Source organism: Enhydra lutris, unplaced genomic scaffold (genome assembly GCF_002288905.1).
Source record: "Enhydra lutris kenyoni isolate GAN:26980312 unplaced genomic scaffold, ASM228890v2 scaffoldscaffold7, whole genome shotgun sequence".
Classification (NCBI taxonomy): Eukaryota; Metazoa; Chordata; class Mammalia; order Carnivora; family Mustelidae; genus Enhydra; species Enhydra lutris.
In genome coordinates this window covers 31,908,783-31,980,871 of record NW_019154091.1, presented here as the reverse complement: position 1 = coordinate 31,980,871, position 72,089 = coordinate 31,908,783, and the positions used below count along the sequence as shown (strand labels likewise).

Sequence of the window (72,089 nt, the reverse complement as noted above, 5' to 3'; positions counted from 1 at the left end):
GCTGGTGCTTATCTGGGAATCGCATTTAGGGAGTGAGATTATTCATGAAGAACATTTAACACAATGCTTACAGCTGCCATTCACAACTTGATAAATCTTTCAAATGGAAATAATAATAATTCTTACTCCACATGGTTATTGTGGTACAAAATGAATTAATATATGTAAAACACTAAGAATAGAAGAGGGGCATCATAAGCGTTTAAGGAGTATAAATGCTTAAGACAACAAAACCTCTTCCTACTGCTAGGACTATCATCCAATCCAGCTTGGGGGAAGAAAAAAGTTAATCAGGAATCAAAGACTAAATTAGTTTATTTATTTTTAAAGGTTTTATTTATTTATTTAAGAGAGAGAAAGAACAAGAAAGCGCATGAATGGGGTGGGGGTTGCAGGAAGTGGGAGAGAGAGAATTCCAAGCAGACTCTATCTACACTGAGTGCACAGCCTGATGTGGGACTTGATCTCACGACCCTGAGATCATGATTGGAGCCAAAATCAAGAGTTGGCTGCTTAACCGACTGAGCTACCCAGGTGCCTCATGGAGTTAAAGATTTAATTTAACCCATAGTTTGAACCATGTGAATTGTTAATAGTTGATGACTGGGGACCTGCACACACAGCAATTTCTTAGGGTTCAACCTAATCATTTAATTAAAGTCTTTTTTGATTTAAACCTTGCTGACTCAGAGAAGCAAGTGGCACTTTCCCCACTGCAACCCAATCTCCCATGTGATGTTATGGATTGCACTTTTAAGGACAAGTTCCTTAGACAGGGTGTTTCCTTCCAGGTCACCACTTTGGCATTTATGTAGCTGCCACTGGATGAAGAGCCTCGGGCTTTGCGGGACAACAAGCTGGACTTTCCTCACGTGGCTAAAGTATAACTATCTTAAACACCTAGTATAATTCTTTTTATCCAGCTTTGGTTAATTAGTGAAAACAAAGTAGTAGCAATGTAGAGTAAGATATTAAGATATTTGTTTTAAATAAAAACAAATACATGGGTCCACTGTAACCCCTTTCTTAGACTAAAGGGGCTGAACTGTTCTCTTTGCCTGTTTAGAATAAACCTTTTTTTCTTCTCTAAGGAAAATCTTTTCATTTTTGACTGATATTTCAGAAGTCAAAAAGGTTTTGTGTAGCTTCTCATGATTTTAAATTTTTTAAATTTCTTTATTTGAGAGGGAGAGAGAGAACAAGAGAACAAGCATGAGCAGGGAGAGGGAGAAGCAGGCTCTCCGCTGAGCAGGGAGCCTGATGTGGGGCTCGATCCCAGGAGCCTAGGATCATGACCTGAACCAAAAGCAGATGCTTAACTGACTGAGCCACCCAGATGCTCCAACTTCTTCTGATCTTAAATTCAGAATCTCCTGCAGTTCATTTGACTACCAAATTGTCACTGATCTGTCACTGAGAGAAGGCTGTGGGTGCTCCTTGTCCTTGCTCGATGGTAGTGGACAGGATTATACCTGGTTTGGGAGTTAGAAGATCTGTATTTAGATTTCAACTCATTTTAGCCTCAGTTGTCATGCCAGCAGAAGGGAGACAATGCTATAAAATGGTTTAGAAACATGAATTAAATAATGAAGCCAAAGGACAAGTCACATAAAATGCATCAATCACTGTCATTTGCCTTCTAACAATAGCTAGAGCTTACGGAGCATTGGCTGTGTGTAGGTATTGAGGTAAGAATCCTGAATGGACCCACTCGTTTCATCCATGGAGGAACCAAACACAGGCTTAGAGAAATTCAGTAACTTGTCTAAGAGACATCAGCATGTCAAAGCTAAATCTGAACCCAGAAATTCTAACTATACAGTGTATATGCTTAACCACTGTACCACTCAGAGATTTTTTTTTTCCAAAATATATCATAAGTTGGTTAATACCATTTTGCTTTTACTATCAAATATTTACAACTTTCAGGGGCTCCTGGGTGGCTCAGTCAGCTAAGCGTTTAACTTCAGCTCAGGATGAAGCTTCACATCGAGCTCCCTGCTCAGTGGAAGTCTGCTTTTCCCTCTCCCTCTGCCCCACTCATGCTCTCTCACTCTCTTACTCACTCTCTCTCTCTCAAATAAATAAATAAATCTTAAAAAAAAAAATGTTTACAACTTTTACAATGAAAAACTTTGGAGAAGTGGTTCTCAGCTAGTGCATGCAGGCATATCCCAGGTGGTATTACAACTTTCTTAAGAGTTCAAGAGGTGAGAATACAGTTCAGGCTCCAAAATCAGGTGTGCAAAAAATAGTTGCCTTTACTTTCCTCTATAATGAGACTTAACTTTCTTCAAGTCCTATTCAGGTGTCCAGATAATTGCAGTCAAGAATCCCTCTTGCTTCTCCATTATATCTTGAATATTTCCATATTCTTGCTCACCAATGGGGGCAGAAAGGAAAGTAGTCCTCCACTGTTACCTGTCTACCTCTTATATCCTGAGATAGACATCTTCCTGCCTGATTGTTGATCATCACACCCACAGATAGGGCCCCATTTCAGTGACTTCTGAGCCCCTCTCAAAAGTATAGGACAGGGGCGCCTGGGTGGCTTAGTTGGTTAAGTGTCTAAATCCTGATTTCAGCTCGGGTTATGATCTCAGGTTGTGAGATCAAGCCCCGTGTTGAGTTCCATGCTGAGCGTGGAACCTGCTAAGATTCTCTATCTTGGGAAATGTGGGTAGCTCAGGTGGTTGAGTGTCTGATTTTGACTCAGGTCATGATTTCAGGGTCCTGGGATCATGCCCCACGTGAGGCTCCCGCTCAGCAGGGAGTCTGGTTCTCCCTCTCCCTCTGAGCCTCCCCTTGCTCAGGCTCTCTCCCTCTCTCTCTCTCTCTCTCTCTCTCTCTCATTCTCTCTATCTTGTGAAAAAAATAAAATCTTTTTAAAAAGATTTTTAAAATCTTTAAAAATTTAAAGATTTAAAAATCTCCCCCTGCCCTTCCCCCTGCTCCCAAATGCGCTCACTCTTGCTCTCTCACTCTCTCTCTCTAAAACAAAACAAAACAAAAAAACTAAAGTCAGGACAAAGTTGAGTGCTCTTCCGTGCCCATCTTTGGTCATGGAAAATTGTGGGATACTGTCTTACAACCTTTCTGCTAAGATAAGTCACAGACAACACAGCAAAAGTCATTTGTACCTTTTGCCAGATATAGGTGAGATGTGTGATGGATTTCCAAAGGTTCGCCACTTTATCCAGGGAGTGAGGCAGAGGTCACCTTTATCCTCAATATTTCCCAAACCAGTGATGTGCTGGTAAATGTCTACCACCCGTTCTTCAAGGGGAAAAGTCTTGATTTGTCTCAGTTGCCGAGATCTGCGGTGTAACGATTCTCACCATGGCCAGTTCAAGCTCCCAGTGTGAGAACCCTGGAGGTAGAATTGGGCAGAGACGCCAGGACTGGCTCCCACAAGCAGGTGCAGTGGCTTCAGCACACATCGCCTCACCTGAACGGAAATGCCTGCTATCCTCACTCATTCAATCAGCTCAGGGCTCCGTCCAGGACCTCTCCTCAACAGTCCACCAACATCTGTTTGTCTCCTTCCCATTTCCAGCCCTAGTCTGGCCACTCTGGGTCTCCTGGAGGCTGGAAGCACTGGCTTTGCCTGACTACAAAGTCATCCAATGTTTAACCTTTGAAAACGAAACCCTAAAACTTGACTTTTATTTCACTGTTCAGTGCCAACCTTTTACAGGTAATAACAACTTGCGTTCTTAGTGCCGAACTGGGAGAGAATAACAGTTGAGCAGAAAAAGACAGATTGGGGAATGGGGGGTAAGAACAATCTCTGTTTACTGTGTAGAAATAATAGCTTACTCCATTATAAAGAATTCACTCCCCCTCACCTCCCAAACCCCTACCGGCTCTGCCGGGCCAAGGATTATTCTTCAGTCATGAAGACGTGCCATGGGTTTCAGTGGTTGCCCAGGATACAAACTCGGGTGCGCAAGAAACACAACCTCATTTATTTTCCTCTATAAAGAAAATGAACATTTTTAGGATGCCAATCTTGCCAATTTATTAACACTTAAAGTACATGGCCTCTGTAACCCCACAATTTCATATTTTTGATATGTCTATTATAGGCTGAATTGTGTCTGCCTCTCTCCCCCAATTTCATATGTTAAAGTTTTTACCTCTCAGGACCTCAGAACATGGCTATTTTTGGAGATAGGGTCTTTAAAGAGGTAAGTAAGGTAGGATGAAATCATCTGGGTGGGCCCTAACTCGGTAGGGTTGGAGATCAGGACACAGGGGGAAGATCACGCATGTGAAGACTCAGGAAGAAAGTCCCTACAAGCCAAGGAGAGAGGCCTCAGAAGAAATCAGCGATGCCAATACCTTCATCTCAGACTTCCAGCCTCCAGGTGTGTGAGGAAATCAGTTCTGTTCTTGAAGCCACCGGGTCTGTGGTGCCATTTTACTGAGGCCCCAGCCAACTAATACGATTACCTAGAAAACAACTTGCACATTTTTACAAGACCAGTATTCGTGGAGCAGCGCTTGGACATTGAGTACTTGACTGCAGGGAATCAGAGATGACGGAGGACAAGGGAGCACAGTCCTGCAGCGGGCACTGAGTGAGCGCCCCCCCCACCCCACCCAGCCCCAACCTCCAGGGCCCCTCTTGCTGATTTCCAGTGGAAGCACCTGTTCTCCTTGGCCTGAGGGCTTTACTGTTGCTTCCATGACCTGCCTGGTGTCAATGCCACTGACGTTCCTCACTGCCCTCTGCATCTCAGCACCCTTCCCACGGGGACTGAAGGGAGTTCCTGCCATCCTCCGTGCTGAGCTACAAGCTCACAGAGTTCCCCCAGCTGTGCTAAGCTCCAGGTACTCAGCGTGGAAGATGGTGTATAATACAGCCCCTTTACTGGATGTGCCTCTGTGTTTAATCTCCAGGGTAGGGGCATTGTTGTGGTTACAGTTTTCGATATGAAAAACATCCTCTCTTTTTTCTCACTTCTAAGTCCCATTCAGGTGGGTGGTAAAATGCCGTCAGGAGAGAGCAGGCGCGAGGTCCAGACAAAAAGTCGCCTGTGCAGGGTTGCACACCTGTCAGGGTTTGCCCGCCTAGCTGCCCCAACTTCTGTCTCACGAGCTAACTACAATTTCTTCAGCTACTAAGTTAAAATTATATTTATCCTTCCCAGTGTCTCTCATCTCCTTTAAAATAGAGCAATTTTAGGCAATAAGATAGAAAATGACTATCACAGTTACAATTCTTGAACTCTTAACTAGGTGCCTGCATTAAGTTGCTCCCATGCATGAAATTATTTAATTTCCACAAGAACCATTAGAGACCACATATTTTTATCCCTATTATTATTATTACCCCTGTTTATGATCCGTATTTAGCATACTATCAACTAGAACTCAGAGAAATTAGGTAACTGACCCAGTATCACACAACTAGCAAGAGGTAGAACCAAGATTCAAGCATCTTTTGTCAGAGCCAAGAGTGAAAGCTCTGTTTAAAATGAACACTGGGGGGACGCCTGGGTGGCTCAGTTGGTTAAGCAGCTGCCTTCGGCTCAGGTCATGATCCCAGCGTCCTGGGATTGAGTCCCACATCGGGCTCCTTGCTTGGCGGGGAGCCTGCTTCTGCCTCTGCCTGCCATTCTGTCTGCCTGTGCTCGCTCTCTCTCCCTCTCTCTCTGACAAATAAAATGAACACTGGGGGCGCCTGGGTGGCTCAGTGGGTTAAAGCCTCTTCCTTTGGCTCGGGTCATGATCTCAGGGTCCTGGAATCAAGCCCCACGTCAGGCTCTCTGCTCAGCAGGGAGCCTGCTTCCCTCTCTCTCTGCCTGCTTCTCTGCCTACTTATGATCTGTCTGTCAAATAAATAAATAAAATCTTAAAAAAAAATGAACACTGATAGGTGTTTCTTTTTTTTAGCTTCTTTGTTGTCTTTTTTTAAAAGATTTTATTTATTATTTGAGAGAGAGAGAGAGAAGTCAAGAGTAGGGGGAGAGGGAGAAGCAGGCTCTCCACTGAGCAGGGGATCATGGCATCATGAGCTGAGGCAAAGGTGGACCCTTAACAGACTGAGCCACACAGGGGCCCCCAGTTTCTTTGTTGTCTTAAGATTGTTAAAGAAAATCGATCACAGGAACACTTGTGGAGATTGATTCATTCCTCCAGAGAAAAATATGTTAACATACATTAACACATTGGACCAAATTTGTATCATTGCCATGTCTGGATAGGAGATGTCTTGCAGAGGGCGAGGAAAAGGTGCATTCTCTAGAAGCAATGCCTTGGACCATGGAAAATCAGAAGGCAAAGACAGGTCAAATGTTCTTTAAAGCAGATTGGGGAAAGCCATACAGGATTTGTTATATTTTTATTTTACTCTGTGTGAACAAAAAAGAAAGGCAGGAAATGACATGTAACAGTGTGTTGCTGTTATTAACACACATGCAAACATACTCTTGCACACACAAACCACACATACCATATCTGACTGTAACTTAGATGGATATTTTTGCTATTAGCAACTAGGAAAGAGAGTTTAACAAAGGGAATCTGTCACAGGAAAAACGAAGTCTTGCTGGCTGGCTATGCTGCCCTTATGAGAGAAGAAAGTGTCCATAAATTTGAAAATTTGAAAATCCATATAACATGAGTTATATGGAATTATTCCTTATATGGAATTAACAAAAACCAAATAGCCAAATGTCTAATAGATGATTTTGTAAAGTGCAGTTCTAATGTGTTTAAATGGGTTATTACCTAAAGAGACACTGAGATTAAGGTGTGTGATATGTGTAATTTTTGCATGCATTTGAATGAATGAATGAATGAGTGAATATATTCATTGAATTTGTAAACTAGGGAGGGTTGATATTTTTCTAGAATCTTCTCCAATCAAAAGTATTCAGCTTCTACATTTTATTTTTATTATATTATTATTTAAGTAGTGAATAAAGAACTACACATGTTGAATATTAGTCTCTAGTACTCTGTGTTTTTATATTTCTTCAAATTATAAAAACAAATCTGAATGAAATGTCTTTTCTTGGTCCCCACATTTTGATTCTGAATGATGAAAGAAAGTGACAACTTCTTAGATCATTGATCCACGATATTTTTAAAGTCTTAGCAGCAGAGGGGGAGACAAACCATGAGAGACTGTGGACTCTGAGAAACAAACTAAGGGTTTTGCGTGGGGTCTGGGGGTGAGCATAGTGGTGGGTATTATGGAGGGCACATATTGCATGGAGCAGTGGGTGTGGTGCATAAACAATGAACTTTGGAACTTTGAAAAAAAATAAAATAAAATTCAAAAATAAAATAAAATAACCAGAATCATACACTAAAGAGAATCACACATAAATATTAGTGAATGGATGTGTGTGTAAGCATGCATTTTAAGTTCAAATAAAATGTTTAAAGTAAAAAAAATAAAAAATAAAGTCTTAGCAGCTATATTTCATGTAGTAATTAATTTAAATGATCAGGCTAGGGTGCTGGTAGTACCAGGTTATGCTAATTTGCAAGGCATTTTGGGTTTCTTTTTTTAAATTTTTTATTTAAATTTAATTAGCCGTGATATAGTATGTCGTTAGTCTTTGATATAATGTTCAATGATGTGGGAGGCCACGGTAAGGCTTGAGACAAGAACCAAACCAGGCCCTGACTTGTGCCTCCTTTAAACGGTGAATAGCCAAACAAAAGGGTTAGGTCAATAAAGTCGAGTAGCACTGAGAAAGGGTCTGTGCTATGTGTTGTGCGCTCGCCTACGTGACTTCCCACACATTTGCTAGTCAGATAGAGACGATTTGGTCGGGGTCAGAAATTCTTGGCTGGTCCTTGCTGTCCTTGCACAGGCTATAGACTACATCACTGTAAGACTGTGCTGTGCTTACATAAACTATGTCTTGAGTGGCCTTGAAGTCAGTACATCTGGCACTAGAGGGTCTGCTACTGATGCTTGGGAAATAGATAATGGGAAAGCTTGAAGGGTTTTCTGTGCATGTTGCAAACTCTTTAGTAATCAGCTAAAAATAGATACTTTCTTATGATTGTTTCTGTTAGCTATATAATGCCTAGCTGCCTTGAATAAAATTGGCACTATTGGACATCCTCCTTGGTGCTCCTCCTGCCCCCATCTCTTTGTCTCTTAATTTCTTTTCAGCATCCTCTTACCCTCTCGACCCTGGTCGATTTGTCGCGCCGGCCGCGACACAATGATTCATTAGTTGACTATAACACTCAGTGTTCATCACATGTGTCCTCTTTAATTCCTGTCACCCAGTTACCCCATCCCCCCACCCACCCCCCTTTCCTCCACCCTCCGTTTGTTTCCCTGAGTCAAGAGTCATGATCACATGGTTTGTCTCCCTCTCTGATTTCTTCCCATTCCATTTTCTCTCCCTTCCACTCTTGTCCTCTGCACTATTCCTTATGTTCCACATATGAGTGAAACCATATGATAATTGTTTCTCTTATTGACTTATTTCACTTAGCATAATCCCCTCCATTGCCATCCAAGTCGATGTAACTGGTAAATAGTCATCCTTTCTGACGGCTGAGGAATATTCCATTATATTTATGAACCACATCTTCTTTATCTGGTTTCATCTTCACAAAATTACAAGTCATGCCTAATAATGTTAATGGTTCTTTACGGAACAAAAGAGTGTTGTCATACAAACCTACTTTCAATTTTCTTTGATTTGTCCAGAACCTTAACTATTTTGACCTAATTTTTTAACAGAAACATCAAATGCTAAGGTACTCATTGTGGGCAAAGTCTTCCTGAGTGACATGTCCAAACTGACTGTAATTGAATTTGTAAGTGTAAAACTTCTACATATTCCCAGAATGTGTGCCATTTAGGTTAATTTATATTTTCTTCTTGAAATACAAAACTTTGAGTTTTATATCATCAATCTCTAAAATAAAAAATAACTTGTAGCAAACATAGGAAATATTTGGTATTGTTGGGTATATTCATTTAGAGAGCAACCTCACCTATCTTTCCTCTCATCAGTAAGTATGGTGGGTCCTTTACCTCCACATTGCCTGACTTGTTCCTGATAACATCTCCAATTCATGGTTACATCAATACAGTTTGCCTCTCTCAGGTAATTGATTCCACCTTCTAGAGTTGCTGAGTCACAAGACTGTAGTCAGTCTTTTTTGCTTTACCACATAACGGAAACAGACAAATCATTTCACCACCCCTGCCCCATACTGCCTCCGTGTGAGCTCAATGTAGGTCATCACAGATAAGGCTTTGATGCCAGATACCACAATTTTTTTTTTTTAAATTATTTATTCATTTGACAGAGAGAGAGAGAGAGAACGAGCACAAGCAGGGGGAGCAGTAGAGGGAGAGGGAGAAGCAGGCTCCTCGCAGAGCAGGGAGCCAATGCCAGGCTTTGGGATCATGACCTGAAGGACCCTGGGATCATGACCTGAGCAGAAAGCAAACACTTACCCATCTGAGCTACCCAAATGACCCAAGGTCATTTGCCACAATTTTAAGATACACTGCCTCCCGCTTTCTAGATTTAAACTTAGCCTCTCTAAAACATGATCTCCACACACCCCCCCATTATTTTAATGAAAATTTGCCTTTAACACAATAGAACATTTTGAGCAACTGAATAGGGTATATAAAACACCTTTAGAGACCTTAAGCCATGGAATCTTAAATCTTGCAGATGAGGAACACAGAGTCAAAGAAGTTTAACCAGCTTGCTCAAGGTAGAGTTGAAATTTGACCATAGGTTACTATAGCCCCAAAGCCAGTAGCTCCTCAACTACCTGAATATCAGAATCATTTGGAAGATTATACACACAGACACCCGGGCCCCATTTCTGGGCAGTACCATGGTTGGATCATGGAGAGTCTCCCTCTGCAATCTATTATCTGCTATTTGTAGCTTATTTTTATTCTTAAGGTGAACTTCAGCCAAGAAAGGAAACTAAACCAATGTATTTTTTTTTTATTCAACTATAATCACATACAGTGTCATATTAGTTTCAGGTATACAATATTCAGAATTTTAATTCAGAATTTTAATTCTGTACATTTCTCAGTGCTCATCCTGATAAGTGTGCTCTTAATTCCCCTTTATCTCTTCCACCTTTCACCAGATCTGCCTCCCCTGCCCCCCGACCCCCACCACCTCCCCTCAGGCACCACCCGTTTGTTCTCTGTATTTAAGAGTCTGGGTTTTTTGTTGTTGTTTTTTTCCCTGTTTGTTCATTTGTTTCTTGAATTCCACATATGAGTGAAATCATGTGCTATTTGTCTTTGTAAACTAGGGAAGATGCAAATAGTTTAGAGCAGCTTCTCTTGGGCTGCCTCTTCTCCTTTCTGAAGTGGACTGTTTTCTACCACAAATGATATAAAAAGAAAATCAGAGACTGGTATAGTGGTCACATTGCTGGGCTTGAATCTGCCTCTGGTGGGTAAGTGGGGAGGAAGCCGATTTCTATGGTATAAATCCTCCCACCATGGCCAATTTCAAACGACTGAGGGTTTAACAACCAAAGGCAAGTTCTCTTTTTTCACTCAACTTCCAAGGACACACTGGGTCTGGAGCAAAATGAAGCCATGGATGGGGCTAGTGGATGGCTCATTTCAGGGAAGAGAAGTAAAGACGGTCTTGGGGATGACTACTGTCCCTTTCACTTGCCATATAGCAGTAGTGCTATGGGAGAGCTGCCCTCTGCTTGAGGGAGGCTGCTGCCCTCTGGGAGGTGGGAGGGGGGAATGAAATATGAAGTAGTGTTATAGGAAGCTTGCCTCTCAACCTGAGAGGAAGAAAAGTGGCTGATCTTTCTATACCTCTACTCACCTCTGGAGAAAGATCCAAAAGGTCAAATCAGAGTGCAAGTTCAACATTAGCAAGATACTCCCAGCCTGCTTTTAACCCACGAGTAACAGGGGCAGGCTGGCGGAACACAACCCTAACTAGTCCGATGACAGACACTGTTCCTTTGCCTGGAATAGCCTTTGCACAGCTGACTCATCTTGGGAAAATGAGTGATGATGGCAGTTTGACAAAAACTGGGCCCTGAGCACGCTAACATGACTAATATCACCTCACCTAAAAGTACCAAAAACATATTCCAAAACCAAATGTAAATGATTCTAGGATCAGTTTCCATTTTAGATTATTTGTTCCTTCGGCAAAATTCCAGATGTCAGGATAACTATTTTTTGGGTGTCAACAACTACAACAAAGGTAAATAATCCATCCTATTTTTAAGTCCGTGAGATGTAAACAAATATTTGTATGTCATTATTTATAACCTCATAATATAAGATCTTTAACAAACTTACTGTGAATCAATGATTTGCAAAAGCACTTTTGACCAAATTAAGCACTTCCAAATAGACTTTTCATTTGTTTGGTTTTTTTTTTTAAAGATTTTATTTATTTATTTGACAGACAGAGATCTACAAGTAGGCAGAGAGGCAGGGAGAGAGAGAGAGGAGGAAGCAGGCTCCCCGCTAAGCAGAGAGCCCGACGCGGGGCTCGATCCCAGGACCCTGGGATCATGACCCAAGCCGAAGGCAGAGGCTTTAACCCACTGAGCCACCCAGGCGCCCCCTTTTCATTTGTTTTCTAACCAACAGGCATGAATATTTTGTATATTTTATCATCAGTACCTTCTGTGCCTTCTTGTAAACATCACATGTAATATTTATGAAATTCATTTTTTCAGGAAATTAGATTTATGATTTGCAAGATGAAATAAAGAGTAAGATAACATGTCCTATGAATAAAGAATAGTCAAAAAGTATGAGTTAAATTTTTGAAAATAAGTCTGCCTTGGAAATGCTGTATTTTTTCTATATTCATACAAAATTATTGTGGATTCAAGTTTTGTTGCATCTGGACAGCTGCACAAGAAGCAGAACATTTAGTTAACCTGTTAGGAGTAAAATGTTTCTAAAAGATAATTATTTATTACATGTAGTAACTTGAAGCTAATAACTTGAAACACTTCAAAAAACAAAATTGAAATACTTGATCAATTTTTATTTCAAAATGTCTACAAAGTTTTAACTCTCCATTATACAAATAATTTTTCAAAATTGAGACATTATTCAAATGTAAGCCAAAGTCCTTATACAAATAGAATACACAGAAAGATCAAAAATATACATATTCTCTCAGTAAATTTTGTTACATAAATAAGAAAAATATATACAGCTCGTATTTTCAATTTAAAGAACAATTGTCTTAACACTGCAACCACATATAGAAGGTATTAAAATTAAAAGAAATACTACAGTAAAAGATACAGGAACAACAAATTCATCATATGACATCTACAAATCATAAAGATATACATAACCAATCTTCAAGGAATACATACTTCACACTTGAATCTTAATTTTTATTTCACTTTGTTCATTTTTTAGAATATTCTGTAGATAGGTAAAATTCACAGTTCTACCAGCTATCTTTGATACAAAACTTATAGCACGTGAAGAAATCTACGTCTTTGTACTTTGGGATAGGTGTCAAAAGAATTAAGTTGAATTTGTATGAACCTGTGTTAAAATTTTCCAAGTAAACTGAATTGGTTATTGAAAAGTCAACCAATTCTTTTTAAGTAGGAAATGGGAAAAAGCCAAACACTTGAAAAGTCTCAACATAGTAAAGCAATAAAAAAAAGATTATGCCAATGGTTTCCTAGATTGTTAAGCAACTGAGCTAGATACACATTTAATTATGTTTTGCCCCAGAAATTCTCCTTCCTTTTCTGAGCCCGTGCCAGAGTCTGAAAAGCCCGGAGACTAGAAGCCGCAGACCGAGCAGAGATCTCAGATAATCTGTCCTCATCTGCAATGAAAAAAGTATAATCATTGTAGAAAATACCTCTAATAAATATATTTTATAACAGTAACAGAAAATTAAAGGCACCAAACTCTATAATGTCAATATTGAATCTGTCAGAAAAAATTATTAAAATATAAGATATTAACATTTTCAGGATAGTTCACTGTAAAATCCCAAGTTTACCATATTTAGAAATCAAATATTTTAATGTTAAATGAGCATTCTGTTTCCTGCCTGAAATCCCACAACGTCGTTACCTGAAACACATGGCCTGTGATTTCAGTATTACTTGGAAACAATTCATCATCATACTGTCTTGTCCTACTTTAAAAAGCACAGATGTTCTAAGCAAAAAGCTTTTATAAGCATTTTAAAAGTAAAATGCTATACCTTAACATAGTGCTAACATCACATTTCTAAAATAATTTCACTTAATGTAAAAATAATGTTTGACTTTAACATGCTATCCTTCATCATTACAGAAATTCCTCATTCTCAGTAAGCAAATCTGTTATAAGGTTATTTGTAAACACTGTTCTTCCATTAAGAAGAAAACACAGCTGGATTCAAAGTATCCAGGTGTTTGCATTTCAAAACCCAATAACTTGATTTCTAGTTCACTGAATTCTGAAAAAAGTCCCAAATTTATGAGGACAGAAAATCTTCAATGTATATGAACTTATAATACATAAAGTATTAATTCAAATTTACTTTCACATTTATAAATTTATAAACTCAGTAATTTCATATATTTTAGAATGAATTAAAATAGTAATTCTGATTGTTCACACCAGGAATTCAAAATTCTTCCTGCCACTATTAGAAGCAAACGAATTTGTCAGAGTGACTGCTACACAAGAAAAAAGTCCGTTTTCCCTAATCATATTTTTTTGAGAAATGAAAATTGACAATATATGAACATTTGAAAAAAATAGCAGTTTTGCTAGACCAAATTCCTGAACCCCCAGCTAGCCAGGATGGAAACGGAAAGAGTATTAACCTCACGTGTGATGCTAGGCATAATCTCTCTTATCTGTTTGTCCTAAAAAAAATTCTTCAAGTTGATTTTAGGTCCCAGTTTACTCATTTGTAAATGGGGATAATTTAACCCCCATCACAGGGTTTCACAGGTCTAATAAAATAATATCTGTAGAAGTGCTTTGTAAACTATAAAGTACTAATCCAATGTTGAGATCATAATACTGTTATAAAATACCATATAATAAAACCTCATTCTTTGATCATATGTTATTTCACTACTGAAATACCTTCATCATTAAAGACTTCATGCTGAGGCAACTGGAAATTGTTCATCTTTGCTTTTCCCACTTGAAAAAAAAAGGGCAAAAAAATTAGCCTTCAAAGCCACCTAACAGTATAGTATATTTACAGGAAAACCTTAGCGAAAGTAAACTATCAAAAATTTTATTAATCTTATATTTTTAATAGAAATTATTATTAACAGCCACTCACTAATTTACAACGTGCTTAACAAATATGTAAATAAACAAGAGAAAATTTCTAGAATTCTTTACAGTGACAATATTGATCTATTCTGTGTTTTTTTTTAAGATTTTATTTATTTATTTGTCAGAGACAGAGCACAAGCCAGGGTGGTGTGGGGACAGGCAGAGGGAGAAGCAGGCTCCCTGCTGAGGAAGGAGCCTAATGTGGGACTCAATCCCAGGACCCTGGGATCACGACCTGAGCCGAAGGCAGCCACTCAACCGACTGAGCCACTGAGGTGTCCCTATTCTAATTTTAAAGAAATGCAGTAGGCTTCTATTTTTAGATTTATTTACTTATTGGGGGTGGAGAGGAAGAGGGAGAGAGAGTCTTCAGCAGACTCCGTGCTTTGGACAGAGCCTGATGTGGGACTCAGTCCCATGACCCTGAGATCACAACCTGAGCTGAGGGCAAGAGTGGAATGTTTAACTGACTATGTCACCCAGGGGCCTCAAGAAATGCTGTAGGCTTCTGTTTAAAGATGGTAGATGGACTACACACATTTATAAGAATGACATAAACCCATAGGACAGAGAAAATGAAAGACAATGAAACAGTAACAAAATTTTGGAAAATGGAAAGCAAAGAGAAAAACTCAGAGTGTGTTATCGTCATACCTAAGCTGAATCCTAAGCCAGTAGAGGAAGGAAACGAAGAGGCAACCAATTTGTTCTCCGCTCCTGGCTCAGGCGTATGAGTACTAAGTACCCTTGAAAGTTGGAGTGAAGGTAAGACTGAACCAGGAAACTGTCTTATAGAACAGTCTGCCAAAGCCTTCTTTAAATTTGCACAGTTGGCTAACTGTTCTTCCTCCCAAAAGAGGAATGGAGGTTTCCTCTCCAAAGCTTTATCAGAATGACTCTGACTGAAGAACACAGGTTCAACTAAGGGCAAAGGTACCATATTCAAAACAGGGGAATTCTATATATCATTTATCTCTTCAAAGAGATAAAATAAGACATCCATAAAATAAGAACAAGATGCTATATAAAGGGAGTATACAGGGCTGAAAAAATTCTTAGAAATTAAAAATACTGAAAAATCTTTAAAACTCAGAAGAAGGGGTAGAAAACAAAAATGAGTAACCCTTTCAAATTAAAATAAAAAGACAGAGATGGAAAATAGGAAAGGTAAGGTAAGAAAATAAGATCATGTCCAACATCGGAATAACAAGGAGTACCAGAAGAGGAGGAAACAAACAATGGAGGGGAAGGAATTACTGACTAAATAATTTGAGAAAGTGAGGAACCAAGTTCCCCAGCTGAAAAAGTCCACTGAGTACTAGCAAAAGAGAGACCTGCAGTAAAAGCTCAGAGGACTGAGTGTGAAGAGAAGGTCCCCAAAGATGCCAGGGGAAAAGAAGCCACACACAATGATCAAAAATGAGAACACAAGACTTCACAACAGTAAAAGTGGAAGCTAGAAAAGAGCAGAACAATGCCTAATAAAACCAAACGAAAATAACTTACAACCTTGAATTCCCCATCTAGGCAGTGGTTAGCAGTATCTGAAGACATTTTTAGATGTCACACCTGAGAAGGGCGCTGCTGGCATCTAGTGGGTTGCCTATATGTGTATAGAAAACACTTGAAAGAAGCCTCACACTTGAGGCCCCCTGGGGGGGCTCAGTCCGTGCAGTGTCTGCCTTTGGCTCAGGTCATGATCCTAGGGCCCTGGAATCAAGTCCCACATCTGGCTCCTTGCTCAGCAGGAGGCGTGCTTCTTCCTCTATCTCTGCCCCTCCCCTGCTCATTCTCTCTCTCAAATGAATAAATAGAACTGAAAAGAAAGAAATGAAAAGAAAAAAAAAGAGAAGAGAAAAGAAAAGCTCACCCTCACACAAAAGTGAACTGGGGTTACAGCCCAGCTGATTGTTTCAGAGAAGAGACTTTTCCCATTTAAAGAAATCTGTTACATTAACTAAAATACTAGGTAACATAATTGATTAACACATAGTATTTACTTAAGCCTTTGTACCCATCAGTGTAACTTTCATTTAAAAAGACAAAAAGTTAAAACCAAAGTAATTACCATTATGCTGAAATTCTGGATCTCTCAAAGAGCCCTGAATTCGACGAGAGGGATGCCAGTAGGATGGAGCACAGGGTGGAGAAGGAGACTGCCCAGGTGTGTTTGTTGGATATTCTGGAATTTTTGAAACTGGAAGAGTTACCTCAGCAAATCTGGGGATATTGGTTTCAGAATCTTCCCTCAAAGGCAGGGGATCCACTGTTTTTATACCAGCAGCTGGAGAAGTCAGGAGGGACATGGCATGACTTTCTTTCTAAGTGACCAAAAAAATAAGATACATATATGTCTGTATATATATAAAAAAATCAAACCTTTCAACACACAAAAAATAAAACAATAAAATCAATAGGAGAAATTACAGGAAAATCTATGTAACCTCAGTGTGGGGAGGATATCATAAGCCTAACAAACAATATTGGTAAACACACTTAGCTATATAAAAATATATAAACATTCAAAAAATTTTAAATCACAAATTTGAAGAAAATATATAACTTATATATTGACAATGAATTATCACTGCCACATAAATATTTCTTTTAAAGTAGTGAAGGATAAACTAATTAAAAATGGAAAAATATATATATAAGCAAAATTTATATAGACATAAATTACAAATAGGAGAAATATCCTACCTCACTAGTAATCAAATAATTTCAAAATAAAAGGATCAAGTTACTAACTTTTCATTTACCAAATTTAAAGGTTAAAAATTTTTTTAAAAGCCACACTATAATGCTCAGTGCTGACAAGGATATGGAAAAATTGGCACTCTCCTAGAGTGTCATTGGGAGCACAATCTTTCCGGGAGCTGGTGAAACACCGAAAGCTTTAAAACTTTGTCTTCTTTTATCAACCAATAACACTCGGGGAGTATTTACACAAAAATAGATAATATGAACAAAAAGGAAGCTAAAGGACAATTTCATTACAGCATTTGTTCAAAACAAAAAAATTAAAATATTAAGAAATAACAATAGGCATCTAGTTTTAAAAAACTGCTTTCAATAATAAACAGCCGGTATAACTATAGGTTGCATATCATGTTGCCTTTAAAACTTAATTGTAAGTGACATTTAAAGATATGTAAATATGTTCACAATTCATTGCCAAGTAAGTAAAAATAGATTATGAAACCTTATCTAAAGCACAATAGACAAATACACTATATACCTGAAGAATTCAAACATTCAATAGTGGCCGGCCCTGAACAGTAGGGAGGACAGCATTTACTTTGTTTAGTTGGTCAGTATTTTCTATTTTCCACAATGATAATGTATCACTATCCTCAAAGTCCTTGTATAATTTTACTTATTAGAATTCAAACCAGTGAAATTAAACATAGTTCCAAACTTTCCTAATCATTCCTCGTAAATGTGGCTTTTACTCTGTGACTTAGGGTTTATCAACACAATATTCAAAGCACTGCTTTCTGACCTTAGGTATCATTTTCTGCAATTAGAGAATGTACTGCTTTTAAAGTGGAGAAGGCCTGGGGTCTTATCCAACAAACATTTCTTTTTAAATCAAGATGTAAAATAAACCACAAATCTTCCTCTTGCTTCCCTTTTTATAATTATAGGTATCACTTGGGAAAACTATTATTTTTTCTTTTTCTACATATATACACAGAATTTAAGATCTGTCTTATTGGTTTCACTATTGCTAAAAAGGCCTGAATGAAATCTCTAGAGTATTTGTAACCTATGGGGTTCCCAAGTTTAATGTCATGGCTTTGGTGATCTGTTTTTGAGCCTAAAGCCTTCTCATTGGCCTCACCATTCTACCCCGTACCCCCCCATACAGCCCATTTTCCACTAAAGAGCCCACATGATTTTATCACGTAAATCAGATCACGTTTGCTGTCTAGCTTTCAACCCTCTCGGGGCTTCCCAGAAGCCTCAGAGTTACATTCCCCCCTCCCTTACCCAACCTCCCTTCCAAAGCTCATTTCCTACCCTTCTCCTCACCCCAGTCACATTGGTCTTCTCACTCTTTAAAACTCTCACTGCTGCACACTTGTACTTACTGCTCTTTCAAACTGGAAAAAGTCTCCGCTAATCTCTGCCTGGACCCATCCCTCATTGAGTCAGGTCTTAGCTAAAATATCACCTCCTCAGAGGTGCCTGTCCTGATGGCCCAGTGTAAAGCAACCTCACCCACACCTTGGAGGTCCTTTGTGATTTTATTTGTGCTGAACTTTTCTTTTTAAAAAATTACCTATTTCTCAAAATGAAAAGGTAAGCTCCATGAGGACTGGGATTTTGTCTTGATTACCAATGAATCCCCAGGTCCTAGAACGGTGCCTGACACACAGCAAGAGCACATTACATAGTGAATTGGGTGAATGAAAGTGAAATTCCTGATGTCCCCCTCCAAAGGTGATTTCTTTCCAGAGCTCTCTTACTCGGTATATGGCATCCCCCATCAATCCTGTTAGGCAAGGCAGAAACGTAGAAGTCATTCATAGTCTCTTACCCCTCTCCATGATGCAACCCAGCACTGAGCTTTCATGTTCCCCTTACACAATTCTTCAGTTTCATCCACTTCTGTGACGTCCACTCTCCTTAGTCCAAGCTATCACCATGTCTACTTTGACTACCCCAATGACCTTCTAAGGGTAACCACGGTTTACTCTTGCCTTCATGGCAACCAGAAAGGTCTTTAAAATATTTCAATGTTTCCCATTGCTCTCAAGATAATGATAAAAATTTTCCATATTGCTATCTTTTCCACACTCGACCTACTCCCTGCCACACACTATACTTGCCTTTATTTCTTAGAATCCTATGGGGGCCCCTGAGTGGTACAGTTTTTTAAGTATCTGACTCTTGGTTTTAGGTCAGGTCCTGATCTCAGGGTCACGAGATCAAGCCTCAAATCAGGCTCCATTGCTCAGTGTGGAGTCTGCTTAAGATTCTCTCTCCCTCTCCTCTGCCCTTCCCCATGAACTTGCATACTCTCTGTCTCTGAAATAAATTAATTTTAAAAAAAGAACCCTACGTTCTTTCTCACCACAGGATACTGACACACGCTATGCTTCTCCTCTCCACCCTTTTTACCTCATCAACTCTGCCTCGTCCTCAGTATCTCAACCCAATTAGAACTTCTTCTAAGAAGCATCCTTGACTTCCAAGAAGCTTCCAGACTTCTAGGACTAGGTCAATTTCTTTCAGAATAGCAGTATACACTGCTCTGAGACTCTTGTTCGTTTTAACTTTGCTTTTTTTGAGGGGGGTATGATTCTTTAATTACTGTGTATCTCTCTCACCAGACTGTAGGTTCCATAAGATCATGAACCAGGTCTATTTTCGTTCACTATCCTTACTGTACGTGGGTAAACAGATAAGGAACATCTGCTGAAAGACTGAAGTGAGCCAACACACACTTAAGGTTTTTAGTATCATCTATAAAATGTGAAAATGGTCCTTGACACACCAATACCATGAGAATTCTACTCTAAATTTTATGAGACAGTCTTGTTTAGGAGTTAAAAATGTGGACTCTGAGAACACACTGCCTGGGACCAAATTCTGCTCCATGATTTGGCAGCTATGTTACCTCGGTTTTAACATCTAAATGAGAATAACAAGACCAGCCTCCTGGAGCCACTGTGAAGACTCAACAAGTTCATATACAGTACTTAGCACAGGGGCTAAGACATAGTTAAGTGCTCAGTAAATGCTAGCTATTATGGTGGGCCCCATGTAAGTTACCCCAATTGCTGCTGCCCATAACACTCCTAACAAGTGAATGTCATTAAAAGTTAACATTCAAAAAATTTCTGGATATTAGAACATATTCTGATTCCTATGATAAAAAAAGACATAGGATAATATTAATTGAGAGCAACTGAATAATAGGAATAATTTATTAGAAACTGCATTGTGGGCACAATGAGGCAGATTGGCATTAAAGAGCAATATTACTCTATTTTGTTAATTTAACTAATATTCAATAAATTCCATAATGAGTGAAAATAATATATATAAATCCAGCTACCAATATGGATTAAAGCTACTCATTTTAGCTGAGGGTAGTCAACTCTGTGGGTAAAGCTGCCCAGAAGCTTATACCTTCCAGATAGCAACCTGGGCCCCAGGGGGTGAGGGGGGAGGTGGGGTGGCTGGTGGGGGACAGAACAGTCCATGAGGGCAAGAGATTCCTATTATCTGATTCTGATCATCCACTGACTACATTCCTGTTGTCATAAGCCAATGTATACACAAGCAACAAAAAATAGTTTAGATTCTGTCACTCCAATAATACTCAGTCAACACCTATTTAATGGGTACCTGCTAGGAGATGACTTCAGTACTGGGCTTTGGGAACAACTGGGCTCTGATCTATCTTCTACTTCTCCCCACCACCTAAAAGCTCTCCCCTGTGCCCTCTGAAATTCATAAATAGCCACCAGCAAAATCCCTTAGAGAAATTCAACCTCCTCCCTCACTATTCTCTCTCTCTGACTTCAGCCACTTACTCCCATGATTATATGTTAAGCCTCGCCATTACTGCTAATTGCAACCTCTCCAGACTTCCAATTTCTGACCACCACCTCCTACCTTTAAAACGAACCCCTGTGAGTACCCAAATTTCAACATGTCTGCCAAGACCTTCCACTGATCTTGTCACCTCTGCACTGTGCTTTACCTTCCTAAGTCCTACCTACTCTTCTGCCCTAACCAACTCAACCTCCATGGCCAATCATCAGAGTCACTTCCTGGGATATACACCTTAACTCCCTGACCCCCTTTGTCATTTCCTCTTACTCCCTTGACAAAACATGAACCCTAGCAGTTAAATCCAACTCTCTACTTATCTGCATCTCTGCAGTCAAACCTGCCTGGAGAAAAACACACAACTCATCATGACTGGTCTTAGAACAAATTTGTGACCATGAGCCGAAAAAGGGCCCTTTGTGTGGTCCTGCATTATCTCCCATTTCCCTGGCCCACTCCCTCTCCCACTCTCAGAAAAGACTATCTCATGCCTTCTTTTCTGTACTCAAACTTCCAACCTTTTCTTCCCCAGCCTCATTCTCAGCAAGGCTCTTTCTTCATGTGCCACCAAGAAACAATCCAAAGAGACTTTCCCACAGCCCCCACCACATCTCCCGATTTTATCAGCAGTGCTCACATATTCTGCCTCCTCAAGGAAGGAACTGTCAGAGTGCCTAAAATCAGCCCTTCCACTCGCTCCTCCCTCAGACCCCATGCAATGTCTGGAGGCACTCATGCACCGGTGCAAAGGGCTGGCTGCTGCGGCAGCATCTTTCTCTCCTTAAACTGCTCTTGTTGGAGCACCTGGGTGGCTTAGTCCGTTAAGCGTTTGCCTCAGGTCATGATCTCAGGGTCCTGGGATGGAGCCCCAAGTCAGGCTCCCCACTCAGTGGGGAGTCTGCCTCTCTCCCTCTCCCTCTCCCCCTCGCCCTGCTCCAGTTCTCTGCCACTCTCTCAAATAAATAAATAAATAAATAATCTTTAAAAAAACCCAAAAAACTGCTCTTGTCAATATATAACTGTGCTGTTATCTCCTTCATCTTGACCACACTCCCAACTACCACCTGTTACTCTGCTTCCCCTTCCTGGAAAAGACTCTAAAAGAATTGTCTATGATGACTGCCTCTGTTTCCTCTCCTTCCCTTTCTCTTGAACTCACTTTCGTTTAGGCTTTTGTCCCTCCCCACCACCAATATTGTCCTTTGTCAAGGTCACCGATAATATCCATGCTGCTAAATCCATCATCAGTCCTCATACCTTACTGATCCATCAGTAGCACTGACACTCCCTCCTCCTCGACAACTCCGAGACACCACAGTCTTCTATTTCTCACCATCTCTCTGGCTGTTCCTCATCAGCCTCTTTGCTGGTTACACTTCAACTTCCCAGTATCAAAAAACTGGAGGTGACACGTGTCTAAACATACCTTCTCTATCTGTACCCACTTCCTTGATGATCTCCCCCAGTCTCAAGACCTCACATATCTGTGCCACCTATACGATAAAGATTCAAATCAGTATTTGCAGTCCAACCCCTCCTCCCAAACTCCAAATTCAGAAAGGCAACTGCTGATGCAACATGTCTACTTGTACATCTAATAATTTTCTCAAATGTCACGTGTTCAAAATAGAACTCTTTGTCTTCCCTGACAAACCTTTTCCCTACACAGTGTTCCCCATCTCAGTTAACTGGCAACTGCATCCTTTGGCCTATTGCACAGGCCAAAAGTCTTGAGTAGTCCTTGATTCTTGTCTTTCTCCCATACCATATCTTAACCATTAGCAAATTTGGTCAGCAACATCTCGGTGCATATCCAGATTTAGACTCCATCACACGAACTCCACTGCTACCAGTATGAACCAAACAACCATCACCTCTTGCCTGGATAGTGTAATTGACTCCTATCTAGTTTCATGCCCCTGCTCTTGCATCCCTATTCTCTGTTCCCAACACAGCAGCCAGAATAACCACAGGAAAACCTAAGTCAAATCGTACTACTCCTCTGCCCCTCCAAAGGCTTCCCATTTCATTCAGAATAAAATTCAAAGTCTTTGCTACGACCTATAGGGCCCTATACAGTGTAGTTTTCCACTGTGCTTCTAAATTCATTGCCCACACTCTCCCTCTCTTGCTTTTTGGCTGGTTTCCAAGAAATCAGGTACCTGATCACCTCAGGGACTTTGCACTTGCTGTTCTTTTTGCCCAGAATGCCTTCCTACATAGGCCTATGGGTCAATCTCTCACCCAGTTCAGATTCTGCTCAAATGCCACCCTCTCGCTGAGAACTTCCCTGGCTACTTCCTATTTGCCTCCCCTGCTTTACTTTCCTCCTTAGTACTTATCACCATCTAAAATACTGCGTATTGCACCTCGTTACCCTGTTTATTGACTCTCTTCTCCACTAGAATGGAAGTTCAATAAGCACCAGGACTTTTGCCTGCTTCTTTCACTGCTCTATCTCCAGTGCTGAAACAGTGCCTGAAGCATACTTGGAATACAACTGCCACACAGCAGACACTCAATAAAAATACTCTTCTTCTTCTCTCTCTTTCTGTTCAGTCACTATTGACAAGACTTAATATTAGCAGAGGGGCACCTGGGTGGCTTAATCAGTTAAGTGTCTGCCTTCAGCTCAGGTCATGATCTCTGGGTCCTAGGATGGAGCCCCACATTGCTGAGCTCCCTGCTCAGTGAGGGGTCTACTTGTCCCTCTCCTTCTGCTCCCCCTGCCCATGCTCTCTCTCTCAAATAAATAAATAAAATCTTTAAAAAAAACGTATATCAGCAGAAATATAATTATTACTGTCAGAAAAAATAATTCAATGCCTTTGCCTTACTGAAAGCAGGTTAATAGCATCATCTCCATATACAAACACAGAATTTCCTAAAATCTAAACCTATTATTCATTCGTTACACATGACTAAAAAAATCACTTCCTAAAAAGTTGTTTTTCCTCCAGAATATAAATATTTACCTTCCTAAAATCATTCTTCGCAGTTTCTAAGCCATCCTGAGAAGACATTCTTTTCCTCTGCTCTGGGACTGGAAGCCTCACTTTAGACGGAGACACTAAAACAGCACCGCCTGGAAGAATGCAGAAGACAAGTCTCAAACTAAATTCTAACGCAGAAAAAGCAGGTAAATTAAGAATCATCGTGTCTGCCCATTACCAACAGCTGGAGTGGTGAGATCGTGATGAGTCCTTTGGATTCCACCAAGTTCTCTCAGCTTTGGAGTAGGAAGCCGGCCTCCTTTTCCAGAAGATACAGAAGAAGACTCTGACCTACAGGTGGAAACAAACTACTATGAACCATTTCCTCCAGAAAATTGGATTGAAAATATTCTGTGATTACAATAACAAAATAGACAATTTATAAGATAAGGCCATTTTGTTTCTGAAAAAATAACAAATCCCCATGTGGTTAAGAGTGACTGAATATTGGAAAAGAAGGAAGATCACTGCAAGCCAGCAACAACAGAGCAGAGAATTCTTCCATTAGGTCGGGGCCTAACTTTCCTATTAGGCACAAAACTCATGATGGAATGATAAGGGATTTGGATTAGGAACAAAAAGCACCATTATCAGTGGTAGAGAATCACTCCCCAAAGCAATTAACATACAAACCAATGGCAATTAACTATTTGCAGAAATCACTTTTTTTTTTTTTTTAGGATTTTATTTTTATTTATTTGACAGAGAGAGACACAGTGAGAGAGGGAACAAAAGCAGGGGGAGTGGGAGAAGCAGGCTTCCAGCGGAGCAGGGAGCCCGATGCGGAGCTCGATCCCAGGACCCCGGGATCATGACCTGAGCCAAAGGCAGAGGCTTTAACCCACTGAGCCACCCAGGGGCCCCGGAACTAGAAGGTATTATGCTAAGCAAAATAAGTCAGTCAGAGAAAGACAATTATATGATCTCACTGATATGAGGAATTTGAGAAATAAGACATTGGATCATAGGGGAAGTAGGAAAAATGAAACAAGATGAAACCAGAGAAGGAGACAAACCATAAGAGACTCAATCTCAGGAAACAAACTGAGGGTTGCTAGAGTAAAGGGGGTGGGAGGGATGGGGTGGCTGGGTGATGGACATTGAGGAGGGTATGTGCTATGGTGAGTGCTGTGAATTGTGTAAGACTGATGAATCACAGACCTGTACCTCTGAAACAAATAATACATTATATGTTAATTTAAAAAAATAGAAAAGAAAGCCATTTTCCCAGACACATTTTCAAATCTAGCAAATCATAATTAGCAGGACATAAATTAAAATAATCCTACTTCTTCCCCAGTAGCTCAATGTTCAACTGTTCAACCATCAATTACTGGTGACTCAAATACCTGAGTCAATCAAATTATAAATCATATAAAAATGTCTGCTTTGTGACATTAACATCTGTTCTCTGTTAGTCATAAAACTAAGAATGTAAGCCATGTATTTAGTGACAAAACAAAAAATATTAACCATATGCATGCTTCCATATACCAATTAATTTTAAACTCTCACCCTTCTTTTATCTTGTCTGCCTTAGATTTTTCATGTACTTCCAACTTCTCCAGCTCTCCCATATGAACCTGCTTGTCCTTGTCTGTTTTCTCCTCCTCATCTTCCTCCTCCTCCTCTCTCGGCTGTTTCTGCGTACCTTCATCGGGGTTCTCTGCATCCCATGCCAGGCGCCTTCTAACAGGTACGGTGGGAGCATCTGACACGCCCAATTTCTCTGTGGTATTTTTCCGGGGCTGCTCTTCCAAGACAGGTCTTTTTTCTTCTAGTGTTGCAGGAGGACATTTCTGCAAAGTCTTAGGGCTTGTAGGATCTCTGCATAACAAAAATAGTTTCAAACTTCAGTTTGAGGTTTCTAGTTTATACTAAATTTAACAAGTCTGTCATTGCCTTCCAGTGTTCACAACGTTTCCCACAGATATTATCTTGTCCTGATACTAAAGAAAGAAATCTAATTAAGAGTTCATTTGACAGTATAATAAACTAAAGCTACAATTTGGATTTTCTATCACAGTACTCCAAAATGAAATGTATGTATCTCCTCTTACTCCTACCTTCACACATGCATGCCCGTACCACTGCTGACAACACTCGTGAGTGTCCCCCTAGACTGACATTTACACACGTAAATGAGGACTCCACATGGTCTAACTTACTCAATTAAGGTTTATGCACAAACAAGTGTACTTATGGATCAAACAGATTCAAATTTTATACGTTATACTTTAGATTGATTAATCTTTTCCAGACATTCCTAAATAATGGATTTTGTGATGAATTTTTAAAATCAGATGTCATAATTAGAACTTCTGGTTCAATTTGGCTTATATGACTTTATTAATATGCTATAACAACTAGACTTTTATTTGCTACAAATCAACTATTTCTCTTATAAATAGTTGAATAATGTTCATTTTAAAATCCAAAAGAGCAGAGAATTGTCCCACAGAATCAAGGCCTACATGTCATATTAGCCACTGAAATCTGTTAATGAATGTTAGCTTATATTCTCTATAAGAATAGCTTATATTCTCTAAGTTGTCATTGTTGTTGCTACCTTTTCTTCTTCTTACTTTTTAACATTCTTTCCATCTATTGCATAATCATTCCTAGTCTACCCTTAAAAGATATTATAAAAATTACATATATATAGTATGAAGTCCAGTCTTCCAGATTTACACTATGTATTATTTACACACAGCTTTATTTTCACACAGACTACACTAAAAATAATGAAATGAAATAAGTGGCTGGCATATCTCCATTCGACCGGAAGACAAATTTTGAGTGGTAATGTCAATTTACTGTATGATTCCATGATCTACCTAAGCTACAACATACTTTTGTGCCATCCACACAGAACAGAGCTCACCCAGCAAGATCTAGAGCTCTGATGTTGCTACTAATGGTTCCTTCTGAGCTCGTGGTGGAGGAGACATCCCAACAGCAGTTATTGTCAGACAGAATCTGATTCAGATGGTCCCGAGAAAAATGTGTTCCTTGAACTCGTTTCCTATAAAACTCAGCCTTCTCTCGGAGTTCTTTAACCTATGCGGAGAGTGGAGACATCGTGTATTACTGTAAGAGCTCCCTTGCAAATATCACCACATAGCTTACCAATGATGATGCACAAATGCAGCCAGAGAACAAGGAGAAAGGAAGGCAAAAAGAGACACAGACATCATCAGACTATGTGCATTCTTAAGCAGAAATTAAAACGGTCAAGCTAAAGCGCAATGCAGTTATTTTATTTCAGGCCAGCAGGCAGGAAGAAGAATTTGTAGCAGCTAAGAAAAATATTGACACCTACTTTGTATTTTGACTGAAATTACACAAGTACTCTATGCATTATTAGTTTTTAAAAACTCAAAAGCAACCAACCTCCGCATACCACATGGCATTTAGAGAAGCCTAGGAGAGGAATACAGAAACACACTTAATGACAGTTAATGTCGTAGTTATTAATGGGAATCAATGAAATGTCTTATTATTCTCCCTTCTAAATATATAACAAAGTTATCAATCAATATTTTAAAATTATTTTTAGTAATATTTAATTCACTGAGCAAGATATCTTAATATTACCTTGAACACCAGCCACATTCTTGCATGGCTGGAAGGCTATCAACAACAGGTAACCTAATTATTATTCCTACTTCCCCACCTCTGGAAGAGTACGGAGAGTAAGACATGCCAGAAACTCCAATTCTGGCTTTATTTCCTGGCTTCCACACAGCTGTTACTACCATAGAAGCCCCCAGTGAGAATCATGAGGTTTCCTTCTCCAAATTCCTCAATGTTCCCTTGGCATCTGCAAAACCTCAACTTTTGAAAAATGTATTAAATAATAATTGTAATATATTCAGCAAAGTGACAATACAAAATAATGTTCTGATGAATTATAAGATAATCTGAATTCCCTAAAATGCAAATAACATCTTTTCATTTGGAAAGGAGCCTTTTATAAGCTTTGAAACCCTTTCACTTTATACAGCATGCTGCCACCTGCTGGCTTCCCTAAATTTAAGTCCCACCAGATAAAAAAAATTAAGTTGCTTACATGTGTTTAAAATCAGCTTTATTTATTTATTTAATTTATTAATTTACTATTATTCTTCAAAAACTCAATTTTCCTATCATAAAGATGGAATAATAACATTAAAAGGATACTGTCTGCTAAAATTTTCTTTCACTAACAGGCCAAAATCAAATAATGAAACTTGGCATTGCAAAAGCAACTAGAGAAACACATTCCTCATTTTCTTAAGGAGACACTCCTGAATGCAAAGGGATGAAAGTATAACATCCGCGGGGAAGTAGCCAAAGCAAAGGGCAGCACCTGTCATGGTGGCATTAGAAACCATATAATCCCAGCAGGGTCCTACTGTTCTAACGAGCCAAACCTGAAACATTACGGAAGGGTAATCCAACATATTTTCTTCACTGCCAAGAAAAATCCAGCCATATTCATCTGACATTTGTGTTAATTCCTACACTTTAAATTCCTGGAAGTGGTTTTTGCATTTAACAGGTGGAATTGACACATAGGGTTTGAATCTACTGAACTACTAACCAGGGTGTTTTGCCGTTTTTGTTTTAAGTAGGCTCCACAAGCAATGTGGGGCTTGAACCCAGGACTTCAAGATCAAGAGCTGCATGCTCTACCAGCAGAGCCAGCCAGGTGCCCCCTCACCAGGGTGTCGTGAATACACAGAGGCCTTGTTATAAAGGGCCTTGATATAATCCAAATTTTATTTCTATCAAGTCCCCTCATGTTTCAAATGTTTCACAGCTGCTCCATCACTTACATGGTCAAATCTTCAAGCTTCAGCACAGCTTCCTCCTCCTTTCTCAAAGCCCTTCATGCATGTCCCCATTAGTACTTATTTCATTCTACTGGATTACTTATTCTTGTCATTCTCCACCATTAACCTCTAAACTCCACAATGTGAGGGAAAATGCAGTACATCCTGAGTGTCTTGAGTGTGGACTAAGTGTTAGGCCTGAGCTGGGTGGGTGGGAGCCAGAGATAAATAAGAAAGTCCCCGCAGCACTCAATGTGCGCAGATTCTGATAGAGAAGGCAGACTGCCTCCTCTATGATAAATTATCATCTTAATACTGCATGGCCTATGCCATAACAAACAAAGGAGATATAAACTGAAGGAGTGGTTCAAAAGGGGGTCCATCAGCCCTGCACTGTATGTAAGGTAGGGTGGGGGTGGGGGAAGGAGCAGCAGAAAAGGTTGTATTCCATCCAGATGGGAGGACCTACCATCTGATGAATGAGAGGATGGGTAAATATTCCCTCTATGTACCAGTGATCTGGTTTATTTGTCGACGGTATTTTTTTTAAAAAGGAGATACGATGGAAATTCTGTAAAACTTTATTCAGTTCTATTTGTTACTAACATTCAAAACTCAATGTTTTAAATTTATCAGCAATCTTTATTAGTAATCTTAGTGCTAATGTTATAGTGGTTTACAAATACCTAATTTTAGATTTCTGTGATCCTAAACTAGGATGAAAAAATGGAAAGCTGATATTTCCTTAAGCAAGTTGTTCTACTAGAAAAAGAAAAAAACCTAATGGTATGAACGCAGTATCAAGAACAATCCCTACAACCAACAAGCAGAGCCACAAAAAGGATATGAACTCAATTACACTCAATTAAAACAATACACACATCCTTTCCAAGTCAAGTAATGCCATCAGATTATAGGATATAAATGCTAGCAGATTCTAGAATGTTTTCATTTCTGAATTTCTTTTCCCAAAATAAGAATTTGACTAAGTTGTTTAAAATTTATATACAGAAAATTCAAATTTTAAAAAAATGAAAGATTGGGGCACCTGGGTGGCTCAGTTGATTGGGCATCTGCCTTTAGCTCAGGTCATGATCCCAGGGTGCTGGGATCAAGCCCCACATTGGGCTCCTTGTCCAGCAGGTAGCCTGCTTCTCCCTCTCTTCCCTGCTTGTGCTCTCTCACTATCTCTGTCTTTCTCTCAAATAAATGAATAAAATCTTAAAAAAAAAAAACTGAAAGAGCAATAAAAATTTTTTCCCCAAAAGTCATCCCCCTCAAAATGAGTCATCTTATGTCTAGCCATCCTTACAATGTCTGTCAAATTACAGCATGTCTCTCAAATGTGGAACTTTATCTTCAAATAAAGTCCTATTTGTTGGAGACACTTTAGGAAAACGTATCTCAACTAATGTAGTTTGGATGATTAGAAGATCACCTAACAATCAAGAAAAAAGAAATTTAACACCAGTTCAGTTATTCTAAGGATGAGACCAAACAATCACAACTGCCAGTTATTATTAAAAACAACTCTTTAAAAAGTAATAGTGCCGGTGGCTGTATAATGGACATAACACATATACAGCCCCTGGACAAATAAAACCAACCACTCTAATGTTATAGCAATAGGTACTTGGGTCTTAGGGTAAAATACCCAGGCACTACACTATAGATTCAAAAAGTTTCATATTTCAAACAACACAAAAGGAAATGAATATGACATATGGACCAGAAAACTATAATAGGACTCAAAAAGCTAATCTTCTAATGATAATAAAGTCACTGATGTCTAAGTACATTTGATGAGTATAAATGCTATTCATTCATGAAACATTAGGAGAGAAAATGAGGGAGTACCTTATATTTAGATATGTCATAAGCAGCCCCATAAGTAAATGTCTTCAAGTTAAAGATAAAATCTAAGATTCAAGTAAAATATGGCCCCTATTAAATATCTATGACCTGGTCAACTGAAACAGCTATCACCATCAGTGATAAAATTTAGCTAAAACTTCTTATTCTTTTCTAGTTCCAATTCACTTTTTGAATTATTTTGCCCACAGAGGTTAAGGCAAACAATCGCATTAATTTAAACATTAACAACTACCATTGGGAATGAATTTTTCTGAGAAGCCTAAAAAAGTCATGTTACCAAGATGTTTTAATAGGAAACCTTGGAAAGACAGGTCTTTAATATCAACAGAAATATTTTCTTACATCCAGGCAGGATTAGGACTATCACCTTATAACGACTCCAGACAAAACAATCCTCCGGTCCATTAAATTTTTAGATTTGAGTCCTAAGTCTGAGACGGAGAGATAATCTTTCCAAAACAAGAAGCCTCTCATGAGCTCAACCTAGTGATAGGCCCTAAATGTAACAGGCCAGTGGCTAACACCTAGTAATTGGCCACACTAGCCCTCTATGGCCACACCCTGCACCCTGCCTCTGCCTCCAGCTTTTCCTCATTCCCCTTGAGACTGCTCAGAGCTCCTTGCCAAGGTCTGGCATGGCCATAAACTGCTCAGGAGTTTTGCTGATGCAATTCCTTTTTTTCCTCAGGCTTGCTCCCGAGGCTCTTATTTTTAACTTTATTTCACCACAGTGAATGCATGAATTTTGCCTCCAACAATAATTGGAACAGCTTCAAGACTTGGCCTTTTACTCTGCCGGTATTGCTGCTGATCCATGCTCAAGCAGGGCCGTAGAGAGCACCCGGCGTAGCCATGGTGGAAGGAATCGAGTAACCTCCTGAAACAACACGTGGAATACAGGACTCTCACCAGGACATTGGTCTGGCAGCTGCTGAGGCCAGGAGCCAGCCGCTCGAGGTGCCAATGTCTTCCTCTGGAGGCTCATGACATTAACTGTTAGCCATGGCTGAAAGTACAGAGCTAAACGAAAGATTCATTCCTGATCCAAATTACCTCTCTCTTCACAATGATGGGGCAGGGGGTGTTTACTAAAGTCTAAATCGTTTTGCTTTTGCTTATTCACACAGAAAACACAGGAAACCATCAAAATGTGGTTTAAAGGATGGTAACTGCACGACAAGCAGAAACTGCACTGTTTCTGACTGTAAGAAGCTTCCCACTTCTAGGATTACCCTTTTCCTCAAACCTTTCTTTAGGATCCTCAGAATTTCTCCCATATGTCAGGGTATCCCAACACTGGAACTCAAACCTCTATCAGCACAGGCCACACCTCCCTTATGCTTACAGACTGTCATAGTACACACAGCCAGTGGAGGTCACTATCAGACAAACTAATCTTGAAAATGAATCTTCAGTTGAGAGACCGGAAGTCTGGATGTTATTAAGAAAGCTACAATGCTACAATTCTATAAACTGAATTGTATTAATACAATGAAATACTGGATTATAAAACACCCTTTTAACTTAAAAGACTGTAATAATAAAAATCTCTAGTTGAGAAAGGAGCGATTTGATATAAAAAAAAGGGTAAACACACTGATAAATTATATCCTAACATATAATTTTAAGTTCCTGAGAAGTGCTACTATTATATCACACATCTTTAAACTGTAGTCTCTATTACTAAATGAAACTCAGTGTGAAATCAAACGAGGATCCGAGCTCAAAGAAAATGTGGCCTTACTGAGCTCACGTATACTCACCTGATCTGGTATGTTCTCCTTCACACGGGTCCAAGCCCCGGCTTTATACAAATACTGGGCTGGGCTCAGAAATTTTGCCCTATATTCAGAATTCACCTTCCTAATAGAAACGAAAATGAGAGTAAATATTTCACCATGTTGATCATCTAAATACATGGTATTTTTCTTCTAAAATACGCACCCAAGTCTTTGATGTCTCCAAGGAGTAAGCTTCTTTTTAGGCTGGTTTGACTCTTTTGATTCCATCTCTGCTTCTAATTTTAAAGGATCATCTCTTTTATTACACTAAAATGGAAATAATTTAAACATTTTATGTTTAAAATAGATTATACATTAAAGTGAAAACATAAATGTCATAAAATATGATCAGACAATCGTATTATAATTCTGTTTGCGGAAGTAAAGATAACCTAAAAGTCGCAAGCAATCAACAAGCAAGTTTTGAAACTAGTATACCTGGTTGGTTTTTTGAAGTATAGCTCAGGATTTGGTTCACTTTATAACAATGACTTTTATATCCTTAGCTAGGAAAAAAAACCTTTTAATTAACAAATAAACATCTAAAAAAAAAACCTCAATGTTACTACCTATTAAACAGTGCTTTTACATTTGACTTTGATATTCTAAATTTATATTTAATTGTGTTACAGTAATTAAGTAGGTTCCACACCCAGTGTGGAGCCCAATGCGGGCTTGAACTTGTGACCCTGAGCTCAAGACCTGAGATGTGATCAAGAGTCAGATGCTTAACAGATTGAGCCAGCTATGCGCCCCTAGTGTTACAGTAATTACATATAAGGTCCCACTGAGTAAGTTACCAACCACATTGCTTTACTGAATAACTTAACCATTTTTTTCTGCCTGATATCACAAATCCAAAAATATGTATATATGTGTGTCTACAGAAATATACATGCCAATTTACTTTTAGTCATAGTATTTTCTATTTTTAGAACCCATAAGTATTTATTAACTATAACATGCCAGAAGATTTGAAAATAGGACTTATACCCCATCTACCTATAATTTACAATAATTTTAACCTGACACTGTAACTTAAATGAGATGTAGTTTCAGAGGCAGGCATTTGTACATGCTGAGGTAAATCACATAATTTAGACTAGCTGTAATTTGCCACGCTGAAGCTTTGGTTTAAAAATGCATGTATACGTACTTTAACTAAATAAAGAAATAACATAAAACATAACATAACATAACATAACATAAAAAAGGGGGCACCTGGGTAGCTCAGTCCATTAAGCATCAAACTCGATCTCAGCTCAGGTCTTGATCTCAGGGTCCTAAGTTCACGCCCTGAATTGGGCTCCACACCCAAAAACAAACGGACAAATAAACAAAAATAAAAAAAAAAATACACGTATGTATGTGTGTTTGTGTTTGATCTCCATTATTTAAAGTATATATTTCTATCTTTACTGTTACCCCTATAGCTCACATTACTGTAAGACCAATCATTTGCTATTAGGTATCACAGACTTAACTGCCGTATTGCCAAGCACTTGCCACAGTATTATATTTATTTAGTCATATCTCTGTCTCCCCCTTAGCCCAAAAGCTGTGTCGGGCTTAGCGTGGTTATCGCTGTATTTTCAGTACCTACCTAGTGCCTGGCTCCCATTAAGTGCTTAATGAAGATGTGACACTTAATGAACTAACAAATGAATTACTAAACTAGCTAAAACCAAAAATCTCAGGTAGTGTTTGGTAAAAGAAAACATGTAGAGTCTAAAATTCCAAGTTTTTTATTTTGTTTAAAATTAAGAGGGGGTGCCTGGGTGGCTCAGTCGTTAGCGTCTGCCTTCAGCTCAGGTCATGATCCCAGGGTCCTGGGATCAAACCCTACATCGGGCTCCTGCTCAGCGGCGAGCCTGCTTCCTGCTTGCCCTCCCCCTGCTTGTGTTCCTCCTCTCGCTTTCTTGATCTTCTGCCAAATAAAAAATAAATATTTAAAGTTAAGTATTGATGAATACCTTCTCTTCAGGAGATACTGCTTCAAAATTTTCATTCTCTTTCAAATCATTTCTTGATTTTGGTTCTTTCACTGGAGATAAACCCTTGAAATTTCTTCTGTACTCAGTTTCATGGATGATTGAGTTACCTTTGAATTGTGGAACAAATTTGCTTTTATTGTGGAAAACCTTAAAACAAAAATTACTTTAGTTTAGTTTTTTTGCTGATTAAGTATAGAAAACTTAGTTTTTCAAATGCTTTAAGAATTTCACATATAAAGTTGAATTATACGATACCAAAAAAATTATATAACTGTTTATAATTCCATTTCATATAGCTAATTAACATCCAAGGGACAACAAAAGCAAAAATAGACAAAATGGACAGCATCAAACTAAAAAACTTCCTTACAGTAAAAAACAAACAAACAAACCAACAACAACAAAGAGGCAACCTATGGAATGGGAGAAAATAACTGCAAACACTACATCTAATAGGTTAATATTCAAAATATACAAGGAACTCAAGCAATTTGATAGCAAGAAAACCACCTGATATTAAAAATAGGCAAGGGAGGGGCACCTGAGTGGCTCAGTCAGTTAAGCATCTGAGTCTTGGTTTCAGCTCAGGTTATGATCTCAGGGTCCTGAGACTGAGCATAAGAGTCTGCTCAAGGATCCTCTCTCTCTCTCTCCCTCCGTCCTCCTCCTCCCCCACTTGCTCTCTTCTCTGAAATGAAAAAAATCTTTGAAAATTTTTTTAAAAAATAAAAATAAAAATGGACAAAGGACATAAAAACAGACATATACCTCAATGAACAGAATAGAAAGCCCAAAAATAACCTTATGAGTGAATAAATATTCAATTAATTTACAACAAAGGAGCCAAAAATATTCAATAGGGAAAGTATAATCACTCAATAAATGGTGTTAGGAAAACTGGACAGTCACATGCAAAAGAAGAAAACTGGACCCTGTCAACCCAAAATGGGTCAAAGATGTGAACATAAGGACTGAAACTATAAAACTCCTAGAAGAAAACATAGGCAGTAAACTCCCTGACATTGGTGTTGACAGTGATTTTTTGGTTATGACACCAAAAGCAAAGGCAATAAAAGCAAAAATAAACAAGTGGGGCTGCATCAAACTAAAAAGCTTTTGTACAGCAAAAGCAAGTCCCAACAAAGTGAAAAGGCAATAATGGAATGGGAGAAGATATTTGCAAATCATACATCTGGTAAGGGGTTAATATCCAGAATAATAAAGAACTCTTACAACTCAGTAGAAAAGCAAAAAGCTGATTAAGAAATGGGCAGAGGAATTGAACAAACATTTCTCCAAAGAAGACATATAGATGGCCAACATGTATATGAAAAGTTACTCAACATCAGGGTGCCTGGGTGGCTCAGTCAGTAAGCATCTGCCTTCGGCTCAGGTCATGATCCCAGCGTCCTGGGATCGAGTCCCACATAGGGCTCCCTGCTTGGCGGGAAGTCTGCTTTTCCCTCTCCCAATCCCCCTGCTTATATTCCCTGTCTCACTGTCTCTCTCTCTCTGTCAAATAAATAAATAAAATCTTAAAAAAAAAAAAAGGTACTCAACATCAATAATCATCAGGGAAATGTAAATCAAAACCACAATGAAGTATCACCTCACACCTGTTCGAATAGCTATTATCAAAAATACAAAAGATAACAAGCGTTGGCAAGGATGTGGATAAAAGGGAACCCTCTTACACTGTTGGTAGGAATGTAAATTAGTACAGTCATTATGAAAAACAATATGGAAGTTCCTCAAAAAATTAAAAATAGAACTACCCAACAATTCTACTTCTGGGTACATTTCTGAAGGAAATGAAATTAGTATCTCAAAGAGATATCTGCATTCCCACATTCATTGCAGCATTATTCACAATAGTCAAGATGGGGAATCAACCTAAGTGTCCACCAATAGATGAATAGATAAAGAAAATGATACACACAATTAGAGGAATACCCTTCAGCCTTAAAAAAGAAGGAAATTCTGTCATTTGCAACAAAATGGATGAACCTGGAGAACATATGCTAAGTAAAATAAGCCAGGCACAGAAAGACAAATGGAGCAGATCTCACTTATATTGGAATCTAAGTAAATGGAACTCAGACACAGAGAGTACAGTAGTGGTTACCATGGTCTAGGGGGTGGGAGAAATGGGAAGATGCATGCCGAAGAGTACAAAGCTCCAGTATGCAGATTAAGAAAGCTCTGGAGATCTAAGGTACAACACAGGGACTAAAGTTAATACTACTATATTATATACTTGAAATTTGCTAAGAGAGTAGAGCTTAAGACACACACACACACACACACACACACACACACACACACACAAAAAGGTAATTATGTGATAAATGTGTTAATTAGCATGATTGAAGTATTTTACAATGTATATGCATATCAAAACATTACATGTATACTGTAAATGTATATGTATCACAGGTTGTCAATTATACCTCAATAAAGCTGGGAAAAAAAATCCAAAAATCAACTTTTTACACTCATTACTGATTAACAGTTCCTATAATAAAAATAACAATGAATTCTGGTACACTGAAAAGAAATTTTAAAAATTTTAAAAAAAAATGTTTAAGCAAAAAAAACAAACAAACCCAGAACCATATCTTTTCTCCCCAGAGTTTCCCACCTCTCCCTCCCATCAGTATGGTAATGAGTAAAATAGGCATATTTTAATGATATGAACAAAGACATTCACTATATAAGGCAATTCTGTTGTTAGCTCTACAGGTTTTTTCCCTTCTTGATATGACTTTTTTTTTGTCCTCCAAAAAGAGAAGATTCTTAACATTTTTAAATGTCTGATGTGTTCATTTGTTCTGTTTCTCTACTTTGCTTATCTTTAGCTTAATGTAAGGGGAAAAAATTGGTAATTATTGTTTGTATTTTTATCTTTTTTAAGATTTTACTTATTTACTTGTCAGAGAGAGAGCGCGCGCACAAGCAGGGAGAACAGCAGGCAAAGGGAGAAGCAAGCTCCCTGCTGAGCAAGGAGTCTGATGGGGAACTCACCCCAGGACTCCAAGATCACCACCTGAGCTGAAGGCAGATGCCCAACTGGCTAAGCTACCCAGGCATCCCTATGTTTTTATTTTTAGATATTTCTTTTTATCTTTAATATTTTATAATATGGTGCTATTTTAGAGCATATTACCACTGTCCACAAAGAAAGAAAAAGGAAAAGATACGGAGCACAAATAAGCTGTATTAACGCTTTACAATGCTGACTAGTGCATCTTCGCACAGATCAAATCCAGAGTATCTTTTTCCCGAGTATAACACCTCAAGGACTTTTCGGCCAAAAATTGTTCAGACTCCTTTACATATTAATACAAGACATCCTTTCAGAAAACAGGTGTTTGATAAAATAGAACTGAATAGCTTTAGAGGTTCCCTATCAACAAGCATTGTGAATTTCCATCACATGGCTCTTCAATCCAGACCCTGAAACTGATACGCTTTGAATTAACAAAGAGTATTTGCTTCCCCCCGAAATTATTTGAAACCTTCACTGATGAAAGCAAAGAAACTACAAGTGAAGGTATCGCCAGCGGTTTATTTTATACTATACTTTGAAGCCTATAAAAAGAGAATTTCTACACAATGTTTCCACTGAAATATGTAAAAGCTGTCAGTGGAGCTTTGATTTGAATCAGCTTCAGCATAAAGGTGAAATGCTCTACAAAAACTGAACAATAACAATTTTCAGGCAGTAAGTAATTTTGTAGGTACACTTAATATTCAAGAACACTTGGGAGCCCGCAAAAAAAGTACTGTTCCTATTGACTAGATTCACAAAGGGTTCAAACATCACCTCATGCTATTTTATATGTTCCCAAAAATGTTATACAAATTTCAGTTTTTTAGAAAACTGAATAACAAGTAAGCAAGCCCAAAGCCAACACAATTTATTGGCTCCCAGGTATTATTATCTTAATATTATTGCCTTGGTGAATCTACCCTCTCAGTCCTCAGGGGTATATAGATTACAAGTGAATGTTGAGATAGAAGAGAAAATGAGGGTATATGAAGGGGTGTGATTGTTTATAAAGAAAAATGCCAAGATCATGAGGAAGAAAATTCTAAGCTACCACGGGCCTCTGCAGATATTCTAAATGAGATATTTCCTTACCAGGGCCTAGAAGTATGGTCAAGAACATAAATGAGATGGTAGTAAAACAACAGAGTATTTATTAGCAATGGTTGTCCAGAACCAAAAACTGTGTACAGGTACAATGAAATCTAATATCACATTTAGTTAACATTATAGCTTTTGAATTTCATAAATATAGTTAAAATGACTGTTCCTATTACTCCTCAATTGATACAAAAGCCAGATTATGTATCTTATCTTACTTTTAACATATTTTGTATTTATTAAAATATCCAAAGCAGTTATGCTTTTCTTGCAAGACAGAAAACATGCAACATATTAGTCAACAAGCACAATATTTTAGATTAAAAACAATTTTAATAATTTTTTTATTAAATAAAAAAAGTCTCACAGCATGCAGAAACTTACCAGGCATCAAGTTTCATTACCCTGTCTCATATTTAGTGTGTGTGATGGGTCTGGCAACAATGATCATCAGTAGCCTAGGACAGTATCATATTACTACTATAAATCAGAAGTAATAGAATGGTTTTAGCAAGAATCTCATTTTCACTTTTCTAGAATCTACCTCCAGGCCTACTTAAGTATCTAATTTCTTCTAGCTCTTAGTTCTGTGTAAATCTGCATCACTCTCATCAGATGATGATACTTAAAAATGTATTACATCCATTAAACTACCTGATTGGCTGCAAAAACTGGAGCAGTCTCTTTAGGGGTCTTCCAAACAAACTGCCTTTGATACTCAGAATTCCTCAAGATATCGCGTGAAGGAACAACGGTCAATCCTGCTTTCTTCCGAAGAACTCTATCCAACTGTTAGGGAAAGAAAAATCCCACCCAGAGTCATTAAAAGGTTCTATTCAAACTTTCTCTTGTGCTATGGTAAAACAAAAACAAAAACAACAAAAAAACCATATAACATGAAATCCACCCTCTTAACAAATTTCTAAGTATACAGTATTGTTAACTAAATGCACACTGTTGTATAGCAGACTTTTTTCAATTGATAAATAATCTCCCTTTTAAACAAACTATTTAAAATTCCTTTCTTACTATTGTCAAGGAATTTTATTTCTTAATTTCTGTACATTCCAGAAAAAGATAGCATCTTTCAGCCCCTTCCTACGAATTATTCATAATTAGACCTATTACTAAGAAACAGCAGCACCTCGCCTCATCCACACATTGCTTCTGGACACCCTTCCCCGGCCCACCGCTTACACATCACCTTCCTTGATTCTACCGTGCCCCCTTGGCTTTCACAACAAGACACGGATTCTTCACTTCTGATTGCCTCTCCGTGGCTCCAGTGGACATGAAATGGGGAAGCAGCAGTGGACTGGCAAAAAACGTGGGAGGCAGTGAGATGTCTGCTCAGGTCTCCGCAGCCTATGCTTATGTGCTTGCAGGGACCTTCTCCAGGCCAGGTGTGACATAAGAGAGCAGAACTCCAAGATCTTGGAGATGCAGCCAGAACTGCCCTTCCTTTTGCATTTTGTCAATTGCGATTCTGTTTATTTACACAATAAGAAATTGAAAAGGGCCTAGGTAGAAGTCAGCTCACCACCCCTGCCAGAGGTAATGGCTTACTACTCTCCTTCTGTCTCAATCTGATCTCTCCCTTAGGACTGTAGTGCTGATACAGGATGAATAAAATCCAGAAGCACACTGTCCATTCAATGAAGAGATATCTTAGTATAACAGGTACAAAATGGCAACTCTTAAGAATAGAATTCCCAAAAACTAAAGCCAACAGTCTCTTAACTATTCTAGAAGACATTAGATAAGAAAACAACATTGGAAAATTTTTAAGCACAAAATGTAGTCTTACTGAAATGATGATGAAATTTACAAAGAATTCTATGCTTTCAAAAAGAAATACAGTGAATATACCTACCCTGTTATCTACTTTTTCTGAATGCAGCTTGGTAGAATGCTCCAGGCCCTCATTTTCATTAACCGGTATATGGTTTGCTATTACATCTGCATCATTTTCCACAATATCTGAAGCCCCTTCAGCTCTGGAGTCTGTAGAGTGAGATCTGGTTCTTTTGGGAACCCTGGAGGCTTCTAGTGCAAGAACTCTTTCTTGGTTAACATCTTCTTTTTGTTCTCCCTTCTGTGATTCTGCTATTTCTGCGGCTTCAGGTTTTGGGGATGTAGCCACATCGCTCTCTGAGATTGCTCCATTCCACTCAAGAGACTTGGAAATCTGTGTGTCATGATAAGGGACTCTTCTTTTTGAAATAAAACTTGGCTCTCTTGTGATTCCTACAAAATATAGTGTAAAAAAACTGCAGCTACTAAAGTATAAAGTTACAAAGACAATTTTTCATAACACTTATGAGAGAAGAAATGGAATTGAAAATTCAGGTGAGATACAATGTCCTTCAAGTGGCATACAAAAAAGATAGGTATAGTTTGTCAACATAAAATCTTTAACTATGCTTTTAAAAAAGTACTGAAAGTTTGACAAGAAAAAAAATTAAAAATTGGGGTCACAGTGTTCGAGTTAGCCTAACATAAGTCACTAGAATTGCAACGTGACAGGCCTAGCAAGCCAGGCAGGACATGTTGCCTCCGTTTCTAATTTCTTTCCTGTGCTACTTAACAGAACAATGGGCCCTGGTACTGTCAAAATTTGGAACTTTTCACAAAGCTGCTCTTATGCACAGTTGACCAAGTAGAGAAGGGATGAGATGTCATTATGCTGGATCTTGGTTCTACACTTGCCTTGATTTCCTGAGAATTAAAGAGAATGAACCCTTTTAACAGGCGCTAAGATACTATTTCTCTATATTTCTGCCTGGCAAGCAAATGTCCAAAAAACTTAACCTTCTACCGAAGTAAGAGGAGCTCTGTGGAATGACAGTCACTGAGATACTGTCCTAGTTTGGGGCCATTCTTTAAATAGAAGGCTGTGCAGGGTAAGGAAGAAAGAGTAAGACTAGAGGGAAGGAAAGGAAAGGTGGCCTGAAAATCTGGCATGACATAAACCCACACAGTTCTTTAGCCTCTGTGACAGATGTTTTGGCCATTGAAACCAGGGTCACCCCCTTACAATGCTTCCCTAGACTAGTGGCCTTCAAACTGGGTGCATATGTGTCTGGAGGCAAACGGAGACATTGTGGGGGACAAGCAGAAACAAGCCGCTTAAGGGTATCATTTTGCATATCCTAACTCTATATGCACTATTTCCCAACATTTGTCTGCTTGAAAGATGCACCTGTCATCTGTAGTCATCATTCCCACCCCGGCTTTCCCACTTCTCAAAAGGGAGACACACCTCTCAGCCCCAAGGAACAAAAAATTCTCCTAGGTGTGGAGGATAAACAAAGGGACAATTCAAGAAAGAATTCACTACTGAGAATATCTGAAAGCAAAGCAAAGAAAGCAGAGATTACAAATAACAAAGAGTGCCTTATTTCATTCAGGTCCACACCTTTCCCACCTATCTATCTTAGAATTAAAATTCAGGAGTAAGAGTGATGGCATGTGAAATCGTTGTGAAATGAACACATTTATAGGAATTGAAAAACAAAGTTAGACTTTTTTCTCAAAGAAAATATTCTATTTTGCCTTATTAGTTTGCCAATGAGGACTGACTTTACCAATTATATAATGAATATTTACCAAAAATTGAATGAGCTACACTGGCAGCTCGAAAGTTTTAACAAAACATATATGAAATATATGCACAATATTCAATATGCTGGAAATCATATCCTTTGAAACTATTTGTTACACTTACAATTAAAAACATTAAATATCAACTTAAAAATGTGGAAGGATACAAAGACTTTCTAAACTCTCTTAAGGGATCTGAAAGCAAAAGTTTGAAGACCATTGCCCTAGACTTCCCTTTGCTTTAACACAGAGAGGCTTCTGGTAGAATAGCAAAATAAAAGGGGAAAGTTCTCAAGTGGTCTGTCCTTCTCTTCCAGCATCAGCAAAAACACAGGAAGGGGAAAAAATACATTACGTTAACAGAACATCCAGCCAACCCTAGGTAAAACTGCTGTTACTCCTTTCTGAACATCCTGGAGTTCTCGCTCTGCTCTTCCCCTTTACTTAATATTTCCATTAATATACCTCCCCTAGACTGGTACTGCCTTCATAATGTACCATACTCCAAAGTGGCCTTGCTCCCAGTCTTGTTTCAACACACCCTCAAATGTAGTTGATCTAAGCGCAAATGTTTTCAAGGCAACAATCTGGTTAACTCCGGTGTCATAACAGGCCCTCAGTGGAATATCTACACTTTAAGATTTACTTTGGATTAATCTAATGGGCCTCAGATTTGTAGAATTTTGAGTCATTTGGAGGATTCTGAGCACCACCTTGCCCAAGAAGCAGGGACATCCACTGGTTGAAGTCAGGCTCTGAGCAAAGTATCCTGATGCTTCAGAGGAACCCAGAGCCACTCACTCGAGTCCACTCTTCCTTTTGTTCTCCAAACCTAATTCTAGAAACACTCTTCTCATTTTACTAACTTCCCAGGCTTGCAAAAATTATACTTATTTCCTGTCTTTTTTTCTCCTGGTTTCAAATATCTAATATTTGGGGGGACATATTCAAGCACTCTCAGATGTGGGGCCCCAAGCACTCATCTGTATAGATGCTCCTGGCCCTTAATAGAGCCAGGTTTTCAAATCCAGGTCAGGTGTGGATTTCAAATCATGGTTTTGCCACTTACTATGAACTCTGGGAAAGCTACTTAATCTAAGTTTCCCTTCCTGAAGACCCTAGGAGTACACCTCCCAGGCTTGTCTGCTCTCAGCTTTCATGTATCAGCTCAAATATTACCTCCTCAAAAAGGCCTTTCCTTGCCATCAATCCAGCCCTCCCACCAGTTACATATATGCTAGCCTATAACAACCTGAAATCCCCTGGTTTATTTATTGAGTTACTTTTTTACTGTTTTTCCCTAGAGTTAGAGTCTTTGTCTGGTTCAAGGCTATCTCCCTAGAAGCTGGGATTAGTCCAGGTCTATAGGAAGCCCTTAATAAATATTTGGTAAAAAAAAAATGGCTGAACGATGCTTCACAATTTTTAAACATTTTGCAAACTTAACCCCAAGGTTTATTTAAGCTATAATGACTATTAGTTTATTCAACTTACCTAATTGATCTGATCTAAGTCCAGCCCATGGGTACCTTCTCCCCACTGACGGATTATAGGACTCTGACAAATAGGACTTTTTCCACAGAAAGTTTCTCTGGTACTCACTCAGACCCTGTAATACAAAAGACAATTTGAGTACAATGCAATTAATGGATGTTGTTTTAAAGAAGACATGAGTAAAAATAATTTCTGAACCACTACAGAGAGTTAAAAGTTGAAAGAAGTTGATAAACACACAAGAACTCCTTGATAGCAGCTACTGCTTATCCAGCCCCATGTTAAGCAGTTCACACGTATTCTATCCTTTAATCCTCACAACCATCTGAGGCAGATACCAGCAGGAATCTGAGCTTCTGAGTGGTTACCTGTTTGCTGGGTGTCTGATTCCAAAGCCTGGGCTCTTGTCTGATAACAGGTGACAATCCAAATCCTCGTCATTATAATTATCCTAACTAATTAAGTTCTCAGTGTGTACACAGTATCATGTATAATGCCTTGTACCTTCCGAAATTTTGAAAAGTCTACCAAAGAGAGACAAATTTACCTCCCATTCTGGATATACGCCCTTAAGACAAAAGAATAAAACAGGGTTTGTGAAATGCTGTGGCCAGGTGTCACACTGATGGGTGTCTGACAGCTACCACCTACCTGAAACTTAGCACAACTATGAACAATGTGTATTTCTTACACCCTGTCCTTACATTGTCAAGGTCCCACTTCTCACTCCTTTAAAAGACATAGGCAATTTAAAGTTTTAAAGGGTAGGTAGGGGGCAGGGGTTAAAAGCATAAGCTGTGAAACGGGGCCACAGGTGTCCCAATCTGAAGCCACCTTAGATCTCATTACAAAGTGCCCTCCTTCCATCTACTCCCGTGTCCTCCAAAATCAGTCTCTCTTAACACCAACTACCGCTTCCACACTGCACTAACTTGGAAGTGTGTGCGAGCGGAGAGGGAGCTAGGTGGAGGAGACAATCATCCTCCAGGATTGTGACTGGCAGGCTCGGAAACTGGCAGGCTCTGCGGGGCCCAGGAGCGCCGCGCAGAAAGCCAGCGAGGCCCCCGCGCCCCGCACCCACCCCGCCACGACTCCCCCCAGCAGCCTTCAGATCCGGAGACCACGGCCTCACCTTGAAGCGCACCGGCATGTCGCCCGGTGCTGGAGCCCCCGCCACTCCGACAGTTAACGGGACAAAAAGCCCCGAAGGGGCGGGGCGACAACAGTCGGTTCCCTAGCAAAATCCCAGGCCTGGCGTCCCCGACTACGCGCCGGCGCACTCTGCGCTTTCCTCCTTGAGCCCTGTCGCTCTGCCTTTCCCCGCCCATTCTGCGGCCTAAGAACCAATAGAGGCTCGGGGGACTTACTGCCGTCGTTAAGATTCGACCAATCAGTGCCCGAAAAGAAGACGCCCGCCTCCCGTGACAAATCCCGGGGACTAACAGAAATGGCGGGCGGAAGACTGGCCAATGAGGTTCCCGGAACCGGGGTGGGTGGGGCCCCGCGGGAGCTTCGTCCTGGAGAGAGCTTTGCGGCTCCTGGCCTTGCGGGTCCTGTGTGACAATGGGTCTACCGACTGGTGGGATTCGTGTGTCGCAGGCTCGCTGGGCCGGGTTCGTGACGTCATAAAACATGAAGGTGTGTTCTTAATTCCAAATCTGTGACGAAACCGAAATGTTTCTTTTTCTGATATGAAAATGTTCAAGTCTATTCTGAATACCCGTTCCTCCAACTGACAGCCATGTTACACTACTTACTGTCACATCAAAAGAGGTCGGCAAATAACAAAAAGCAGTAAAATTGACATTACAAGAGTCACCCTGTAATCTTCTGGGAAGATTCTGGGAAGTAGAAGTGGATGTAGTTGGAAAGAAGTACATGGGATTCTCTTGGGGTACTGGTAATATTCAGTTATTTTGACCTGATTATTGATGATTTGACTATTTCTTTATAACTTTTGTTAAACTTTGCATATATGTTTTATTATGCAATGTCTTGTATTATGTCATATTTTAAAATAATGTGGAAAAAACAGTGGCATAATAATACTTACCCTAGAGTTTGTGCAACAACCCTACTACAGCATTTGTTATTTAGTGGGTACAAAATGAATTCCCTTGGGGAAAAAAAAGGGGGGTCAGCAAAAAATAAATATTGCTTAGGCAGACCAAAAAATTTTTTAGTGACTCTTGAAAGAGAAACTGCTCACTTCCAGTGATGGCATTGCCTCCTACTACCCTGCCCCACCAAAAAAAAAAAAAAAAAAAAAAAGCACATAGAGCTCTTACGTTAGAAACATGAATGATGCCTGTGAGTCTCAACTTCCAAAGCTTCAGCATTGTCTCTCCTCTCACTCATTTTAAAAAATAAAATTCCATCTGATTATAATAGATTGCTGCCATCATCAATAAATATTCCTCCAGATTCTACCACTGACAGAACATGGAAAAGAAATAAATTGTCCAGACAGTTGTCTAATATACTTGCAGAAGATGAACATTTATTTATTCAATCATAGTATAATGTATAGGTACTAAATTTTCAAATGACAGGTATAATAGTAAGGACTATAGGAGTTGAAGGAGGGAGTTGTCCTTAAAGGCAGAGATGATTAGAAGAAGCCTCAGGAAGAAATATTCAGACTCAGCCTTGAAGATTAGAAGGACTGAAATAAGTAAAGAGGAAAATAGAACGATCAAAGGGCAGATGTCTGAATGGAATGCTGCCAGGCTTCTTCCAGAAACAATGAAAACCATGCCTTTACTTTTGTCATTTGTTGACTGAGGAAATATACTCTCTTTTAAACTTCCAAATATTAATAGCAGTCCTTGATGCTCTAAGCATTTTCTGCAAAGACTTGTCTTCCTGAATCCTAATTGATGTCTCTGTTCTTCCTCATCATCACGGAGATACTTAAAAATTCATTTGAAGGAGGCACCTGATATCTGAAACAAAAAGAATATTAAATTAGCCTCTATGTGGCCATGCATCCAGGGGGCCCTTGATAAATGTTAATTGGTGATGACAGCATCTCTGTTGTGTAAATTAAGTATGGCTGAAACAAGACATGGTGGAACATAAAACGGAGGTCCTCTGCAGGAAAACAGCCCAGATCTTACAGAGTAGGAAAAACACAGCTCTGGCTGTATACACAATTTTGTTACCACATAATGCGGAGGTGAAATCAGTAAAAGCAAGCATGTAGAATGTAGCCTGTCTGCTAAACAAGGGCCATGGTAACTGCAGTAGAGCTCTGCTGAGCAGGGAATAAATGACAAGAACAGCAGATGGTAAAAATGACTGAGTCACAACCTGGGTTTGCTGAGATGGGTTATAAGGATTCAAAGAAGAAGAGTACTTTATTTTGTTATTTTTAAAGGAAAGCCCACTCAAGTTAATGAGGCAAAGATGTGCAAATGAAAAAAAGGGACAACCTTAGTAAATGAGAGTTTGTAGCTTGTGTTTTACCAGATTTACACTCTCTGCTACTGCAGGAAGCAGACCCAGTACCTACAATGTTCCACCCAAGTGTTTTGGGGATTCCTAAGGAGGTATCTCACACGTGCTTACAGCTAGCACATATGGTATGCTGGGCAACACTGCCTCGCATTCCAATAGCCACACATCTGTATGGGTCATCGTGCTGCTGGCCACCACAGCCATATTTGCTGAGTACTGAGTCTCCACTGGGAGGCATGAAGCCTCCTCAGATGGCCCAGCCCTGCTGGGCTCTCTCCCATTTTTGTGTTACCCTCTATTAAGTGAGTATCAAAATGTTTTAGAGGGCTTTTCCATTTGTATTTTAGCCTTCCTTCTCTCCAAAGGGAATTCCATAGAGCCTGAGCCAGAAAGTAATCCTCAAGTGATAAGTTTTATTCTGTGTCAATCTATGATATTCTGTTCTAGACGTGCTTCTCTCTTCCACAGACCAAGGCCCTCTTACTAGAACAAGGGTGTCATACCTGGCTCCCTCTTCCCTTTGTTGATTTCTCTATTTCTCATGCATATAGATTTCTCTTTATTACCTGTGAGAGATTAAATTGGTACCACCTCTACGAAAGACAATTTGGCAATCCTTTTGACCCAGCAATTCTACTTTTATAACTTTATCTTACAAATATACTTCCCCATATGTGAAAAATATATATTTAAGGTTGTTTACTGCATTGTTTAGAGTAACAAAAATTGGAACCAATTTAAATGTCCATCCTAGTTAAATATATTATGGTTCTTCCAGGGCCCAGAGCAAGAACGGGCTATGCAGCAGGTTCAGGTGGCAGTGCAGGCTGCTCTGCTCCTTGGGACTCCCAACCCAGCAGATCCAGCTGGGTCAGACCCGCTTCAGGTGTCAAATATTATATCCATCAGGGTCTGGATGGGAAAACAGAAACTACTAGAGGCATTTCAAGAAAGAAAGCTTAATATAAACTGTTGGTTTATGAGTTATTGAAGAACTTAGAAAAGGTAAAAGGAGAAACAGAGAATAGTAATTCCAGAAATCAGCTCATATCCCTGAGATTAGAAGAGCAGAGGAAAATGTTGATGTTACTGGAACACAGAGTTTTTCCCTAGAAGCCTCAGGGAGTTGGCCAGACCTCTGAAAAGGGTCACTGCCCAGCTGGTACTGGTGTCTCTTAGGGAACAAAGTGAGGTTGCCTCTGGGAATGACAGGAAGGAAAGAAGGAAGGAAGGTGAAAGAAAAGAAAAATAAGAAAGAAAGAAAGAAAAGAGAAAGGAAGAGAAAAGAGAAGAAAAAAGAAAAGAAAAGAAAGAAAAGGAGAAGTTGGTGACTGCAACCATCTGCTACCATGAAGCAAAATGTCATCATTAAGGTGCTGCTGAGAGCAAACAGTGAACAAAAGCAAGCATTCCAGTCTCTAGTGTCCTCTCTTAGCAGACCTAACAGGGAGTTAGTTAGCAGGGCCCAAGGGCTCTGCAGAGCCCAGAAGTAAGATTGGAAGTAAGAGTCTGTAACTTGTTAACTTTCACCCACCCAACCCTTTAAAAGAAGGAAGCATTTTTTAATGAGCTAACATGGAATTAGTTAAAAAAAAAAAAAAGTTATAGACATGTGTATAGCATACCATCGGTTGGGATAAAAGAAAGGCAAAGGAAAGAAAGAAAAAATGATGTTATATAATAGCATCATTCACAGGCACTTGTTCCCTCACTCATGTGTCTAACTCTATTAGCCGCAGCTATGAAGACGAAGAACATTTCATTCAACTTACAAATACATGGAAATTCTAAGGTACTGGCAGTTACTGTGGCTATTCTCTTTACGTAAAATAACTCCATTGACCCTTTCTAGATTCACTTTGATTTACATATATTGCAATAAGTCTGTTGCTTCTTTTAGAAACAAAAACATATCAAAATCCTTTAAAAACAACTTTTACTGGCACTTAAAATATAAACATGCTACTTATTCTATTAAAAATAGGACGTCAGTCACTTCACAAATCTAGCAATTTCCCATCATTTTCTTGACAGCAACTGAAACACTGGAGAATTTGTGATTGTATTCGAATTTGTGTTTGTGTTAAATCTGTATGTGCCTCTAACCATATTTTTATTTTACAAAAATTATTACGTATAAGCAGAACACTGTTAGACAAAAGGGTTGAAGAAAGGAAATACAGAGATGAGTAAGACACAGCCCCTGCCTTCAAATCTGATTGCAGTCAAATGAGGGAACAGACGCATATATAAAGAGCCCAGGAAATAAATGATAGAAAGAAGGATTCAAGGAAGGGGCTAAAAATGAACACTCAGGTATTCTGGAGATGCTTTTAAATCCAGTGCCAGGAAGTTTGATCCAAGACTGGGGACTAAAGAGCAGACAGGATAAGACAGCTGCTTTTAAGTTCCATCCTGGGAAACACCTGATCTAGAGAACCTTTCACTTTCCCTTTTGTTCTGCCCTAGGTAGCTGAATCCAGGCCAGAACTAACATTTGCTCCACACTGGGTCTCAAAAAGGTAAGTTAACTTGCTCTCTGTTGTCTTTTTTTCTCTTGTTGCTTCAAAAATCAGAGTAAAGCTGTTTTAGTAACCACCTTTTGTAGCAACACAGTATTCTCCTTGTGTTTGCGTATATGTAATTTTTCTCTCAAATACCTTGCAAGGTAACTGAAATTCCAGTATCCAGGCTTAGTAATGCTCTTGAACTCTGTCACTTCCTCTTGGGTCATATTTAGGTGGGCTTTCCTTGGTAAATCTTGATCTCAGCCTCTGCCAAAAAGCAATCATTCTGACAGCCGCTTTCTTTGGCGTTTTTCCATCAGTTTTAACTGCTTTTTCCTCACATGAATGAATTTCTGATTGCACAACTGAAAAGAAAAATGACAAAATTAAATCAATGGATTCTGTCTCAGAAGCAAAATTGCTGATACTTCACATTAGTGTCAGTAAAAATCAAATAAACAGGCTGTGTGATTAAGACTCACCAATGAGCCAAGGGCAATTTATCCTCCAGACTTTTCACCATGGGATGCCTTTGTTGACAAAGTAGTATCTGGCTTTTGAATCAATGGGGCACCTTTGGAGGGACTACAGGTTCTCCTGTCTCCTGACAACAAGTACTATTTTTTTTTTTTTTTGTGATCTCCAGGGACTCCTAGCCTTACAAGGACATGATTGAATAAAGAAAGCAATTCTTAGTAAGGTATAAGCCACTGCAGGCCTCACATACCATAATAACATGTACCTCTGCTGAACAAGACACAGGGAACAAAATATGAAGGCACAAAATTCTTGTCATTTTAATACCTTCACTCTTGATAATTCTGTTATCTAAAAATTGCCTTCCCTTTTCTTCAGTGATTATTGTCTTAAATCACCATCCTTATGAAAGTATCCACAGGGACACAGGTTTTTCTGGAATTGCTAACTCGGTAGATTGGAAAGCATTAATTCTCTTACCACTTAAAACCAGACATCTTATCTTAAGGTCAGATAAGAAGACACGGTCTTCCTAAGAACCTTCTAAATCTCTACACCAAAAAAAAATATTAAATATTCTTTTATCACATAGTGTATGGCACTTTAAGAACTTCAGGTCAATACCAAATGGCTGTTATTATTCCTTCTGAAATCACTGTTATATTAGTAATGCTCTATCAAATATCAATACAGGACTAAGAATTTTTCAAAACATCAATCAGTTTTCCTCTCCTTAGTGACTTATAATTGTTGGTTCCCTTTAAAACTCATTCATGTGGGTTTGGGTGGAACAATGAGTTCATAAAATCTTAATACTATGTTCCTCCATCAGTCTCTCAACTTCCAGTAATGGAATTAATAATGTTTGACCCTACAGAGAGTGATTTGCCCAATTGTAAAATACTGCATATATGAATTTAAAGAAATTGGTCCAATATCACTGAGCACAACTTACAGAATAGGGTTTAGGTTTATAGGTTTAGGAATCCTGCTTGTTCAAGACCATTAGAGCTGTGGCTGACACTGCAAATCCACTCCAGCCTCCTTCTCATGTGTTACAGAAATTAGAAAGCTGAAAGTCCGTTTGACAGTAGGCCCCTTCACAACTGAAGGTCAGGTATAACTTACACTTTGCTGATGAGAAGCACTTTCATAAACTAAATTAGAGAAAAGCAAGGCACGGGCCCCTGTTTTGATGGCATTAAGTCATGCAGGAGCAAGAGGAGCATGGTTCTGAGAGACCAGCTCCAGCAGTCCCTCCCTGATCACCACAGCAGTGATGGAGTTCCAGAGCCAGGGTTTACAGCAGTGGTTTATTAACTTAGCCAAGAATCTCCTGGTTCAACAACTCCTGGCATTAGTGAGTCTATGCTATGATGTGGCCCTAGAATTTACTTCTTCTGCCTTCCCAAGGATTTTATAAGCCACTCTGTGTCAGTCATCTATTGCCACAATAATGCTGTATAACAAACACCCTCCAAATGGCAGCAGCTTAAAAGTAACCATTTATTACTGCTCATGAGTCTGTGGGTCAGCCAGCCAGTGCTAATAGTCTAAGTTGAGTTTGGCTGACCTCGCTGAGCTTGCTCAAGTACTTGTGGTCAGCTGGTCTCAGATGACCTCAGCTAGGACAACTCTCACTGCTCCCTCACCTTCCAACAAGCCAGCCTGGATTATTCTCATGGGAGAGGAAGCTACCAAGAGGGAGAGCAAAGTGTGCAAGGTCTTTTGAAGTTTAGGTTTAGAAACAGCACACCATCACTTCTGCCACATTCCATTGGCCAAAGCAAGCCAAAAGGCGAGCCCAGATTCAGGAGGTAGGGAAATAGACTCAATCCCTTGAGGGGAGGAGTTACAAAGACAAATTGTAAAGGAGGAAAGAAAATGTGGGGCTATTATTACAATAAATCTGTCTCAACACTGAATACCTAAAAATACCCTTTCTGCTTTTAATAGCTGAATAAATTATGTTCTCTGCAATTTAACTCTGACCAATACAATTGTGGGTTATACATATGCATGTATCTCCATTCCCTCTAAAAATGCTATAAAATGACAGTAGCTGAATAAAACCGGTATAAATTGGCAAGGTCGGAGAGAATGGCAAGGGAGATAACTGCAAAATAGAGATGTTGACAAAAATTGGTGATATGGAGAACAAGGTCTGTTGCAGGCTGGGCTCTGTGGGAAACAGACCCCGAGCTGAAGTTGAATGTGCTGAATGTTTATTAGTGAGGTCCCGTAGGACCAAAACCTGTGGGAGGGAGGGCAATGGAGAAGGACTGGGTAGAAAAAGTCAGGCTTCAAGGCAGGCCTGACAACAACTTCAGCTAACCCCATGCAGAGTCCAGAACTGAAAGGGCCTGTCGGCCTTATCCTGTGCTGGGCCTTAGGCAGGGACCAGCCTTGGGGAAGGTGGTTCCCTGCAGTGGAGGTAACATCACAGGGCACTGACAGTAACAGCAGCAACTGTCCTTCCCTGAAGTGGGACACGGACAAGTGCATCACTGTAAGCATGTTTACTAAGTAAACAAAAATTAACAAAAAAAAAAACAAAACCATGCATTTGAAGCCATAGGCGAAAATATCTCTGTTCCCATGGGGAGCCAGCCTCAACGTAGCTATTAGAGTGTGAGTCCCAAAAACTTCAAGAGGGAAGGATGGTATCTGTCAGCCCTGATGCCCTTGGTTCTGTTTCAGAACTCCCAGAGACAAAACACTGGACCTGGACCTCATGGTGCCCTTTCCCTTCCCTAGCCTGTCTCCTCTACCTTACCATGGCATGGTCCGCTTTGGTCCCCTATCAGGCCACCCACAACCTTGTGATTCCGGAGATTCTGCCTGTGTTGGGGCCAGGCAGACCAGAGCCAGATGCAGGAGCCAGCAGGACACTCTCTTTATGAGTTTCACAGGCAAAGGGTGGGAATTGGAGCTGGACAGGAACACAAAGGAGCTGGAGAGGAGCATCTGAGAGAGAAGCAAAAGAAAAAGAAACTGGACCTGAAGAACTGGCCTAGGACTTGCCTTTTTACGTATAGGTAAATCAAACTCACATTTTCAAAAAAATTGTCAATACTAGTGAACCAAGAGAGAAAAAATATTGACTCCCGAAAATTAATTCCAATTACAGTCATTTATCAACTGATTTCTATCATTTATGCCTAATTACCATATAGCACAATCACAAGCATACATGCCATAAAGTGTATGATCAGTAAATTGATTAGAAAGTTAAACTTTCTGCTATATAGACAGCTGTTAGGGTTTGCTGCTGCTTCCTTGTAATCCAAGGCTCACTCCACAACCCTGGAGGGCACACGAGCTAGAGGGCAACTCCATTCTCTTCTGATGAAAGAACACTCTGTGGAAAAAATCATGTTCCAAGTAAATGTTCTCTTTACAATTCAAGCCACTTTCTTCTTTGAATTGTGATGTTCTCTTGATCATGGGCTTTTATTGTTAAGAAAGCAAGGGTCCAGGGGCACCTAGGTGGCTCACTGGATTAAGCGTCTGCCTTTGGCTCAGGTCATGATCTCGGGGTCCTAGGATCAAGCCCGCATCGGGCTCTCTGCTCAGCAGGGAGCCTGCTTCCCCCCTCTCTCTCTCTGCCTAGCTCTCTGCTTACTTGTGATCTCTCTCTCTCCATCAAATGAATAAACAATCTTTAAAAAAAAAAAAAGAAAGAAAGCAAGGGTCCATTTCCAAAACATGCTTCATCTCAGCGAAATGCAGTGAAATGTGTGCAAACACTCTGTAAATTGGAAAACATTACAGAAATGTGAGCAGTTCCTGGTATTAGGTATTAAGAATGGTCTCCTTTTGTACCATTTGTACCATTCCTCATCTTTGCTCTTCCTACACAGTGGAACTCATGCAGTTTAACATTACTCATTAGTCTCCAATTTATTGTGAATAGTACCTTTTGTGATGATTATTATTATCTAATACTTATTGAGTGCTCATTACATGTCTTATGACTGCGTATGCTGTATCAGAATGGTTTCATCAGGGAGACAGGGCCACTGTAAATGGTAAATCAGGAATAAGGGACTTTATATGGAAATGATGACTTACATATATGTGAGAGGAGCTGGAGGAGTAAAGGTCTAGAAGGTGGCAGCCAGAGGAGTGGAGAGTCACTGATATGTTCAGTCTAAAGTCCTAGATTGTGGATGGAGAGACTCAGCTCTTGGGGCATGTCTGAGAATCCTGCAGTAGCTACAGAATGAGAGCTCACAGAGAGGACTATGAGCCTCTGTGTCCAGTGAAGTCCTAATGAGCCTAAGCAACTATTATCCCAGAAACAATGGTTGCCCTTCATTTTTGCCTACCAAGTCTTGCACAAGTCACAAACTCAAAGTCTCACAAACTCCAGTTTGGAAACACAAAGGAAAGGAGATTCTGGGAAGTTCCAGATGTTCTGGTAGTTTCCAGCCTTAGATAGGAAAAATATTGGTGGTGCTGAGTTACCATCAGGCAGTGCAGCACACAGACAACTCTAATATCTAGGAAACAAGTGTTATTGTTAACATTTTTTGGCAGTTAAAATGCTGAGATGTTTAATGATTTGCCTGAGGTCATATGCTAATAGGTGGCAGAGCTAAAACTCAAACCCAGGTCTGTTTGAGACCCATATCATACTTGTAACAACTCTTATTTAATGGCCCTTCAAAATCTACAAATACTGATTATTGGTCATAATATCAGTATTTAATACTATTTCCTGTTTCTGTGAGGGGCAGAGGCATATGTTTCAACTATTCTAGAACCCTGTGATTAAGAGATACAGATCTCAGGGCTAAAGTGATCTGTCAGGGATGCAAGTCTTCTTTGGGGCCGAGCTGGGATGTTTCTGCTGCCCAAGGAACCCGGGGTTTGGCAGCTTACAGAGCTACACCATCAAGAAGTCTCATTTCTTCCTCTGGCTACAGAAAAATTAATGTCTACCCCCCCCCCTTAATTCTTCCATCCTTTCTACATGCTGTGACCTACACAATAATACCTTGAACCTGTGTTTTGGGAGAAAGGAAAGAATGTACTTTCCATTACCTCAAGCCGAGTGAAAAGAGCTTCCAGGGAACATTTGGAAAGCTTGTCAAATGCTCCTTGGACTTTGTGAAACAGAAAGGGTATTATCTAATTCCTGCCTAGGGATGCACAATGGTGAAAGATTACAGCTAGAATTGCTGGTTTAATGGCAGAATGACAAGAGGTGGGTGCATTAGGAACAAACTACACTTTTGCCCACAGTAGGGCAAAAACATCGGAGTTTCCTTGTGGGCCAAGTTGGACAGATGGGAGCCAGCCAACCTGGAGTCATGTTTGCTTCTACCTCAGAGTATTGTCTTGAGGGGAAACGTGACCCGCGGGTGGATTGTCAGAACACCAGGTGCTGAGGGTGGGATCATGGTGGCTATTGATGTACAGCCCCTCCCACACCAGGGGAGCTGCAGTAGAGGTCCTTGGTGGGCACACCTCCAAAACATCCCTCAAGGGGGAAAGCCAGCAATTGTGCACCTGCCACCTCAGAGGAAATCATTAGATAACAGGTTACACAAGCCACAAAAAGTCTTTTTCATTAATCCTCTCTCCTTCTGAGCCTGGCTCTGGAAAGGTCAGAAGTAGCACCTACGAAGCAGGGAAAAGTAGATGGACAAGGCAAAACAAGCAAGTGGAGAAGTATGTGTCTCTCTCCAACTGGGCACAGTTGCGGGGCGGCAGGGGCGGGGGGGGCAGAAGGAAAGGAAAAAAAGAACTGAATCTGAGTTTTAGACTACATGAAAACTTTAAAAACTACCAACTGGAGGCTGTTCTTGTGACTAAAAGTAAGCAAGGAAAAAAATTTTTTTCCCTATCTATGAGTAACTGAAAAGGTTTGGGTACCAACATTGCATCCAGGAAGGGGTCTGGATGGGAAAGAATGAAGTTGATTTCTGCATGACCCAATTTAGTCCAGTTTGTAAGTAAACTGTCTATACCAACATAACAGGAGTAATGGGACAAAATGAAAAAACTCCTAGCAACTACCAATATTATAGCAGCATCTTAAAATGTCATATAGACATTAGAAAATAAAGTTGAAGCCACCTCCTGCAAGTTAGATTTTAAAAACCCATAAAAAGGGGCACCTGAGTGGCTCAGTAGGTTACAGCCTCTGCCTTTGGCTCAGGTCATGATCCCAGGGTCCTGGGATTGAGCCCCGCATCTTGGGCTATCTGCTCAGCAGGGAGCCTTCCTCTCCCTCTCTCTGTGCCTGCCTCTCTACCTACTTGTGATTTCTGTCTGTCAAATAAAGAAATAAAAATCTTTTAAAAATATATTTTAAAAATCCATAAAAAGAAATAAAATACAATAAAACAGTCATTGAGGAGGTCCAAAATCTGACATTATAATAGGAATTTGTAAAAGGGAAAATGGGGAGGGGTGTGGAAAAAGAAATTTTAAAATTATTTTTCAAGAAATCTTCCCAGAATTGAAAAGATGAGTTTCTAAAATAAACCTCTCATCAATCATATGCATTAATTATTCAGCAAATATCTGAAAATACCATTTTTGTGCTAGGCCCTATTCTAAAACTATAACAAAGACTAAAGCCAAGGATGTAAGTCCCTGCCAAGGAGTTTGCCTCCTCCTGAGAGAGACGGGTAGTTGACAAAGAAATAATGACATTTGTCAGATGGTGATAGGAGTCATTAAGGAAAATTAACCAGGATAAAGGAATATGGAATAATGAGATGGTGGAAAATGATTGCTATTTTAGGCCAGGTGGTCAGGGAAGACCTCTCTGATCATATGACAGTTGAACAGAGGGAGCAAGAGTTGCAGACATACTGGATCTTTATCCACCATGTTTACTAATGTGTCCCAACTGTCTAGAATAGTGCCTGGCTCGTAGTAGACACTCCAGAAACACTTGATGAATGAATGAATCAAAGCATAGGGAAAAGCATATGCAAAGGCCATGATACAAATTCATCCTTGGCTTGTTCAAGAATGCCAGCGTAGCTGGAGCAATGGAAGCTTGGGGAGAAATAGTAGATGATGACCTTATAGACCACGGCAAGGACTTTGGATTTTATTCTGAGACAGATGAAAACCCATTGCAGGGCTCTGGACATCAAAGTGTTATGATACAATTGCTATTGTTAAAGAATGACCCTGGCTTCTAAGAGAAGGTAGACTGAAAGGAGGTGAGGCTGGGAGCAGGGGCACCGCACTAGTCCGGGGAAACGTTATGAGTGGCTTAGATTAGGGTAGTATTCACAGAGATAGTGAGAAATTATCAGATTATTGACAAATCTCGAAGACAGGTTACACAAGACTTGCTGATGAATTAGATGTCATATATGAGAGAAACAGAGAAGTTAAGCATGAAGCCAAGGCTTTTAGCCACAACAGTTAGAAGGATGGAAGGGGAAACTGTTAGGTGCAAGGTGGGATGTGAGGACCAGACACAAGGGTGAGAAATGAGGGCCTATTTAGGACTTAATAATTTTGAGATGCCTACAAGACATACAAGTGGAGATGTCACGTGTATCTCTTTCCTAAACAAATAAATTTAAGGGAAAAATGCATATTCAACTTTGTCCTCCTCAATACAATACATCTATCTCAAGAGCCATACTAGTGACCAGAGTTTAAAGCCCATTTCCAACCCTGAGACCTGACAATCCAATAGTCCTCTCCTCACAGCTAAAATAAAAGCTATTGATTCTCCCCTTTTATGATGCCTATAGGATATTTCCTTCCCCAAATGTATTCCTTGCATTTTCCACATCACATTCTCCTTCTTTCCCCTAGCTTCCTGAAAAATAGGTCTCTCTTATTTTGGAAAAGGAAGCAAAGAAATACAAACCCTTCATTTGACCATCCTCACTTTCTTCCTCATTTACCTGACAAAACTCAGTCGCTTCCCCATCGGGTCTCTGATGAAGCTTTCTCTTCTTAACCCTGATATCCCTCTCCACTCCTATCTTTAACCCAAACCTTTTAAGTCCAAGCCTACAGCCTATTCTCTGATCTGTGCACTTTTGCTGGAGTACTGCACCATTCCCTGTGGTTGACTTCTCACAGGGGCTTCCGCCAGGATTCATTTTTGGCCATCTGCTCTCCTATCTGCATGCTTTCTCCCTTATCATTCCTATAACTGCAGTGAACACCCCCGTGTGGATAACTCCCACCTGCTAATTTCAGTCTTCACTTCTTATCAGAGTTGGACTTCCTAAGAGTATCCAAGCAAAGTGGTGATCAGGCATAAGGGCTGGAATCAGATGGCTCAGGTTTAAGTTTAACTATATAAACATGGGGTTATATTTAGCTTCTCATCCTTTATAAAATGGGAATAATGGTACCTACCTCAGTTTCCATGAGGATTACATGAGTTTTATATGTGAAACACATAGTCCCTGGCACATAGTAAATAATAAATGTTAGCTATTATTTTTGGAGATCACACTATCACTGCAAATTTAATGTATGCAACCCCAAATTCTTCCTTTGCTTCTCTCCCTATCAGTTCTCAAGTTTTTCTGTACTATCACTAGTTTTCAGACCCACAGATTTAACATTTGTAATAATCTTTGATTTACCCATTACTTCATTTTTTAAAATTCAGTCAGTTGACAAATAGGTCTTGCTAACTTTCCTACTAATTTTTCTTCAATCATTTTCTTTTTTCCTTATCCCTCTTCTATGCCCCTGTTTAGTCCCCATCTTCTCACACTAACACAACCAGAACAACAAGCTCCTCATTGGTCTCTGCGGACTCAGCTTCCAAACACAAACCATGGAAATATTATCTAAGTCCTCATGTGGTCTCTCCTTCACTCAGAAAACTTTGAGTTCTGCTGTTTGCATTCCTATCAGGTGAAGAATCGTCTAAGTGGATAGAACTTTCTAGAACTTCCATAATACAGCTCCATTCTATGCAGTCTTATTTTCTTCCACTCACCTGCCTTGCCAGCTCTGTCTCTCTACTACCCCAAGACCATCTCAAGCTCTTTCTGGCCTCTCTGCTTTCATGCACATTGTTCTCACCTGGAATCCCCCCCGCCCCCACCCCGCCACTTTTCTCCAGCTATCTCAGTCCTACCTGCTCTCCAGCCTGGCTCCATTTCAGCCTTCTCCCTGAGGTGTATGACATGAAATTTCATTCATTCCATTACTCCAGTACCTGAAGTCAGCATTTGATTCTATTTACATATCATAACATATTGTTCCATGAAGTGCCAAATATGTCATTTTTTTGCGTATTAGATTACAAGATCCTAAAAGGTTATAATGTTTTCTAAACCCCAGTGTTTCTCCTTTACCCCTTCCCTACCCCATGCCTAGGAAAGTAAGTGGTAAAGACCCAGGAAGTCTTGATGAAAATATAAAAATAATGATAATAATAATTATATACACTGTGCTATATACCAAGTACTCATCTTAGGAGCTTTGTACATATATTAATTTGTTTAATCTTCACAATAATTCTATAAAGTAGAACTATTATCTCTATTTTACAGCTGAGGAAACTGAGGCACAGAGAGGTTAAGTAAGTTGACCATGATTGATTACTGACCCAGAGTAATCTTCACATGTGCAAATATGTGAGAGAATGCAAAATATAATTTAGGAAGACTATATTGTAAAAACTCCGTGGAAGACCCAAAGAAAAGAAATCTTAAGACTTACCCTGGCTTCAGTGATACAAAGTAACTGCATTTCTGGGTAGTGAAGGAAAGAGAATAAATAGGGATCACATTTTTTTAAAAGATACAATTTATTATCTCTTTCTCTGATTCTAAATGAATCACAGAAGAGACTGGAAAAAACATCCAGTCCCACCCCCCCACTCCCTTCCTTCCCATGTATAAATAAGGCCACCCAACTACAACCATCAGTACCTCATGAAATAAGCATCCATGTGAATCAGCTACTGCTCTGCCCTAGAAGGAGACACGTTACATGGTATACTCTGAAAGTCATGTGCTTCTCTTCTTTACCTGTCACAAGGAACCCTTTTGGATATGCACAAATAAGGAAGTGCTGTATGAACTAATTTGCGACTGTTTGAAAATCGGTCAAGTATTCCCCACAAATAGCAGCTCGTCAGCACCTACCTGAACTCTAGGTGTTGACTCTTTAGAAGAGAGCGTGAGGAGGCTGGAGCCTTTCCTCCAGGGCTGGCCCAGCAGGCTGCACTCTAACACGGAAAGCGAATCCCCAAAAGCTGGACTGTCCTACCAGCACTCAGCACCTCCCATGGGTGAAGGAAAGACTGTAGCTTGACTACAGCGCAATACTAATGTGCTGAGATGAAGAGTTGGACTAATTAGTCATTTTCCTGTTGCGTAAGTAGGAATTTGTACCTCTTGGCTTTTTGTTAGAGAAGGAGGGAGAAGTGTGACTTGTTATCTTGGGAAACTCTGCCCAATGAGAGGGGCTGGCTCTTAGGATCTTCCCGGGTTGCCACACAGAGTTTTGCAAACCTGGCTTAAAAGTCTTGAAATAGTTACCTTTGCTTACAGTAGTGGTTGGAAAAATGAAATGGGAATTAAGAAACCTTATAATACAATAGTCTATACCACCTCATATTCAAATATTTTTTTTAGCTCAGATTATTTCCATATGGGTGGAAGACTTCAGATTTAATTTTATTAAAGATAATTAACATCCCTCTGAAACAGTAGTTATCTATATGTCATTCTACCTCCAGCAAAATATTTCTGTTTCACCTGCCGCACATATTCTTGACTGGCATTCAAGTGGCTTATTAGCTGTCTTGCCCCTAGCATCTATGCTGTCTTAATGACTTCTATCCTCCAACACTGTTGAAAGTGACTTAAGCAGTACGGATTCCAGAGGCAGCCTGCCAGATGAAGCAGAGAAGCCGCAAGAAGCATACAATGAAAGAGAAGGGAGTGCAGTTCCCCTGAGATAGGTGTGCGTTAACGTAACCATGGTTTTTAATCTCCTCATATACTCTCTTTGTAACTATACATGTCTTAAATAGTAGGTTCGAAAGAAACATAATAGCTAACAGCTGGACTCTTTCTAGCACTTTCTTATCAAGTACCTTCTAGTTTGCAGCCTCCCACAACAAAGAATGCCTCTGCTGCTTAAGCCCAGAAGCTTGATTTATAAACTTAGCGTAATGAACCCTGTCAAAATTTTATTACCGACTGGTTTGTACCATAATATATACATGGAGTGGCTATTGTATAAGGATGACTTATTTTAATGAACTAGAACTTTCCCTTTGTTAACTTTCTCTTAGCCCTGGGAATTGTATTGTCTCCTTTGTTTGTGTTTAGATAGCTGCCATTTAGCCAGCTGCCATAAGATAGCCGTCTCCATCTGATTTCTTTGGAGTTACAATTCACATATTAAAGTGGAATCCATATCTTTTATCCCCCTTGGGTAATGAACAGAAAAGATAACTATCAGTCTACAATTGATCCAACACCTGTGTGTTCTCATAAGATCCGGTACCCAAGTTAAATCCCAAACTACGAGTACTTATTACAGTCTTCCTGGAACCCACGTATGCCAAGGCACTTGCCCCACAAGACAGCCTGGAACCAAGGTGTAATCAAGCCGTTCACTGGTCCCACTGGACGGGGCTATGAATCATCTCCCTTTCTTACCCAGCTGGCACAGATAAATAGCAACTGAACAGCATTTTATCTCCTGAAGAGTATAATTTCCTTAAATTAACATAAGATACTAGCTGTTGTATTCACTTGCAGCTTTTATAAGGCCACACATATCTCAGGAAGACCTAACTAATCTCAGGAAGCAACCCACATGTGGAAAAAGCCTATTACAGAGTTGAAATCCTCTTAAGGAGATGGAACAGGCAGAATCGTCCTCACAATCACCTGTCTGGGAAATTTGAGCTGATGGGACCTGAACAGCACTGCAGGTCCAAGCAATAACACAACCTTTTGTGCTCAGGTTCATTTTATTGCTGAAATCATTCTGTCACCTGCCTCTTCCCCAGGGGCTGAGCAAATAAGAGATTGTTACATCCATCAGCAAGTCCATCTGGTTCACTGAAACTTATCTCACAAATAGTAGCTGGTCAAAAGAGGAGAAAGTGGCACAAAGTGGTCTAATTTTTATAAATCCCCTCCCCCTTACACACACACACACACACAACTTTGTTGGGAAAAGCACCAGCTTTCCTTTCACTGGAGGAGCAACCTGTAAAGTAGTGGATCCTTTCAGAGCATTCAGATATGGCCTACATTGGGGCTGTTAGTTGTTCCACTGGATTCTGGTATTTTATTTAGGTTAAACTTGCAGTGTATCTGTCTTCCACTGAAAGTGACTTTTTTTCCTATTCTTCATAACCTGGAAGGAGTGCAAATCATTTAGACTTATACAAAAAGTAATAATGCATTCATAATATAAGCAAAAAACAGGAATTTTTTTTTCCTTGAAGATTCCTGCTAAATATTTTAAGAGTCAGTGGGGATTGTGATACTCATTTTTTAACCATGGGCTAGATTTACAGCACCATGTCCACCTCCTTGTCTGTAGCTAGAATGGAGTTTCTCAGACTTGGTGCCCTAGTGGTCAAGAATGCATGCTTGCAGCCCCCTAGGTTTGAATCCTCACTCTACTATGAAGCTAATAGTGGCCTAGAGATAATAAATAGTACCTCCATCATGAGATGGTGATAAGAAGTCATTTGGTTAATATAGATGAAATATTTAATAGTGACTAGCTAATCATAAGTGCTGCATATTATCTTGACTATATTCCACAGAACACTAGTTCTAAGAGGTGTTCCTGGAGAAACAAGGGTCTATAGTCAAATAAGATTGGAAATACTTCACACTAACATATTTGAGATCTATAAAGCTATTAGTTAGGTACCAGTAAGAAAGAAAAAGCAGGACACAAAGCTCTCCTGGGGATTTGGCAGTTCTGATTTTGGGTTTATTGCTTTCTTGGCACATGCTAGGTAATCCTTTTGTACCCACCTCAGTAACAAAATACACCCTCAACTATGGGATATCTTCCTTTCTTAAGTTCTATCTAGCACTTGGTTGTTGCTTTGCAAGAAAATAAGGAATTGTTAAGCCCTCGGTGCTGAAGTTTTGCCACTCTGACATCATACCTACACCCCACTGCTCTGTTTCTATACCTTTTGGCTTATACAGTAACATTTCATTTCAGAGCCAGATCAGGGTGTGATCTTTTGAAGACATTCTGAAGAGCAATTAAACATCACATATATTCTAAGAAGGTACCTAACTCAATTAATGTGATGACAGTAGGAACAGCTGTGACCAAGTTCACACATGACCAGCAGTGACCTCAGCTGAGCAGGTCTCAGCGGCCGCCTGCCAACAGCCCGTGTAAAATTCCGATGTCCAAGAGTTATCCCAGCTTCAGAGTGATAAAACTGGGAGGAAAGCACAGCTTAGAATTGATGAAATATTTATGTAGTCCTTTAGGACATCCCCGATGCATGTTTAGCATATTAAAAGTAGAAGGAAGGCCCACAGTAAAGAAACCATCTTCCCTGATTTAAGCTAACATGGTCCAAAAGGACCACACAGCCTTTTTTACAAAGCTAACACCTATCAACCTGTTGGGGTGTGCCGAGATAGAATCTGACAAATCTGAGCATTACAGGGGCACCTGGGTGGCTCAGTCCTTAGGGGTCTACCCTTGGCTAGGGTCATGATCCCGGGGTCCTGGGATCTGGCCCCACGTCAGGCTCCCTGGTCAGCAGGAGGCCTGCTTTTCCTTCTCCCACTCCCCCTACTTGTGTTCACTCTCTCCCTATGGATATCTCTGTCAAATAGCTAAAATCTTTTTTTAAAAAAATCTGAGCATTGCAAAGTAATTGGAAGAGAGTTTTGCAGCTCCTTTATAATCAAGCGCCAGCAAAGAGAAGGAAGACTGACCCTGATGGGGTTCACTACATACTGCCCCAAAATATGGCACCTTGGCGTATTGAATATTTTAACCTGGAGGAGTTTGAGAAAAGGGCAGCGGCAAGGAAGGTCAGTCACTCTTTTCCCCTGAAACAGGTCATAAAATCCTTATGCGAGAGTATCCTCCCTCTGCCCAGAGGGAAGGAGCATCCTTGTGCATCCTTTGAGCACACAAAGAAAAGTGATGCCCAGATGAATCCTAACGATCAGGCCTTGCTAGTTTCCCCCAGTTTAGTACACTCACCTCAGACTCTTGAACCCAGCATGTTTCTCCACAACTTCCCACTCTTCCTCACACCCAGCAGAAAGATACATAGATCTGTTTCTTCAGGACTTCCTTTCCTTATGAAGGCTTCCGTAACACATAAGACCTATCTATATTCAGTACATCTGTGTGCTGCTTTCCTGTTAATCTGTCTTTGTTAGTTTAACTCTCAGACTCAGCCAGGGACTCTGAGAAAGTTAAGGAAAACTTTTCCTCCTCTATCACCCTGTTTGGGATTAAACACAGAAAAGTAGCCCCCAAAGAACTCCTGGAGACTACTGAGGAGTCAGTCTCTCCATACATTTAAAGTACTTGCCTTGATCTCGGTCTAGGGTTATCATGAGGAGAGTAACTGCTTCGAACTGGTCAAATTCTAGTTTAATAACAAACAATATTGAGGCTTCAATAGGTGACAAGCCCTAAGCTCAGCAGCAGAGCTAAGAAATTATGAAATTTCCCTTTCATCATCTGTAAAAAGGCAATAGTAATGACACAATAATAGTGTTATTGTCCATATGCAATGAAAGAATGGATGGGACTTTAAAAACCTTGTAATAGAATACTGTATCCCACCTTAATTACAGTTTCCGGAACAGATTGTTGCAGGGTTCATTCCAATGAGGAAAATGGAAAGGAAGTGTAAGAAATGCTGAAGGAGCAAGGGCCAGTGTCCCTCCCCTGTCCCTTGCTCTAAAAGTGCAGATTCCGGGACGCCTGGGTGGCTCAGTTGGTTAAGCAGCTGCCTTCGGCTCAGGTCATGATCCCAGCATCCTGGGATCGAGTCCCACATCGGGCTCCTTGCTCGGCAGGGAGCCTGCTTCTCCCTCTACCTCTGCTGCCACTCTGCCTGCCTGTTCTCTCTCTCTCTCTCTGGCAAATAAATAAATAAAATCTTTAAAAAAAAAAAGTGCAGATTCCTGTAGAGGCCACCAAGCAAATGGCTTACTGTGCTCTGGCTTAGTTTAACTTTAAATTCAATCCATTCTAGTTCCCTTGTGCCTGCAAAAGGACAAGAGCTAAATGAGGCTTCAGCCTACTTGGCATCTGGTCATCTGCCCCTTGCAAATGCTCGGGTAGGGCAGAGCAAAGCAGCAACTTGTTCTGCCTTCAGCTTGGCATTTGGGATGAGAACCGGCAGTGAGACGATCTGTTAGTAGGGGGAGAGAGGTGGTGTGTAGGAGCATAGGGAGGTAGGCTGGAGACAAAAGTCAACTCAGAGCTCTCACTTCCAGCCCCAGAATGGCAAGCCAAGTGAAGGGTGGTACCTCAGGTCCTGCCTGACGGCCCCCACGGACCCCCTGAACCAAAGGCCACTGAGAACTTTGTGAGATAGCCAGGCCCACCTTCACTGGAGTTAGAACCTGACTAGGTACAGAGGTTTTAAAGACAGAGCTACATTCCTCAAGGCACCTACTTCACAGCCAGGCTTCCAGCTCTTCCTCCTGGCCAGAGAGGCACAGCCAGCCACTCCTACACTTCTGTAGCACTTCTACTACTCAGAGCTTCTCAGAGCAAGATGTCAGAACTTAGAAGCTAAGCCTCCTGCCGGCAAAGAGAATGGTTTAAACGGGGTTATTTGTGTCAGTACCATGCTGTCTTGGTGAACACAGCCTTGTAATATAACTTGAAATCAGGCAACATGATGCCCCCAGCTTTGTTTTTCTTTTTCAACATTTCTGTGGCCATTCAGGGTCTTTTCTGGTTCCATTCAAATTATAGGACTCTTTGTTCCAGCACTTTGAAAAAATACCATTGGTATTTTGATTGGGGTGGCGTTGAAAATATGGATTTCTCTGGGCAGCATAGACATTTTGACAATGTTTATTCTTCTGACCCACGAATATTTTTCCATCTTTTTGAGTCTTCTTCAATTTCTTTTTTAAGAGTTCTATAGATTCTAGAGTATAGATCCTTTATCTCTTTGGTTAGGTTTCCTAACATAATAAAGTTAAATTAAAAAAATAAAGGGGGGTATTTAGAAGATGGGAAAACTATTAAATCAGCTTACTTTCTTTTCCTGTTTTTCATCTTAAGTGACTCAAAAGGAGGGGAGGAAAAATGGGGACATGTTATCACTAAAAAAATGACTGACTACTGGCAGAAAGTTGCAAGGGCATCGGTTCTGAATGTTCTGTTCAAAGTGAGATACTGTTTTTTGCTACTGTAGGGTCAGGTCTCATCCTATCAGTCTGGTGACTAAAAGCTACTTGGTAACATGGAAAAACTTATTTAAAATACTCACTAGGGAATACATATGCTTCATTGCTATAGATTAAGTGTTGCAATAAGGATAGCTTGTCTTCATGTGCCAAATCTCACTCAAAAGAACAAAGAATATCAAATTTTTAAAAATCTAACTGAACTTGCTTTAAAAATGTTAACTTACAGAGACAGCCTTGTTGTCTGATATCCATCTGATACCCCATGGATGGGTAACTGGTGTTATTTGATTTCATTCCTCTTTAAGGATTACAGTTAGAGCTATCTACTCATGGTGACTTAATAGCTGAAGCAAAAGACACAGAGACATTGAAACTTCAGTAATTGGCAACAGTAACAAACCTGATAGCTTTAAGTTGGGTTTGGCTTCTCCTCTCCATGCAGACATTAATAACAATAAGGAACAACTTGTGGAATCAACAAAGATTATCCCCACCTAAAAGGAGGGAAGGAAGAACAAGGTATAAGAGAACAAAGGAATCAAAAACATAAGCTGCCCAGATTCACACCCATGAGAATGAGTGGAGGATTATAGAAGAGAAGAAAGGTGGAGGTAGAGGTATAGGGATGCATTCAGGGAAAGTTTAGTACAGAAGATATTGGCAAACCAGTAAGGAACTTGAAGATAGTAAGAGGAGAGAGTTAATCCTATTTTTGTGGCAGCCTCTACAACTGCCTGAAGGATGGAGAGAGGCCACAGAGAAAAACATGGCATATGTCATTGGTTTCCATGGTGATGACTAACAGTGTCACCATCAGAGCATTATGACTTCAGAATAGCAATGAAGATATAATAACCAATAATAGCATATACTAACATATTCCTTTTAAATCATTCCTCAAGCTCTTAGTATTTATTCACTAATTTTTACAACACCTATGACATAGAGAGTATTATCCATTTTATTTCAGACATTAAGAAACCCAAACCAGAGTGCTTCAAATAGACACAATCCTGAAAAGTAGTATTGCTGCTAATCTTTCACCACACAGTATAAACTTGAGAGATATTCTACGTGAAAGACTGTTTCATTGGTTTCATGATAAGTAATGTATTTTGAGCTAATTATTTTTGGAAAATGTACTAGCATTGTATGAAAGAAAAAACATGTCTAACAACTATTCATATGTTTCTTCTTTGCTTACAAAACAAGAAAAAGCAGAAATTTCAACCATTTCAACAGCTCAGCATTGCTTTCCAAACTTTTTGCATCAAAGATTGCTAGTCTATCTTCCCCTTATTGCAACTGGCACTCTTTCAGGCTTTTTATATTTTTTTCTGGGCTTTGTTTCACTTTAGTCTTCTGTTTCCCCTCTCTCTCCCCCTTCATTTATCTGAACCATAACCCCTTTCAACACACTTTTAAAACCAGGGTGAGACCTGTAACCATATCACTCTAAAATTCTTAGTAGAACTAATTAACATGGAAAGGAAGTTTGTATAGCAGTGGAGAAGGCTTTGGAGTTGGACACACTGGGTTCTAATTGTGCTTCTGCCACCTCCCAACAGGGTGAGGTTGGACTAACCACTTTCTTAACTTTAAAATAAGATAATAGTATGTACTTCACAGAATTGTGAGAATGAAATTGAATATATAGATGTATACAGATATATAGAGAGCACTTAACAATTATTATTGGTGGGGCTTTGAAAACCCAGGAGTCTTTCCCTAGGTGGGTCTCCTTCCACTTTCTCATATCCTATTCCACATTTCTTACCTTGGCTCTAAAGTCTCTTGACACTTAACTCCTTCTAGATGGTTCTCTCCATTAATGTCATGAGGACCAAGAAAGCTCAGGAAAACAATGTCCACCCTCAGTACCTATTAGGACCTCAGGAAGTAGCTGAAGGACTGTAGATTCAGAGACCAAAGTTTTCGTCCTGTGTGCTCTCTTACTACTTGTGTGATCTCAGGCAAGCTATTTAACTTCTCAGACCTTCATTTTCTTCTTCCGCAAGATGTCATCAATACTTCATAGGGAGTCATAGGGATCTTGTGAAGGTTAAATGTGATTATGAATATGAGAATTGCCTTGTGCAGGAGCATAGCACACAATAAATGCTCAATAAAGTGTGAACTGGTTGTCGCTATGAATTTAAAATATTCCATACCTTCTCACTTTCCTCAAATTTAACAATTCCGGTATATCCTATAATACAGTTGCTAAAATCATGTAGTAAAAGAATATTTATTGACATGAGACAATGCTTATAATATATTACTAAGTGAAAAGAAGTATTTGTATCAATTTTTGTTTTTGTTTTTAAAAAGCTACACACACACAAAGAAAAAGGGGCTGTAAGGATTTTTAAGAAACTGTTGACGATTATTATCTCTAAAATGGTAGGGTGTGGTTTCCCTGTTTTCTAATTGTCCCGAATTAAGCATGAATCCTTTTCCTTTTAGGAAGAAAAAGTAAAACTAAAATTTAAAAAGAAAACTATGGCAACTTTTAAAAAGTATTATATTCTTAGGTACATAAAGCACAACCATGGAAGAAAAGCAGTAAAAGCAGCAGGGAACATGGAGAGAGGAAGAAGCAGCCAAGAGCTGGGGGGAAGGGCGAGGGAAGAAAAGAGGTCAGAGAGAGGACATAGGTCAAGTCAGGGCTAAGACTTAGAAAGAGCCTTGTCTTCTTCCAAACATTTGTTTCTGGGACCTCCAAAAAGCCTGTGGGGATACAGGGCTGTGTCCTAGCCAGGCAAGCCACCGCATTCCAGTTCCACCAGAGAACTAGGAGTCAATGGGCTTCTGAGCCCTGGTGGTTGTGAACTGCCTATCTTTTTTCTCTCAGGACCATAGAAAGGGTGATATCCTTGCCTGCTTACAGAAAACCTAAAGGATGACCCAGATGGCCTCTAATATGGCTTTCAAGCCTAGGAGACTTTGGTTCACTATGGTAAATGAGCAATAAACCAAAAGCTCTTGCCACTAGGTGGCATGCCCCAAATACTATTTCACTTTGAAACTGGCAGAAAAGTTGAACCAGACACCCTCTAAGTCCAAAGCATCATTAGAGCAACAAGATGAAGACCATTTAAGGTTTTGAGTTTCTCCCTGGTAAAAACAAATAAGAACAATAACCACCTCCACAACACTTCTCTCCAGGATAATAAATTCAGTCTATTTCTCATGGACATCCCTGAAAGTCTCCTTGGAAGATTCCCCTTCCCGCATCTTCTCCCCCATTCCCCTTCCCAGTCCCCATCTGTTGGTCTGTAGCCAAAACCCCAACCTTGGCCAACCAAAATAAACAGGTGCCCCCACAATCCTCCAAAAGTAAAAACAGGTCTTTGGAATGAATCATCATTGAATAATGTCCAACCACATGCTAATAATGTCAGATTAGCATTAGATGAAGGAGGACAAGAAAGGTCCTAATGTGGGATCTGTTAGTGTTGAGGGAAAACAAGAATGGTATTCAGCCCAAAATGAATGTATTCCTTTTAACCTAATAAGTTTCTCTTACTGAATAGCAGTGCTATGAGCAAGACCTCGATATTTAGCTAGCGCTATCAGTCATTTCCACCTTGCTGTCTTTTCTCCTAAGTTACATGCCATTGGATATTCTGTAAGAAGAGATTTTTGTTCAGGTGGCTAAAGAGAGGGACCATTTTGGAGCACATGAAAAGAGCACCCAGAGAGGAGGGGACAGGGTAGGACCTTGAATTTGAGGACTCTACACGTGGCTACTGAGGCTCACTGAACTCTTGGCATTTTTGAGGGAGGAGAAGAGAGTGGAGAAACAAAGGGAAGTGCTGAAAGAAAGGGATGTGGCAAGACACACTTTGCATAATTTGCAGATTTGCCTAGGACTATCTGGATCATAAAGCCCTAGTGATGAAATATGAAGAAATATAGGCAGTTTGCTATTTTCTGATTATATAACTCTAACAGGAAACTGCCCCTATTCCCTATTACTTAAGTAAATTAACTATATGAGATATGACAACAAATATAAGAACAGATTTTTTAAAACAAACTCCCATGTATATTCACACAAATGGGTACTATCCCTTTCAAAGTTGGAACCTTAGGAAGCTGATCACTCATTTTAATGATGCAAACCATTTGGGGAGTCCCTCTTTTTAAATTGATTTTAGCAACTGACACATATCTTTTGAAAAGCCACAGTACTAAAAAAAATCATCCTTTCTAAAGATGGATTTCACTTGTTGATAGAAGCAAAAGTCATTTGAAGCTAAACCTGGCAAAAAAAAAAAAAAAAAAGAAGGATGATCAATAAGAATGTTCTATTTTTGGTCAAAAATGAGACGACTTTGAAGTACTGATTAGAAGTGTGTGCTCTGGTTTCAAGCTGGGCCACAATACCCATTCCAGTATTTCATTAGCTCTGAGAATATAAGCAAGTTTGAAATCATTCTGTTCCTCAGTTTCCTCATCTGTAAAATGCAGATGATAATATTACCTACCTGACCATGTTAATATGCAATTAAATGAGATAATGCAAATAAAATATTTCCATGGTACTGGAACATACTGTTTACTAAATAAATAGTCATATTGGTAGGCAGTAGCTGTAATAGAAGTGGTGGCAACCACAGTAAAATGTGGCTTATGAACTCAAAGAGGCAATTTAAAAAGTACACAACCTCCTAAAGTAGCAGCTTTTAATAACCAACCACACTGATTTGCATATGTGATCTGAAATATTTTTTAATCCTTTTTTGCTCAGAGCCAATCCTTATTTAGACTCAGGTGATACATATTTCCAAAGATCTCTTCCAGTCAGTGGAGAATATTTTAACAGGAGTTTCTGCATCAGTGGTTTTAAATTATTATGCCAATACATTTGAATTAAGAGGCCCTATTTTCTAGACATGCCCAATTATATGTCTTTTGTTAATTCACAAGAAAGATGTACAAGGCTATTGCAGATCATTTTAAAAACTACTAACATAAATCTAATCAGTCAATCAACAAATAATTATTGAGCATGAATTTTGGACTGAATGGGCTGACCCCTATTCTAGCCACCAGAGATTTAGAGATGAACCAAATAGACATACCAGACCAGTAGGAAGTTTTTGGATTCTTAAAACTACTTTTAGTTAAAAACAAAACCAAAAAACTGTTTCTAGCTAAGTGCTCTCCCCACACACACCACACAAACACACGCAGACGAGGCATCACCTCTAGAACACACAAGACAATAGTGATCGCCTCCAGAGAGCAACCATTTTATACCATTTTGTACTGAGTTACCATACATGTGCATTATCTTTTCAAAAAGTAGAGAGAAGCTAAAAATTAAACTTTTTTTTTTTAAAGATTTTATTTATTTATTTGACAGACAGAGACCACAAGTAAGCAAAGAGGCAGGCAGAGAGAGCTGGGGGAAGCAGGCTTCCTGCTGAGCAGAGAGCCCGCCTGGGATCATGACCTGAGCTGAAGGCAGAGGCTTTAACCCACTGAGCCACCCAGGCGCCCCAAAATTAAACTTTTTTTTAAAGATTTATCTATTTTAGAGAGAAGAGAGAGAAAGAGCACGAGCTGGGGGGAGGGAGGAGTGGGAGGCAGAAAAAGGGGCAGAAGGAGAGAATCTTTAAGCAGGCTCTCCGATGAGTGTAGAGCCTGGCATGGGGCTCGATACCATGACCCATGTGATCACACCCTGAGCTGAAACCAAGAATC

General features: G+C 39.7%; 1 protein-coding gene across 6 annotated transcripts; it reads right to left on the bottom strand.

Annotated features, from left to right (window-relative positions):
* Positions 1-11,987: 11,987 nt before the first annotated feature.
* Positions 11,988-44,816, bottom strand: LOC111142225 (Mdm1 nuclear protein). 6 transcript variants are annotated; one of them, XM_022495260.1, is made up of 15 exons: positions 44,697-44,816; positions 43,565-43,679; positions 40,341-40,714; positions 39,122-39,256; positions 34,297-34,464; positions 32,487-32,590; positions 32,306-32,405; positions 27,244-27,273; positions 26,735-26,910; positions 25,366-25,677; positions 24,029-24,141; positions 23,833-23,942; positions 16,498-16,608; positions 14,087-14,146; positions 11,988-12,821 (listed from the first exon to the last, which is right to left on the bottom strand). In XM_022495260.1, the coding sequence occupies exons 1-14, from the start codon at positions 44,712-44,714 to the stop codon at positions 14,129-14,131; spliced, it is 1,884 nt and encodes a 627-aa protein (XP_022350968.1). In that variant the 5' UTR covers positions 44,715-44,816; the 3' UTR covers positions 11,988-12,821; positions 14,087-14,128. The 6 variants fall into 6 exon arrangements, with proteins under 6 accessions (XP_022350968.1, XP_022350965.1, XP_022350966.1 ...); XM_022495257.1 differs by having other exon boundaries at positions 11,997-12,821; positions 16,356-16,608; XM_022495258.1 differs by lacking the exon at positions 27,244-27,273 and having other exon boundaries at positions 11,997-12,821; positions 16,356-16,608.
* Positions 44,817-72,089: the final 27,273 nt, after the last annotated feature.

What these genes read in the sequence shown, in the direction of transcription:
- LOC111142225 (XM_022495257.1), bottom strand. An exon ending in CAGTATCTCCTGAAGAGAAG is followed by an intron (nt 32,591 to 34,296) that starts GTATTCATCAAT and finishes TTTCCATTTTAG; the next exon opens with TGTAATAAAAGAGATGATCC. An exon ending in GCAGACAAGATAAAAGAAGG is followed by an intron (nt 24,142 to 25,365) that starts GTGAGAGTTTAA and finishes TTCCACCTGTAG; the next exon opens with GTCAGAGTCTTCTTCTGTAT.